A 72,089-nucleotide genomic window follows, 5' to 3' on the forward strand; every position below is an offset into this window, starting at 1 on the left:
TTCTGTTCTCCGAAGGTTTTAGGGTATATGGATATATATAGGCGGAAGAAATACGTCAGGGGAGCCACGAGGGTGGAGGGCGCGCCCCCCTGCCTCGTGCCTCCCTTGTTGCTTTCCTGACGTGCACTCCAAGTCTCCCGGGTTGCTTTCTTTCCAAAAATAACTTCTCCAGAAGGTTTCATTCTGTTTCGACTCCGTTTGATATTCCTTTTCTACGAAACACTGAAACAAGGGAAAAAACATGAACTGGCACTGGGCTCTGGGTTAATAGGTTAGTCCCAAAAGTAATATAAAAGTGTTTAATAAAGCCCATAAACATCCAAGATGGATAATATAATAGCATGAATACTTCATAAATTATAGATACGTTGGAGACGTATCACTTATCGGCGAGAGGGGACTCCGTCCACACCCCACTCTTCGTCCCGCCTTCGCCATCGCCGCCGCTGCCCCTCGTCGAGCCAAAGGCAGAGCCGGAGTCCATGCCGACGCAGAAGCCTCGCCGCCTCCGCCCACTTGGCCGGAGGAGTCCTACACATGGACCGTCGAGCTACGCGAGTGGGTGAGCGCGCCTCCGATCCACTATGCCGCGATGTCTGATACGACCATTTTGCATCATGTTTTCTTGCTATTATTTATAATGTTTTTATGCATAATGATGCTTTATGGAGTAATTCCCTTTTCTCTCATAATATGCAAAGTATACACAAAGAGGGAGAATACCGGCACCTGGAATTCTGGACCTGAAAAAGCTACGTCAGGCCACCTATTCTGCACAACTCCAAATGAGCTGAAAATTTATGGAGAATTTTTTTGGAATATATGATGAATATTGGAGCAAATAAGTAGCAGAGGGGGCCCACCAGGTGGGCACAACCCACCTGGGTGCGCCAGGCCCCTAGGCGTGCCCTGGTGGGTTGTGCCCTCCTCGGCCCACCTCCGGTGCCCATCTTCTGGTAAATAAGTCATTTTGACTTAGTAAAAATAAGAGGAGGACTTTCGGGATGGAGCGCCACTGTCTCGATGCGGAACTTGGGCAGGAGCACTTTTGCCCTCCGGCGGAGCGATTCTGCCGGGGGAACTTCCCTCCCAGAGGGGGAAATCAAAGCCATCGTCATCACCAACAACCCTCTCATCTTGGGGAGGCCAATCTTCATCAACATCTTCAACAACACCATCTCCTCTCAAACCCTAGTTCATCTCTTGTTTTCAATCTTTGTACCGGAACCTCAGATTGGTACATGTGGGTGACTGGTAGTGTTGATTACATCTTGTAGTTGATTACTATATGGTTTATTTGGTGGAAGATTATATGTTCAGATCCATTATGCTATTTAATACCCCTCTGATCTTGAGCATGCTTATCATTTGTGAGTAGTTACTTTTGTTCTTGAGGTCACGGGAGAAATCTTGTTGCAAGTAATCATGTGAACTTGATATGTGTTCGATATTTTGATGATATGTATGTCGTGATTCCCTTAGTGGTGTCATGTGAACGTCGACTACATGAAACTTCACCATATTTGGGCCTAATTAAGGGAATGCATTGTGGAGTAGTTATTAGATGATGGGTTGCTAGAGTGACAGAAGTTTAAACCCTAGTTTATGCGCTACTTCGTAAGGGACCGATTTGGATCCAAATGTTTAATGCCATGGTTAGATTTTATCTTAATACTTTTCTCATAGTTGCAGATGCTTGCGAGGGGGTTAATCATAAGTAGGAGGTTTATTCAAGTAAGAACAACACCTAAGCACCGATCCACCCACATATCAAATTATCAAAGTAGCGAACACAAATCAAACCAACATGGTGGAAGTGACTGGTTGAAATTCCCGTGTCTCCTCAAGAACGCTTTGATAACTATAAGAAACCGTTTTGGCATGTCCTTTGCCACAAAAGGATTGGGCTACCTTGCTGCATACTATTTACCATTACCGTTACTTGCTCATTACAAATTATCTTGCTATCAAACTATCTCTTACCGATAATTTCAGTGCTTGCAGACATTAACTTGCTAAAAACAACTTGTCATTTCCTTTTGCTCCTCGTTGGGTTTGACACTCTTACTTATCGGAAGGACCACGATTGACCCCCTATACTTGTGGGTCATCAAGACTCTTTTCTGGCACCATTGTCGGGGAGTGAAGCGCTCTTGGTAAGTGGAAATTGGTAAGGAAAAATTATTACTACATGCTGAAATTTATTGTCACCTATTACTATGGAGAGCAATCCTTAGAGGGATTTGTTCGGGGTATCTTCACCTCGAACGGAAGCACAATTAGTTGATCATCAACCTACCGCACCTACTGAAAATATTGGTTATGAAATTCCTTCGGGTATGATAGAGCAACTGCTAGCTAATCCTTATGCAGGAGATGGAACCGAACATCCTGATATGCACTTGATATATGTGGATGAAATTTGTGGATTAATTAAGCTTGCAGGTTTAACCGGAGATGAAGCTAAGAAGAAGGTTTTCCCTTTATCCTTGAAGGGAAAAGCATTGACATGGTATAGGCTATGCGATGATATTGTATCTTGGAACTGGAACCTATTGAAATTGGAATTTCACCATAAAATTTATCCTATGCATCTAGTTCATCGTGATCGGAATTACATATATAATTTTTGGCCTCGTGAAGGAGAAAGTATCGCTCTAGCTTGGGGGAGGCTTAAGTCAATGTTATATTCATGCCCCAATCATGAGCTCTCAAGAGAAATTATTATTCAGAAATTTTATGATCCGCTTTTTCATAATGATCAATCCACACTCGATACTTCTTGTGCTGGTTCTTTTATGAAGAAGACTATTGAATTCAGGTGGGATCTCTTAGAAAGAATTAAACGCAACTCTGAAGATTGGGAACTCGATGAAGGTAAAGAGTCAGGTATTAAGCTTGAGTTTGATTGTGTTAAATCTTTAATCAATACCGATGCTTTTCAAAAGTTTAGCACTAAATATGGACTTGACTCTGAGATAGTAGCCTCTTTTTGTGAATCATTTGCTACTCATGTTGATCTCCCTAAGGAGAAGTGGTTTAAATATCATCCCCCTATTAAATAAGAAATTAAAGAACCGGTAATAGCTAAATAGGAAACTATCATTTACAATGTTGATCCAGTTGTGCCTACTGCTTATATTGAAAACCCACCTTTCCCTGTTAGGATAAAGGAACATGCTAAGGTTTCAACTGTGGTTCGCAAAAGTAATATTAAAGCACCTAAACCCCCTGAGCAGATTAAAGTAGAACCTAGTGTTGCTATGGTTAAAGATGTCCTGGTAGAAAATATTGATGGGCATGTTATTTACTTCTGTGATGAAGCCGCTAGAATTGGCAAACCTGATGAAAAGGATAAACATAGACCGGTTGTTGGCATGCCCGTTGTCTCGGTCAAAATAGGAGATCATTGTTATCATGGTTTATGTGATTTAGGTGCTAGCATAAGTGCTATTCCATTTACCTTATATCAAGAAATTATGGATGACATAGCACCCGCTGAAATAGAAGACATAGATGTTACTATTAAACTTGCTAATAGAGATACCATTGCACCACTTGGGATTGCTAGAGATGTTGAAGTCTTGTGCGGGAAAACTAAATATCCTACTGACTTTCTAGTTCTTGGTTCCCCACAAGATGACTTTTGTCCCATTATCTTTGACAGACCTTTCTTGAACACTGTCAATGCTACTACTATAGATTGTCATAAACAAACTGTCAGTGTTAGCTTTTGGTGATGAGTCTCATGAATTTATTTTTTCAAAGTTTAATAGAAAACTTCATAAGAAAGAATTACCTATTAAAGATGAAATAACTGGTCTTGCTTCTATTGTCGTGCCTCCTACTGATCCACTAGAACAATATTTGCTAGACCATGAAAATGATATGCACATGCATGAAAGAAATGAAATAGATATAATTTTCTTTGAACAATAACCTCTGCTTAAGCACAACTTGCCGATTGAAACTCTAGGAGGTCCTCCTCCACCTAAAGGCAATCCTGTGTTTGAACTAAAACAATTGCCCGACACTTTGAAATATGCTTATCTTGATAAGAAAAAGATGTATCCTGTTATTATTAGTGCTAACCTTTCAGAACACGAAGAAGAAAGATTATTGAAAATTTTGAAGAAGCATCGAGCTGCTATTGGATATACTCTTGATGATCTTAAGGGCATTAGTCCCACTCTATGCCAGCGCAAGATTAATATGGAACCTGATACTAAACTCGTTGTTGATCACCAACGTCGTTTGAATCCAAAGATAAAAGAAGTGGTAAGAACTGAAATATTAAAGCTTCTGGAAGCAGGTATAATCTATCCCATAGCTGATAGTAGATGGGTAAGTCCCGTTCATTGTGCCCCTAAGAAGGGAGGTATTACTGTTGTTCCCAATGATAAAAAATGAACTTATTCCACAAAGAACTGTCACTGGCTATTAGATGGTAATTGATTTCAGAAAATTAAACAAAGCAACTAGAAAAGATCATTACCCTCTACCTTTTATCCATCAAATGTTAGAAATACTATCTAAGCACACACACTTTTGTTTTCTTGATGGATATTCTGGTTTCTCTCAAATACCTGTTTCACAACCTGATCAAGAGAAGACCACCTTTTACTTATCCTTTTGAAACTTATGCTTATAGACGTATGCCTTTTGGTTTATTTAATGCACCTGCTACTTTTCAAAGATGTATGATAGCTATATTCTCTGATTTTTGTGAAAAGATTGTTGAGGTTTTCATGGATGATTTTTCCATCTACGGGAAGTCTTTTGATGACTTCTTAAGCAACCTTGATCGAGTTTTGCGGAGATGTGAGCAAACTAATCTTGTCTTGAATTGGGAGAAGTGCCACTTTATGGTTAATGAAGGTATTGTCTTGGGACATAAAATCTATGAAAGAGGTATAGAGGTGGATAAAGCTCAAGTTGATGCAATTGAGAAAATGCCATGTCCTAAACATATTAAAGGTATTCGTAGTTTCCTTGGTCATGATGGTTTCTATAGGAGGTTTATCAAAGACCTATCTAAAATTCCTAGGCCTCTTACAAATCTTTTACAAAAGGACGTTCCATTTATTTTTATGATGATTGTGTAGAAGCCTTTGAAACACTCAAGAAAGCCTTAACTTTTGCACCTATTGTCCAACCACCTGATCGGGACTTGCCTTTTGAAATTATGTGTGATGCTAGTGATTATGCTGTTGATGCTATTCTAGGACAAATAGTTGATAACAAATTAAATGTTATCCATTATGCTAACAAAACTCTAGACAGTGCCCAAAGAAATTATGCTACTACTGAAAAAGATTTTTTAGCAGTTGTGTTTGCTTGTGATAAATTCAGATCCTATGTTGTTGATTACAAAGTAATTGTTCACACTGATCATGCTGCTATAAAATATCTATGGAAAAGAAAGATGCTCAACCTAGACTCATTAGGTGGGTTCTCTTGCTACAAGAATTTGACTTACATAACATTGATAGGAAAGGAGCTGAGAACCCCGTAGCTGATAACTTGTCTAGGTTAGAAAATGTTCTTGATGACCCACTCCCTATTGATGATAGTTTTCCTGATGAACAATTGGCTGCAATAAATTTCTCTCACAACACACCCTGGTATGCTGGTATGCTGATTATGCTAATTATATTGTTATCAACAAAATAAAAAAAATCTTCTATCACTTAAGACATTACTTTTGGGATGACCCACATCTTTATAAAGAAGGAGTACATGGTATTATTAGACGTTGTGTACATGAGCATGAACAGGAACAAATCCTACGGAAATGTCACTCCGAAACTTATGGAGGACATCATGCAGGAGATAGAACTGCTCACAAGGTATTGCAATCTGGTTTTATTGGCCTACTCTCTTCAAGGATGCCCGTAAGTTTGTTTTATCTTGTGATGAATGTCAAAGAATTGGTAATATCGGTAAGCGTCAAGAAATGCCTATGAATTGTTCACTTGCTGTTGAACCATTTGATGTTTGGGATTTTGATTACATGTGACCTTTTCCTTCCTCTAATGGGTATACTCATATTCCGGTTGCTGTTGATTATGTTACTAAGTGGGTAGAAGCTATTCCAACTAGTAGTGCTGATCATAACACTTCCATTAAAATGCTTAAAGAAGTTATTTCCCCCAGGTTTGGAGTCCCTAGATATTTAATGATCGACGGTGGTTCACACTTTATTCATGGTGCTTTCCGTAAGATGCTTGCTAAGTACGATGTTAACTATAGAATTGCATCACCTTATCATCCTCAATCTAGTGGTCAAGTTGAACTTAGCAATAGAGAAATAAAATTAATATTACAAAAGACTGTTAATAGGTCTCGAAATAATTGGTCTAAGAAATTGGATGATGCACTTTGGGCCTACAGAACAACATATAAAAATCCTATGGGTATGTCTCCCTACAAAATGGTTTATGGAAAGGCTTGTCATCTGCCTCTTGAGTTAGAACATAAAGCATATTGGGCAATCAAAGAAATCAATTACGATTTCAAACTTGCTGGTGAAAAGAGGTTATTTGATATTAGCTCATTAGATGAATGGAGGACCCAGGCTTATGAAAATGCCAAATTATTCAAAGAAAAGGTTAAAAGATGGCATGATAAAAGAATCCAAAAGCGGGAATTCAAAGTGGGTGTAAACTCTCGTTTTAGGTTCTTTGTAGGAGAACTCCTCCCAAATGGGAAGGGCCATATATTATCAAAGAAGTTTATCGTTCTGGAGCTATCAAAATAAATAATGCCGAAGGTACTAACCCGAAGGTGGTCAATGGTCAAAGAACTAAACATTACATCTCACGTACGCCCATTAATGTTGAAAGTAATATTATCCAAACCATGACACCAGAGGAACATATAAAAAAGACCTTCTGGAACACTCTAGAATCGTGAAAAAGAGGAGGTATGTGATACGGTAAGTAAACGGACTCCGAAAAATCCGCAAAAATATTTTTTGTCAGTTTTGGAATATTACAAAAAAGAGGAAAATAAGAAATAACCAGGAAGGCAATCGAGGAGGGCACAAGACACCAGGGCACGCCTGCCTTGCCAGGTGCGCCCAGGTGGGTTGTGCCCACCTCGAGCACCTTCCCGACTTTGTATTCCCCTCGTTTTGCTTGTTTCCCAAGATGAAGAATCTTTATATACCCCCCAAACATATTGACAACTGTATCGCGGAGAAATCCTCTGCTCTTCTTTCTTTCTATTTTCTGTTAGATCTGTCAAGTCACGCATCATGTCTTCTGCTTCCTCTAACAACGTAGAAGATGATGCCTAGTTGATGAAGATAGAATTGAAGAGGAAGGAGTCAAAGGAAGCCAGCAAGGGTGGCAAGAGCAAGGGAGCTGCAGAGGTAAAATTCCCAAAATGAGGATATCCTTCAACCTTACTATGAATATCTTACCCCTACTGAAATTGAAGCTTTTACGATCATTGAAACGGTTCGTGTTCAAATCAAATTTCTCGCTCGTGAAAATCTTCTGCTGCAAGGGCACAACATTGCTCTCCGAAGCGTCATCCGTAGATTGGAGTTCCTTTTGAGCCTGAAGTATGATGTTGCTACTACCTCACCATCACCACCTTCTCCTCCATCACCACCAAAGGAGACTTGAGTATCGGGTATGGGCACTCCCCTTGGCTTGAGCCAAGCTTGGGGGAGGTGCCCCGGTATCGTATCACAACACCATCTTGGCATTTACTTATCTTAGTTCGATCCTTAGTTATCTTTTTATTTAGTTGAATAAAAGTTTAGTTTGATCTTCCTTCGAGTGTTTGCTTAGTGATCTATCTATCTATCTAATCGTGTGCGAGATATATAATAAAGTTTAGTTTGAATTTTTGCTTTCCTTATTTCCTTGTTTCAATCAAAATAAAGGAAAATAAATAAAAAAGATCATATGCTAATCTTATGTTAAGTAATGACATCACATAAGGAAAAGTATAAGTAGTAAAATTTATTGGAGATTGGCAAACATAGCATTGGTCAATGATGCAATGCATGAAAGAATTAATAAGGGAAGAGAAGATTCACATGCAAATACACTATCTTGGACACCTTTTATGATTGTGAGCCCCCACCAAAATATTATATGCCAGAATTGTTGACGTTGGACAAGGAAGACACCATAATGACTTATGCTTGTTCATATTCACATAGAAGTTATATTGTCATAGATCCTTTAACATGTGGTGCTTGCTCAATATCTTTTCTAGCCAAAAATTCTGCACTAGGTGGTGATACTACTTGTGCATCCAAAACCCCTTAAACCAACATATTTTTCGAGAGTCCACCATACCTCAACTAAGTTGTCATCGGTGCAATAAGGCAATAAAAATGGCTTCTAAATATGTTGGATCATTTAGTGTAAGAGAAAATTGATTGTTGTACAAACTTGTGATGGCAAAATAATAAAAGCGACAGACTGCATAATAAAGGTTGCTATCATAAGGGGCAATATGACGTGACGTTCTTTTGCACTAAGAGATTGAGCATGCAAACCAAAAAGCGCATGAAAACCTCTGCTTCCCTCTGCGAAGGGCCTATCTTTTACTTTTATGTATTTATTTTTATGCAAGAGTCAAAGTATTCTTCCCTTTTCCTTTTTATTTTTTATTTTTGCAAGCATCATGTGGTGAGGAAAGATCTAGGCACATCACCCTTGAGGTGAATACATTGGGAGGCGAAACTATAAGCCTCTATCTTTCTATGTGTCCGATTGAAACTTTTTGCGCATGTGTATGCGGTGAGTGTTAGGAATCATAGAAGATTATATGATGGTTGAGTATGTGGACTTTCTTAAAGGCTCCGATACGACACCCTTCTTGAAAAGAGGATGAATTGTAGTAGCAAAGTTGATCGAGAACATAGTTTGTTCGTTTTCAATAGAGTTTATGCTTCTACCTCGATATTATGATGAATTGTTACTTGTACACAAGAAGTTATATGATAAAGCTATGTGGTAAAGTGTTATAATAAAGTTTGTTGTTGTTACAATAATATGCAATATGCTTCTATGTATGTATTTTGTTTTTATCGACACCTCTCTCTCTAAGCATGTGGACATGTTTTTCGATTTCGGTTTTTCACTTGAGGACAAGCGAGGTCTAAGCTTGGGGGAGTCGATACGTCCATTTTGCATCATGTTTTCTTGCTGTTATTTATAATTTTTTATGCATAATAATGATTTATGGAGTAATTCTAATGCCTTTTCTCTCATAATATGCAAAGGTTACACAAAGAGGGAGAATACCGGCAGCTGGAATTCTCGACCTGAAAAAGCTACGTCAGGCCACCTATTCTGCACAACTCCAAATGAGCTGAAAATTTACGGAGAATTGTTTTGGAATATTTGATGAGTATTGGAGCAAATAAGTACCAGAGGTGGCCCACCAGGTCGGCACAACCCACCTTGGCGCGCCAGGGCCCCCAGGCGTGCCCTGGTGGGTTGTGCCCTCCTCGGCCAACCTCCGGTGCCCATCTTCTGGTATATAAGTCATTTTAACCTAGAGAAAATAAGAGGATGACTTTCGGGACGGAGCGCCACCGTCTCGAGGCGGAACTTGGGCAGGAGCACTTTTGCCCTCCGGCAGAGCGATTCCGCTGGGGGAACTTCCCTTCCGGGGGGAGAAATCGAAGCCATCGTCATCACCAACAACCCTCTCATCTTCGGGAGGCCAATCTTCATCAACATCTTCAACAACACCATCTCCTCCAAACCCTAGTTCATCTCTTGTTTTCAATCTTTGTACCGGAACCTCAGATTGGTACATGTGGGTGACTGGTAGTGTTGATTACATCTTGTAGTTGATTACTATATGGTTTATTTGGTGGAAGATTATATGTTCAGATCCATTATGCTATTTAATACCCCTCTAATCTTGAGCATGCTTATCATTTGTGAGTAGTTACTTTTGTTCTTGAGGTCACGGGAGAAATCTTGTTGCAAGTAATCATGTGAACTTGATATGTGTTCGATATTTTGATGATATGTATGTTGTGATTCCCTTAGTGGTGTCATGTGAACGTCGACTACATGAAACTTCACCATATTTGGGCCTAATTAAGGGAATGCATTGTGGAGTGGTTATTAGATGATGGGTTGCTAGAGTGACAGAAGTTTAAACCCTAGTTTATGCGCTACTTCATAATTAAGGGACCGATTAGGATCCAAATGTTTAATGCCATGGTTAGATTTTATCTTAATACTTTTCTCGTAGTTGCGGATGCTTGCGAGGGGGTTAATCATAAGTAGGAGGTTTGTTCAAGTAAGAACAACACCTAAGCACCAATCCACCCACATATCAAATCATCAAAATAGCAAACACAAATCAAACCAACATGATGGAAGTGACTGGATGAAATTCCCGTGTCTCCTCAAGAACGCTCTGCTAACTATAAGAAACCGTTTTGGCCTGTCCTTTGCCACAAAAGGATTGGGCTACCTTACTACATACTATTTACCATTACCGTTACTTGCTCGTTATAAATTATCTTGCTATCAAACTATCTGTTACCGACAATTTCAGTGCTTGCAAACATTACCTTGTTGAAAACCACTTGTCATTTCCTTCTGCTCCTCGTTGGGTTCGACACTCTTACTTATCGAAAGGACTACGATTGACGCCCTATACTTGTGGGTCATCAATGTCGGAGGAGGAGGCGACCCACCTTGAGCGCAAGGCGCACTAGCTCGCCAAGGATGGGGCCGACGGCGAGCAGCAGATGCGCCCGGAGCAGCAGTTGCGCCACGACGAGGAGGCACTGCGGCTTGAGGAGAAGGAGGAGGGCTTGAGGATAAGGAGGAGGAGCGCGCCCGGTGTGCCGCAATGTCGGCGCCCCAGCAGACGCTGGAGGAGGCTGTCCTGACAGCCTACCAAGCGGAGTTCAGGTGGGCTGGCCCGGCTCCCGTCTTCATCGACCTCACCGGCGGCGATGGCGACGGCAAGGGCAAGGTCAAGGCAGATGTCTAGGGCAGCATGGTGGCGCAGCCTTTTTTTATGTTTAAGGTAGACTTTGGCTGACGGTTGACCGTTCACTTAATGTTTTATTATGTTTATTTATGCGATGTGTTGTTTTTTTACGCGCGCAAATTTTGGCCGGCCTCCCGTTGGACGCACCAGCCGACCCGAATAAAAAAGCGGACACGCCTGTCCGTCTGGCTGACCCAAACGAACAAAAAGCAGACAAGCCGCGTGTCCGTTGGGTCGCCCGGTTGGAGTTGCTCTTACACCCTTTCAAGTTTCCAAGTGAAGGAACCTCTCGTCTCATAAAAGCTTGTGTTAATCTTATATTTAGAACAGTGTTTCTCCATCAATCTCTATTTTTTGCTTGCGGTAATTAGATAGTTCTATTCATTCAACAGAAAAGACATTACAAAGACTAGGTAAATTTTTCTCGCACTTTGGCTCTTATACCCTTGTTTGTTGGACCTGGACTTGTCGTTGTGCTCGGTGGGGGCTTTATAATATATAAAGCGGGGGAACTCTTTTTCGTCAAAGACTAGGCAAAAATTTGTGCATGTACACGTAGGCTATCTCGTGAAATTTCTTCAAAGGCATCCACCATGGTGCAAGTTATTTGTTGGCACAATTTATTTATTATTATTTCAGTCTCCCACACGTTTTTGCTAGTATTCAAGAACTTACGTATGGGGGGTGATGGCTAAGCACTAATGGTTCGACCACCATCGATGCAAATGACCTGGCCTGTGATGAAAGAAGCTGCAGGCATAGACAGGAATGACACTGCCGAGGCTATCTCCATCGGCTTGCCGCTCCGTCCCAATGGGGTCTTCGAGTGCTCTTTTTTCAGGTACTCTGTATCTATCTGTGCAATCGACGAGAACCACTTGTTATCCACATTTTATCAGAAAAGATATGAAACCATGGTGCCCTTTTCGAAAAAATGAAACCATGGTGCAAAATAATCCGACTGTCTCTGAACAAATAGATCAAGCTATGCTCTCTGGAATTTAGGCCCTAATTAGTGACACTTTGGATCATTTAATCTGGCAGTCTCTGAACCTTGTAGTATCATAGTAAAAATGCACTACCGCTCTCTCCAATAAATTAAGAGCTAGCTATTTTGGTGCAAATGACACATCATTTGGAATGTTGGAATCTTTTTCTGCTCGTGTAAACCGAACTTATCATCTCATACCTACCAAATCTAGTTAAAATTCCTGTGATATTGTTTATTTATAAACAACAAAAACAGGTATACTAGGTCATTGCTTACATCTTTAATCATATCGGTTGTGACAAATCCTGGGGCAATGCCATTCACACGAATCTTGTCGGGGGCCCACTCGGTGGCCAAACTCCTTGTAAGTTGGTTCATTGCACCTACATATAATAATTAAAGGAGGAACACAACCATGACAAAATAAGAGACAGGGAAATCGATCCTTTTTTCTTCTTCCAGAGTTCATAGAAACAATGAACCCATTTTTTTGTTGGGATAAAGATAACTTAAGATCCCCCTTCAATCGAACTGTAACTAAAAGACACGGTAGGGCATACCCTACTGTCATAGTATTATTGCTAAAAATTTGAACTATAACCAGCATCTATAAAAAAATCCATTATATATAGTACCACCTCTGTTTTCTAAATAGTACAAAATGTTTTGGCAGTTCAACAGAGGATGTACTTTGCTAGCTGGCTGCACAGATAGTATGGTACTCCCTCCGTTCCATAATGTAAGACGTTTTTTGACATTAGAAGTACCTTTTGTGATAGCATAAATTACGGAGCCTGCAAAGCCAATTGAGCCTCCAATAGAGGACATGTTGATGATGCTGCCTCCTCCGGCAATAGAAGCGTGTATGAGAAGAGGGCGTGCGAGTTGGCTGAGATGGAAGCTCGACTCCAAGTTGGTGGTCATCAGATTCGAGTATTCCTCCGCCGTACATTCAGCAGTGGGCTTGAATAACAATTGCCCCGCATTGTTCACCTACATATATAGAGCTCGCAATTATAATTCAAAACATACATATGATCCTTTGCGGATACCCTGCTCGGTCTCTTAGGTGTAGGGAGGACCGGCATGGCACATTGGCACGGTTAATTTCCATCTAGTAGTATGCATAAAACTTACTAGTATATCCAGCTTGCCATTGAAGGTTTCTCGGACCGTCTCCATAAGCTTTTCCCTGCTGCCACGTATGGAAACATCACAGACGGAGACGGTGACCTGCAGGTTCTTCTCCTCCCACCGCCGGCGGCACTCCTCCAGCTCCGCCGCGTTCCGGGAGCAGGTGTGCACCCTCGCCCCAAACCCAGCAAGCTCCTCCACCATGGCATGTCTAGCCGAGGACAAATTAAGATGAGGGGGTGACTTAGGAATGCTAGCTGCACTTGTAGAATTAAGAGAGGCATGCGTGCAGGCATGTGTGGATATACGTAGTACGTACCCAATTCCTTTGCTGCCGCCGGTGACGAGCGCCGTGGCGCCGGCCAGGCTCCACCTCTCCTCCCTGCTCCCGTAGTCAACCGCCATCTTGACCCCCTTATCCCTCTTCCTTCTCTGGTTGGCTCAGGCGGGAGGATTGTCTGTCGTTGGTTGTTGGGTATCAAATTTATAGCCAGCGAGGACAAGGAGAACAAGCTGTCAACATAACATCGGAGGGCACACATGACTTTCTTGGAAGATTCAGAAGCGATTTTTTTTAGACAAATTTCGAAGCGATATATAGATGGGATGTGGATGTGTTTCATCGCTTCTGGCCCAATATGTGTGACACTCCACGACGCCAACTTTGGAGATGATAATATGTCTCAAAAAAAAAAATGCAGGTGATAATATTGTATATGGTGGAGAATGGCGAACACACACTCCACTATATTTTTGTTTGTTTTCTTGTGAAGAGAACTCATATTTATTATAAATATTCACTAGAAGCACAAAGCACCCCAAATATAGTAAAAACTAGTAGAACGCCCGTACGTTGTCACGGGCCTTTTAATTTGTTTTCGGTTACACATATATACTTGTATTGTTGTATTATTTCAAAAAAATTATGTTGTTGTATAAAACTCAGTTATTTTTGCCCCCTTTCAATGACATCGCCTTGGAACCCTTGTCGGCTGATTATTTTTGAACATCGGCATAATCTATCTCCATCTCTCACGTAATATGCAAAAATAAACATATATACCAATGCACCTTTTATATTATCATATGCAACATATATACAAAAGAAGAACAATTATTTGTATGCATCTCTTCTAATTGTGTAAAACTCGATTAATTTTTAGTCCCTTTCATGGTAGTTAAACATTTTCAAAGCATCATCGGAGCCATCGGTTTTTATATTTGATCTACAAAAGTAAACATATATTAAAAATTGAAATAAGTTCATGATAAACTCCAATCAACCCATGTCATATGTTACTGTTCAAAAAATATTCCGATTCAGCGATTAATCTTTCGGTTTATCGCTACTCGGGGTGTGACCGATAAGATTATGCCTTATCTTCACTGTTTATCTTTTGGACCGATTTATCGCTCTGACAAGCGATTTATCATAAATCTACGATAAATTGGACCTATTCATAGCACTATGTTTGCAAAAAAATTATGTTTATTTGTGTTTTGTGGACCTTGTTACACAATATGTAATGTTGTCCTATTTTGTTTGTCATTATACGAGGATTCAAAGGTTAGGAATCAAGGTAACACTTCTGTCAAATATTGTTTTGGTGTGAATATAGCGTATTTTAGTGTTGGGGACATGAGATTTGCAAAAAAAAATGTCCGATTAATAGTCGACCGATAAAATCAATTAATCAGCCGATTTCCAATTAATCTCTAATCCCCAGCTGACCGAGACGCTAACGATAAGCGATATCCTCAACATTTTCAAGTGACAATCTTTTTAGCGGGAAAAAGATTCGTAACCCACACATGATCAGACACTACAGCAGGCGCTAGTCCTCATTACGTATGAGTCCAACACCTAGTTTCACACCAAGTGATCTCTTGTAATATGATACTCTTTCTTTAGGGGTTGTAATATGATACTCTTTTGACCCACTTCTCTGCTTGAAACAAGTTTACACCATCATTCAAAAGGTAGGCCCAACAAAAGGTTTAGACAACCTATTTGGCCACTTATAAATGGAGAAACTTTACTAATGTAATTCTTCAACTTGAAGTACCTGCACACAGGAAAACTTATAATCAATGAGATAGAAATATAAAAAGATGCTTTGGTTTGTCACTGAATATGATTTTTAGGAAGTTTGTGATTTGTGTATCTACAGAGAATTAGTATGATTGCTGCAATAGGAAAGTTTGTATTGTCATTTTTTATATGTGGCCACACATGAATTGATTATGGTGATTTGTTAATTGTTACTCTGCAGAGGTGGTAACGTGCCCAATCCGAGCAGTAACATATGGAGGAGTCGGTATATTTATGAAAGCTTGGAGAGGTTGAGGTGGGCACGCTAGGAAAAACCAACCGAGTTTATTTGTTTTAGTGAAGTGGGGTTTTCCTGGGAAAAAAATCGGTGGGAGGAGGGATGGGGGGGGGGGGGGGGGGGGAGACGTCTTCGTCCGCTTGTGTTCACAAAATGAAACGAGACGATGTACGGAATGCCCTTTAGTAGTAGAGATACACACCTTGTTCCCATCAAGTATTCTCAAAAATTTAGTCTAATATCAATTCAATATTGTTAAGAATTTTTTTTAGCATGCTGAATAAACTTGGCAAGAAAAATACCTAACCGGTCGTGGTAGTACTAACTATAGATGAAAGATTTAAACCTGCAAACTTTCCTACTCGAGAACATCCATTATAATGGACAAACATATTGTAGACACAAAGAAACAATTATTTTAGGCCTAATGATAGGAGGACCTACTATCTAACAAAGTTTAATGAGTATACATCAAGCTTTGCACAACCAGATAGGAAGTATAAGTGGTATGTCGGTGATTGGTAGACTACAACAAAATCATGTCTGGAGTGGATAGAGAAACTAAATATGAGCGACAAGACACAACCGCACTACTCAGAGATTATGTAATAGGTGCAACGCACGGCCACGGTTATATGCAAATCAATTTTATAGAGGGTGATCTCAATATCTATTCTGTATAGTAATAAAATGTAATCAACATCATGAAAATCATCCAACGAGAGATAGGATTATTAGGTAAGACTGACAAGCGACACACCATGTTTTAGTACTAAAATTTAGTTACAAAGTGCAAGATTTAATCCATGCATGCCATGATTTCCGATGAGATACCTTATTTAAACAGATCCATTAGCAAGCCACCTGCCAAGAACAAAGCTGGGAGCAAGTCTCCAAAATAACATAAAGAATCAATCAAGAATACTAATAAGCATATTTTGCTTAGAATAAAAGGCTACTACAAAATAGAATTGGTGATTCGACATTTAGCCATATATATTTTCAAAACAAACTCGTACCATGGTAATAAGAATTAGAATTCAACCACACACACACACACAGACACACACACAAATAATAAATAGATCATCAAAAAGCTATATCAGGTTACAAAGCAAAGTAGTGCTATACCATTAGGTTGCAGTAAAGAATATTGGTAAGTCGATTAAAATAGTATAAGCATGAGAGCAAAATTTCTCCACTAATTATAAGGCCATAGCATGTTCCACTATTCTCGCTAAATCAAACAAATCAATGAAGGAATAAACACATTAAAACGGAGAGCTGCATTATTGTTCATGGTTTTGTGCACTGAAAGCTCACATATCAGGTTGAGATTACCCAGCAAACAACCACGGTAAGGTTGTTCATTAAAACACCAACAATATGTATCACAATTATTGCAAGAAAAATGTGCACCATAGTATGTCGGTGTCATCCATGCTGCTTGGTCACGCTCTATGTCCAGCTACGGCAACTTCCGCGACCTCGCCGCCACCAGACGACATCCCCTGTCCAGGAGTAGACCAGTCACCCCATGCCAGCCGAGATCCTCCAAGTCTTCTCTGTCCAGGTGCAGTCATCGTGAAAGGACCTCAACTAGTGGCTCGCTGTCAAATCTATTGTGGTCGTCCAAATTATAAACTGCAGCCATGATGTTGAAATCTCATTTCATTCCATCATGTGAGCAATGCTCTGTTTTGGACAAAGGTCGGCCTTGATTTGTACAGAGTAGTTTTTCCTTTTACGTGCTTCATTGGCTAGATGGGAGGGGCGCTGCATCCCCTAAGGTTGTAGCTCATAGTTACTTGTAATCTCTCGCCAGCTTGCTTGTGCACTTCAAAAAAAAAAAATGCACGACAATGCACAGCAAGATCAGTAATGGTGGTCTCAACTTGCTATGCAAATCATATAGCACATTTAGGACAACAAAATGACAATAATCATGGAAAAACATACCATTACCAAAATCACCCCAAATCAGCACTCACTTCTCTGTCTATCTATCAGACTACTTGGAACTGAACTGAATGTAGTTCATACTTGGAACCAAGAATATAGAAAAGCAAGATTAAGTGTTATGATTTAGTCCTCAATTGCCCATGTGCTCTCCTTCCAACTTCGTCGTCCTACTCCCGTGTGTAGTCAAAATTTGCCTACTGGTTGCTACCCCCCCTAAGTGAATACTAAAAATTCTAAGAGGATAAATCACAGATCTAATATTACCTTGGTCAATAGAGTCCTGGAACTGGGTCAAAAGATCATGACGAAACTAACAAGAGTTTTCATAGTTTCTCTGTACTTTTCATGTCTGGTTGGCTACTACTCACAGTTCTGGCTTCGATTAAATAAGCCCCATCAAAGAATACGAATTCTTGGAGTAGATCTGAAAATAAGATCGTCGTAATCCTCTATAACAAAACCGTATGACATAATTCTTTGTGCAAGAACTGAAAAAAACAAGTATTACATGTTCTAGCCTTTTGTTATGTGGCTGATAGAAGGAGGGCGCGAGAGGGCCGGCCGGAGGCCTTTTTGCCCACGGCCGGGCAAGAGGGAAGGGATTTCCTTCTTAATTCTTCCTTGATTAGATTGATACATCTCCTCCTCTTATATAGAGAGGTTTACTCGACTCCTAAGAAAGCGATCCTTATCTCTAATTAACCCTAAGACTAACGGGCTATACCGCCAGTCCATGCCCATTAGACCTATTACGTACTCTAACACTACACCCCACCTGGACATGCAGCTTGTCCTCGAGCTGCAACCTAACCAACTTATAACCATGACTCGACGCAACACAAACCTAACACCTAAAAACAAGCCTTTTACATCTCGACTTGTTTTATTACTCTCAACCTGAAATGGACTGGGACGCTTTATTTTGGACCCTTGAACATAAAGTGGACACCATCCGCACGTTGGACGTGCACGTGTACAGCCACCTGGATCCCATGGACACCATCTCGACAAAAGGAGTGCATGTGTATGGCCACCTGGAAGTGGTCGCAAGAGCGACCAACAGAGGCGCCCTCGCGGTGGCCGGCGGCGGAATGCAGTGGTGCTACGCTGTGCGCTCCTATTGGTGACACCATGCCTTCTCCCTGCCGGACGGCTGTTGGGCTGCACCGCACAGAGAAGAGTGGAGGATTTTCGATGGAGAATGGCAAGGAGGGGTGCGCCCCCCAACCGCCGATGTCGCAGACTTTGAGGTCGCTGTTTGTGGGGAAAACAGCATGCCCTGCCGCCCGTGGGGAAAACTGCATGCCCAAGATCCCCGGCGCAGAGGACGAGATCGAGGTCCTTTGCGAAGCGAAGCGCAACTGGGAGGAGCGGCAGCTGCAGACCACGCATCTCCTGCACACGCCGACGCGCTAGGTGGCCGCACGCAGCAGCCTGTAGCCTCACCGCCGGCGACATGTGGCGGATAGCGATCCAAGCCGGAAGCGATGACGGCGATGACTGGAACTTGATCTGCTGGATGGGGACGCCCTGGGGCGGCGGCGACGCTGATGGGAACGAGGACGTCGCAGTCCCGTCGTAGGGTATCCCATACTGGTACGAGATGACCGGCACCGTGGTCGCGTCCGAGGGCGGCGGTGGCGGGGGTAGCTGCTGTTGGTGTGGCGGCGGAGGAGGTGGCTGCTAGGGATGCGGCTGGGGCGCATAGGGCCCGACGAGGAAGGTCCTGATGCCCGCCACGGCCTGCCGTAATTCCAGAATTGTGGCTGTCATCTGCTCCGGGGTGAGGACGAGGGCGGACGGCGCCGTGGCAGAGGGTGCAATCGCCCCTGAGGACGCCAGCACGCCCAATGTCGGCGCGCCTGCTGTGTGGGGCAGCAGCGCCGATGAAGACGCTGGTGGTGGCGGGTAGGTGTGCAGCGACGGCGGGTGGGAAGAACTCGGTGGAGGGCTGGACATGACCGAATCCGGGAAAGCTGATACCAGATTGTTATGTGGCTGCTAGAAGGAGGGCGCGAGAGGGCCGGTCGGGGGCCTTTTTGCCCACGGCCGGGCAAGAGGGAAGGGATTTCCTTCTTAATTCTTGCTTGATTAAATTGATACATCTCCTCCCCTTATATAGAGAGGTTTTACTTGACTCCTAAGCAAGCGACCCTTATCTCTAATTAACCCTAAAACTAACGGGCTATACCGCCAGCCCAGGCCCATTACGTACTCTAACACCTTTCTTGCTCAACACAGTCTCCGGCTTGTAAGATAAATGTTCTACCTGTCTTCTTGTATCTTATCTATTTTACTCCAACAATTACCTTCATAATGATCAGAAGAGAGTGTTACAACCACAATTTAAATCATGGCCGATTTTAATTTCTTCAGGAGATAAATGTAGAAGCAAAAGAAGAACGTGCACCAACATCTACTTACTTTTCCCAACGTCAAATCCCTTGAATAATCAAAATGTCATCTCTCCACATCTCCATATCCATATGCATGTCACGACTCACAAGATTGATTACCTTCATGGTGATTTTACGTCTCCTCGGAGCTGTTGGCAGCCAAGTCCCCATAGTCCAGCATGAAGAAGATGATGAACATCTACTTGCAGCGCTTGGGCATGGGACATCTACTTGCGCCGCCCCAATCACGCTGCCAAGGTAGAGCTCCGTGCGGACCATGATGCCGTCGCGGTTGGTGGTGGCCAGCGACAGACAGTTGAACATAGGCCCGACCACAGGGAGGAGCAGCGTCGGGGCCGATGACCACATGCACGTTCCGCCCTAGGATCCAGAACAGGAGGTTGCGCTTTGTGTCGCAATCGTGCGTAGGCCATGGGCCGTGTACATCTGTCCAGCTGCTGACGCGGGCAAGGCAACGAATGCCAACGGCTGCCAGGACTGCCACCTCCTCACCACCATAGCTGCTATACTCGGCCATCGATGAGCATCCCACCAGTCACCGCCGATGCTAGGCAATAGAGATGGAGCATTACGGCTAGGGTTCAACGAGAAAGGAAACGAGGAGGGGTTGGTTTTAGCGTTAGGAAAGTTTGGTTCGCTACACATGGCAACAAATCAGAATTGTTGAGCCAGATGGGTGGTGGGAAATGCGAAGGCAAGTCCCGGTTCTGGATATATGATTTATGTTGTATACGAGGAAAGTTTTGATTTTTCTATTACTTTTGCAAGGAAAAGTAGTGAGACGGGGAGGGATTTGTATATTAATGATTCGTAGATTTGGGTACGTGAGATAGAAGAACCGGAAGAAAACCAGTACGTTTGAAAAGAAATCGATACGGAAGGTGGGGTTACGCTAGGGAAAAATAGGTGGGGGTGCTCCTTCGATCGATCGCGGTGGTGGGGGACGAACGAACGACGTACAAACTCCTCCTTTAGGAGTAGAGAAGAGATTATATCAAGGGCCGTGAACCATCGAACGACCACTGCCAAAGCCAGAACGAGTCACCGACGTGCCGCAGTCACCGCTTCCACCCCATTCCCGAAGGGCCCTTGCAGTCCATCAGTATGAATTTCATTGAAGGATTACCAAAATCTGAAGGCTACAGTTCCATCTTAGTGGTGGTCGACAGATTCACTAAAGTAAGTCATTTTGTACCACTCAAACATCCTTGTACTCATGCTGGGGTGGCCAAGGCTTTCCTACACAATGTGGCCAGGTTACTTGGTCTACCATTGTCAATAGTGTCTGACATAGATAAAATATTTACTAGTTCATTTTGGAAAGAACTGTTCAGAGTGTGGGGTAATGAACTGCAAATGAGCACTACCTATCACCCTCAAACTAATGGCCTGACCGAGAGGGTAAATCAATGCTCAGAGATGTATCTATGTGCAATTCATGACTGTCCTACCAAATGGAAAAGTTGGTTACCCCAGGCAGAGTTCTTGTATAACTCTACATTTCACTCCTCACTGGGATGTACTCCTTACAAAGCTTTATGTGTGGGCGTGATCCCAACATTGGACAGTTGGCAGGTACTCACACTTCTCTCAATGAGGAAGTTCACAGTTGACTCACTACTCACATTGAACACACTAGCAGACTAAAAGAACATTTACAGAGAGCACAAGTGAAGTACAAACACTATGCTGACAAAAACAGATCTCCCAGGGAATTTTCAGAAGGGAAACAAGTGTATCTGAGGCTGCAACCTTATGATCAATCTTCAGTGGTTAACATGCCCTATCCCAAGTTGGCGTTGAAATACTTTGGTTCGTTCAAAGTCATCACAAAAATTGGAGCTGCGGCTTACAAACTGGAATTACCCAAAGGAAGTCAAATTAATCTGGTGTTTCATGTCTCTCAATAGAAATCACATGTGCCAGACCACACACCAGTGTTCACAGTGTTACCGAAACTTCTGGATTTATCGGTTCCAGGCGTGTTACCTGAACAGATACTGGACATGCGCTTGGTCAAGAAAGGTAATGCGGCTCATTTGCAGGTACTGATCAAATGGACTTCGGTACCAGAGTCAGTAGCTACTTGGGAAGATTACGAAGTGGTCAAAGCACGATTCCATGATGCACCAGCCTGGGACCAGCTGGTTCTCAAGGGAAGGGCAATGTCAGTTTCGAGCTACTGTCATCGGGCGTCAACCAAGGCGGAAGGCGTATTCAAAAGAAGAAGACGTAAAGGAAGTGGCGGGAGGTTCGAACTGGTGTGGGCTTGTACCGCGTGGGCTTGAGTGCGTGTAGCGGGCCATGAGCCGTGTGTAATGAGAATAGCATATAAGCTGACTGTGGGGGTCCGTTCGGGGCATCATTGAAATGGAAATTCGAATTCTAGCTTATCTCTCTGAGCTTCTCTCTCTATCGTCGCCGTCCGCATCTCTCTTGCCTGCTGACCTCGTCTTCCCCGGCCAACCTCACCGGCGACGAGCCCCAAATCCGGCGGCCTCCTTCGGCCAAAGGCAAGGGTGTGAGAACGGTCGTTACAGTTTCCAGGGCCCCACATTCCAGCAGAAGAGATTCCTCTCCTGGCCCACCCGATGGTAGGGCCGACCCGATCCAGACCCCTACCCATCCCAACTGGATCTTATCCGTCCAATGCGAACGAGGAAGAAGATCCACCCAACACAAAATTCCTCGCCTCTCCCCACACCACACACGGCAAAGGCCCGGTGGTGCCCGCGGGGAAGCAGCCGACCGACGCCCCCAATGGCCGCGTCCCTCCGCTCCCCGCCGCCCGTGCCCGCCGCCACCGCCTTCCGCCGCTGCCGCGCCGCCGTCGTCGTCTGCGCCTCCTCCTCTTCCTCCTCGTCCTCGTCCTCCGCCGTGTCGTCCGCTCCCAAGGCGCGCTTCGTCGCCCGCCGCTCCGAGTCCACCTCCGTCCAGCAGCTCGCACGCCCCCTCGGTACGACAACTCTAGCCCCGACCAGGAGCCTCCGCTCACCTACCCCAGCGATCTCCTGACACGTCACTGTCTGTCTATCTGTCTGCATATGCAGCGGAGTACATGGGCCTGCCGGCGAGCCAGTACTCGGTGCTGGACGCGGAGCGCATCGAGCGCGTCGACGAGTCCACCTTCCGCTGCTACGTCTACCGCTTCCGCTTCTTCGCGCTCGAGGTCTGCCCCGTCCTCCTCGTCCGCGTCGACGAGGAGCCCAACGGCTGCTGCATCCGCCTCCTCTCATGCAAGGCAAGCATCAAGCATCCTGCAGTAACTAGCTACTCAGTGCCTCACTAATGGCGGCGGATGATGTGCCTGCGACTAGCAAATTCTGAAAAATGTTTTGGTTATGCAGCTGGAGGGATCACCCCTTGTGGAGGCGCAGAATGACAAATTCTCGGGTGAGGTTGTCCGCCTCTTCATGTTTGTATTGCCGTTGCTGAACCAGACAGATTGCTTAGCCTGCTAGACTAGAGCTGCCTGATACTAATTCAGTCACTGTCTCAATGGCACTGCACGTAATTTTGAATTACGATGATGGGATCAATTTCTCAATGAAGCTTTGTAATTCATTTAATTACGATGATGTCAGATAGGATTACGCAAATCACGTGGATTGTGAAATACCATTGCATTTGTACTGGACGAGTAAACTACGAAGAGGTGACCAAAAGAAGCCCATCAATCATAGTGATGCATACGACGTTTTGGTTTCCTCTGCTTGTCACGGTTCATCCTTAGTTGTCGTGATCACTGTTTTCTTGGGTTGTTTGTTTTTTGCACTTATCTAACTAAATAATTGGTACATCCAAAAAAAGAAACTCAATAGTTTGTATGCACAATCCACACGGTAAAAAATAATTGGAGGGACTTTCTTTCGTCAGACTTAGTGGCAGAATGGAGTTGCATGATTCACTCTATGTTAATTAATACGCATGATTTCATAGTTGTATTTAGCATTTCGAAAATTAAATATTCAATTGTTGTTCCAGGAAATCATTGACATGATTTAATGTCGGATGCAGCTTCCATGGTGAATAGGGTTTTCTGCAACAGCAGTTCAGAGGGTTCGACGCTTCAACAACTTACATCGGATGCTACAATCGAGGTAATTCAGTCTCTGGCTCTCAGCTGGCTTCATCTCTAAACATCACTGGAAGTTCTTGGGCTGAACCATATTTGTATGATAATTTTCAGGTTGCAATTGACATTCCCTTTCCATTTCAAGCACTACCAGTTGAAGCTATTGAATCAAGTGGCAGGCAAGTGCTTGAGCAGTTACTCCGAGTCATGCTTCCACGATTTCTGAAGCAGGTCAGTAAAATACTGCGTTGCCTTTTCCCTATGACAGCCTTTTGTTTAGTCCATTTTTTATCAGCTCAGCTTGCATTTTTTTTCTTCGATGCACTGTGTTTGAGGAAAAAAAATTCTTCAATGTACTGACTCATTTTTTACCATTGCAACCTCATATAATTTTGTGATAGAGTAAACTCAAGGATGTGTTGTTCTACTTCTATGCAAGTAATAAAGTAATGGTGCGTCAAGTTCAGAAGATTTTTTTCTGAAAATCAAAGTCTCCTTCATTTCATTACTCATATATGAAGTTATGAACTAGATCTATGTTGATTAGTTATATTTCAAAAACACACAGAACACTTGCGCACAGTTGCATATCAGATAGAAAAAGTACAAGGATTCATGCCCACACCCAGGCGATACAGCGTGCCTTACCGCAGTGTTAAAGAACGCTAATATTCTAGCCTGTGCCAACTAACTTGGAGCACGGCACTGGGGCCTGACGCTCCTACCGTGCCCCAATAACTCGCTCCAGCTGGGTGCTGCATATAGGGGCAGAACATCAGGTTGGTTAGTTACCATTGAGCAGGCATCGGCATGCTTATTGGTTATCACTTATCAACGCTCGTTTCTTGATGAAACCGCCAGCGTGGCCACTGTTATCACATTTCCTTTCTGCCACATTCATCGATATCTGAACTGTCACTTATGGTCCATTTCACTTCACTTGCGTTCTGTTCAATCATATCTCATATATTATTGAACTAGATGACTCCCAAAAGTTCATATATGGATTAGGTTATGCTGATTAATGCCAGCTGGAAGTGTCTCGAGTCGAACCATCTGTTGTCTTCAACACTTGCTGTATTTATGTTGATACTTGGCCCAACATTATCTACTGAATTTTGTGGTTGTTTCTTTCAGCTTGATAAAGACTACCAAGCTTGGGCTTCCGGCGATTCTTCAAGGAAACCACTTGGCACTGGGGAAATATGAAGCTGACCATAGGCATAAGATAGCTTTTCTTGTTTAATCTAGTTGATGTGGTCGTACATGATCCACTTCCTCATGATAGTCTGTCCTTGGAAAACTCTCGTGGTTGTATATTATGATCCCACCGTCATATGATCGATCCATTTGCTTCTTTCTGCTGGTTCGTTTAACTGCTTGTGGGCTTGTGGTCATCGGCCGCACTTTCAGTAAAACACAGGAATTGCATTCTGCCTATGGTTTTCAGTAATTGCAAGAGCAATTGCATGGAGCCACTGCCACTAGCAGCTAGCGGTATGGCCATGGCAATGTAAGTACAGAGCGGGTGTTTGCAACGCTGATATTGATGTTGGCAGCAATACGTGCTGTCTGTCTCTGTGCTGGTTTCACGGCGTGAAGAATTCATGCGGAGGAGACGATGGTAGACAGGTTCAGAGTTGGTTGGCAAGTCGATGTGCACCAAGACGACCAACAGGTGCAAACTTCAGTGGAAGGAATGATGAGGGACCCAAGTTATATAGATACATAAGATAGATAAGCTAAACTATGTGCTGATGCTCGAAGCAAGGAAAGAGCCAGCACCGCAGGGGTTGTCCTGGAGATAAACTATGCGCGCGCCCCCGACTAAGCTTGGCACACTCGTCAGCGACTTACGTCCGAATTTCCAAACATTTTTGTAACCTGAATTTCAGAGATAAGCGCTGAAAGATTTTAGCTGAGAGATAGATACCGTAGGGTGAAGATTCAGAGAAGCAGAACCTGGAATACCGTAGGGTGAAGATTCAGAGAAGCAGAACCTGGAAACCTCGGGCACTCTCTGCAAACCTTTTTTTTAGATGCTCTGCAAACTGTTGAAGATACCGAATCATGAGCGGCAGAGGGGAAGAGGACGGCCGTATAACGACGGACGGGCGCAGCATGATAGAGCGGCACGTTCCGCTGCCGATGGGTCGAGATCAAACTGTGGTTCAATCTCTCCGCATCTCATTGTCAGTTTCCCTCGGCCCCCTTCGGCGGCACCCGGATGGAGACGGAGTGACCTCACCACCCCCATCGTGTCACGCCACCCCGGACTCGAACCTCTCTGAGCTGTCCCTCCACCCCGCCTCGCCTCCTCTCGGCCCTCCTCGCCGCGCCGCGCCGCGGATCTCCTCATGGCGTCCTCCTCCTCCGCCGCGGCGTCCGCGGCCGCGCTCGGTGAGCACGCCCTCCTCCCCCGCCCCGTCTCCGATTCCTCGACACCCTCACCCTCTCTCTGACCCGCTCCCCGCCCCTCCATTTCGCAGAGGCCGTGCAGGTCCTCGTCGCCTCCCTCGCCGACGACTCCCCGCGCGCCCGCGACTCCGCCCTCGCCGCGCTCCGCGAGATCGCGCCGCTGTGAGTAACCCAGCGATTTCTGCCGCCTGGCCCTGGCTGGCGTATGATTGATTAATTAACCCGTCGCTTGTTGCTTGTCGCCGGGTGCAGGAACCCGCTGCTCGTCCTCGACTGCTGCGCCACCGTCTCCCGGGGCGGCCACCGGGTAAGCTCCTCCCCTCCCCCGCGCCTCTGCGCCTAAACATCCTCTTCATTTTGGGCGCGCGTTTCCGTTTCGCTTCGGCTTTGGGTGTGAATTGGTTCTGGCTGATGTCGACTGCTGCAGCGCTTTGGCAACATGGCCGGGGTTTTCCTCGTCATGGCCTCCGCCGTCAGGGCTCTCGATCGCTTGGATGCTGAGCGCGAGTTCCTCCGGAAAATCGCCAAGATTGCCACCGCAGAGATTGTTAGCTCAAAGGTATTACTGGACGCTTTTAGTCTGTGTCCTTGTCTTTTTTTCTTCTTCTTCCAGCTGAATACAAAATGGTGAGCTGGGAATGAGGTAGTACTGTTTTGCGGCTTCACACGCCTTCATTTCTGACACCCGTTACATAACTAGAGAAAATTTTGTGGGGTTCGCTGAACAGTTGACATGAATGTTCTTACCATATATAGGGGTGTCAGAAGGTTTGCACACTAGGCATGCTTTGCTGCTGTGACTGTCACACTGGTTTACAATTATTTTCATGAACTGACCCTGCTTGAGTATAAGATGCCATGGAACGTTTTGATGATCACATACTTTACTTATCGCACCATCAAGTTAAAAGGATTCCCGCTGCCTCCTCAGAAGCTGGAGTGATTTGTTCACTACCGTTCAATGAGTTGTTGCATACTTCAACTGTATGTTACAGTCTGAATTCTTTGAAACTTAATATTTATGTATTTTTCAAGTTTCAGTGCTCGGTACTTTATTATCACTCCTACACCTATTGTGCGTGTACCATTCTTCTGTAACACCTATTGGTTCTTAATTTCAGATTGATGTAATAGGTGTAGCTAGCTTTCTTAACTCAAGTAATTTTTGGCATCCACCAAACATCTCAACTCTAGGCATTTATTTATTTGCAGAAACGGCCTTGATTTTCTGCAGCCAAGAATCATGGCCCGTTTTTCAAGTTTATTCTTCTCTTTTCGCCATGGCTTTGAACATTCATAATGCTATCTGTTTACAATAGGTGCTATTCTAGTGCTCTGCAATGGCAAGGATGCATCATGTTTCTTTTTACAGCTTTTGATTTGTTTTCTAGTTTTTCTGTTTTGTCTGCCTTTGTTTATCTGTTGGTTGATCTAGTGTTGTTCTTTGGTGAACAGGATTTCAATGTTGATTGGCAAAGAGCGGCAGCTACTCTTCTTGTTGCCATTGGGTCACATGACCCAGATTTGGTATACCTTTTGCACAACCATTATACTTTCTGTTCGTGGATAAACTTGTTATAGATGTCTAGGAGTAAGGCTACTTCAATAAGGTCGAATTTGTTAGGTATGAAAAAATGGGGTCATGGTCACTGCGTAGCTAAAAGGGCCAAACCCCAAAAGTGTATCTGAGAAAACAATAGTGGATACTGTCATGATGCAACACTTTTTCAGTGCCATCTCTCGCATTTTTACATCCTCTGGTTGCTACTGAGTAAATTTCCCCTAAGAAAAATTCATTTCTCTTGGAGAGTTATTGATTGAAGGATTCTGTAACTGCAAGCATGACTTAATTATTGTTTCGGAGTTTGCATTCTAGCACCAAGTATTTTGGGTGTACACTCAAGTCTGTTGCAAGTTTCAATACCAAACTTTTGTATTTGGCAATTCTTCACTAATCTTTATTTTCCGAAGATACCCAGGTAGCTGAGTTTCATGTTAATTCAGGAATAGTGTTCTATTGATGCTGTGGGTTAACATTAGCTTTGGTAAACTTATATGTCAGAAGTCATTTACTCTTCCCAAAGTCTACATTGCTGGATACCCACTTCTCCCTTGGATGACTGCCCAAGGAGAACTTGTATTTTTAAGGATATGACCATCATCAGTCGACTGTTCGTTTTGTGCCTTTCTGCTAGTATTCTCATAAGTACCAACCTAACACGTTGTAGATGATGGAGGAGATATTTCTTTACTTCTCTGGACCAACTTCTGCTTTGCCAGCCATGTTACAGATACTTGCAGACTTTGCATCTGCTGAAGGTTAAACACATTCTTTTTATTTTAATTTCCACCTGAATTGGTTGGACTGCTGAATTTGCAACTTGTTCTTGCTTATTTGAAGCCCTGCAGTTCACTCCACGATTGAAGGATGTACTTTTGCGTGTTTTACCTATCCTAGGAAGTGTACGAGATGGCCAACGACCTGTTTTTGCAAATGGTACTTCCTTTTGCAATTTCCTTCAGTTATCAGTCTATGCTCTCATTTGTACTCATATATTTCCGGAAATTTCTGAAAATATATACGTTCTTGCTTCTGAATTAATTGATACCATGTTTCCTTTGCAGCATTAAAGTGTTGGTGCCAGGCTGCATGGGTGTATATAGGAGACGCCTCTTCAGGGCTTCCTTTTGATGACGATGTTATGTAAGTTTTGACAAAGATCATTTTCTGTTTATTTTTATTAGATGTAATGGAAGCTGGTTTGCCATCTGTGCAATATTCCATTGTCAGGTCCTTCATGAATTCAGTATTTGAATTACTTCTAAAAGTGTGGACGGGCTCCCGTGATCTGAAGGTACACAGTTGATTGTTTGTTGATATTTACACCCGTTTCAATAGTAATAGTGTATCGACTGATAGGAGCGTGTTCATCAGTAGAAAAGTTACCTAAGTACAAAAATAACTTTGGTACATGTTATTGGAAATGCCTACCTGCCAATAAAACTGATACATACTAACATTTTCTGTAATGGCTCAATATATTCTGATCCACCATTATCAAGGCTATTGGGCTAATAATGGTGCATTTTGTAAGCACCACAATGCACCGAGATCGAATGGTCACACAGAATAGCGTGTCAAGTCATGCTATGACTGTTCTGGTAACACGTGCTTATGTATCAAGCGAGAACTTCCCTTGCGGAGAGATTATCTTTTTGGGAAGCGCGAAAAAGCAAGTCCCGTTGCACTGATGGAAAAAGAGTTATTTACAAGCCCATAGAAGGGTCACGCCTGACTTTACTTCACCCCGGCCTCTAATACCTAGGTGCCGCCAGAAGTAGTGCAGCGTGCATGGGGTGACCTGCCGATCAGATCCACGTGAGCGCCGGGAGAGGGGGGGGGGGGTCTTATCATCAATTACTTCTAGGGGGACAGTCAACAAATTGTGCCCATAGGCGCAGATCAGATGGTTGCCGTGCATTCCTGTCAATCAAATGGTTAGCATTGCGAGTTAATTTTCTCCTATATCATTGTCATCAAGTTTTTTTGGAGTCCCTTGCACAATGGACCTTTTCCTCTCTCTAGAACATTGCAAATTTGCTACAGTGTTGGGGGATCTTAGTGGCTTACAGAAATGAAATCTGTAATAACAAAGTAATACACATTTTATTAGCACACTTAATGCTTTCAATCAAATTAATTGCTAAGTGGCACCCATGTGTTGTCAATATTTCCATCAGGTCCGTTTGTCTTCTGTGGAGGCTTTGGGAGAAATGGTTGGCCTGGTCACTAGGTCACAGTTAAAATCAGCTCTGCCAAGGATTATACCAACAATGTTGGACCTGTATGTTTTTATTATTCTCATATATTTACTGAAGACTTCACACAATTCTCTCAGATATTTATTTGTTTTGAACTTCTGCCTATGTAGATGTAAGAAAGATCAAGAAGTGGCTTTTACCGCGGCTCACAGTCTTCATAACCTTCTTAATGCATCATTACTGTCAGAAAGTGGCCCCCCTTTACTTGAGTTTGAGGTAAATTAAGAATATTCTTAAAACATTATATTTTATTCAATTAATTAATACATCGACATTTTGTAAGTTTCTTATTAGAATTATGGTTAGTTGATAACTAATACGTGTCCTGCAAAATTTGCCCGACATTTCATTGCAGCATCTCATGTTTTTTTCTGCATGAACCATGATCGATGAGGAAACCCAGCATGATAATTTGGCAACTTCTCTAGGACATTATGTGATGAATTGACATCATATATACATAAAAAATGCATGCATTATTGCTGTTTTAACACCTTATATATATGTGATGTCAAAGCATGATAACTCGCAATCTGTTACTTCTTGTGTTGCAGGAGCTAGCTGTTGTCTTAATTACTCTTCTTCCTTTAGTATCTGTCAACATCAGCAAAGATGAACGCTCATATATTTCAAAGGGATTGAAGGTGCCTCCTATCTCAAAATCTTTTATTTGTGATCATTTTGGTTGCATTGAGACATCTGTTAATTCTGCACACTCTAGTGGATTATTCCAGATCCATACCGCCACATTGCGCTCGGTAAATAGAAGTGATGACGGAACCACTGATGGAGTCGACTGGACTCTGGAGAGTGATCTAAAGACATGTTATGCTAGCAGCATATAACATGGTTTTGTGGTCGAACCTAAGATTGGGGCCTGATAGGCAGTTGTGGAATCAGAATTTTCAGCTTAAGCTTATATCTTGGCTGATATGTCTCTTAAGGAAAGAACCTAAGAAAATGTTTCCATCTTTGAAATTGTGAATACAGAGCAACATTATCATGGGAAAATATCTTCAGGGGTGTAAATGATGTGAAAAGTAACTCACATAGAGATATATTTTGAATTCTTGTTAGATTAGAACTTGTTAGTCCCTGTTTATAGTTTCTATTATTTCGTCATTATTGTAGGACATTTGTGCAGTTTTTCTTTTGACATATGTACATATATTTATTCAGTAGTGTTGTCCCTAGTGTTAATAAGACTAGAGTCTGGGTCAGTGGATCTAGACGAGGTCTGATACTGCAAACTTGAGTTTTAACAAAAATGTTGTTCTTATTCCTTATTAAGCCACTATGCCACACTAAAACAAACATGCACCCGTTTATATGGGCACCATATTATCCTCATTTGAGCACAAACTGCGATTGGTGCTATCTGCATCGTGTATCTTCCATCAAACAATTCACAAAGGTGTCTGAATATTGGAATTTATGATACCTAGTGTTTTCCTGGAAGTTCCTCGTGCTGTTTATTACCTCTGAAGCAAAGTTGTTTTTCAGTGTCCATTGCTTTATACTCCCTCTGTCCCATAATATAAGACGTTTTTGCAAGCTAACATAGCTAGCAAAAACGTCTTATTTTGTGGGATGGAGGGAGTAGTTTATACTAGATGAATGGTTAAGAATAGTTACTACACATGTGCTTATATTTACATGCTTGTAGACATACAATGAACTCCAGCACTGTTTCTTGGTAACTGGATTAGCATATCCTGAGGATCTGTGCATGTTCCTCCTGAGTGTAAGTACGAAGTTACACTTTTCCTACTTCCTACACATTCCAAAAAACTCAAAGTTTCATTGTGAATATTCACATAATTGGCTTATATAGTCCACTGTTGTTGCCTTCTATTGCCTTATAGAAATGTAGGTCAAAAGATGAAGCATCAATTGTTGGGGCACTTGGAACAATAAAACATCTATTGCCCAGGTTCTATTTCTCCCCCCACCCCCCACCCCCTTCTCTGCTTTGGAATTATTTGTGACAAGTTCTGTAACCTATCATACAGGTTGTTGGAATCATGGCATACTAAGCAAACATTGTTGGTTGAAATAGTCAAATCACTTCTAGAGGAGCAGAGCTTGGGTATTCGAATGGCACTAGCTGAGGTATTCCATATTAACTTTTTTCAGACTTTGTTAATTTTTTTTGCCTGTATAGATAATACTGATATCTGTTTTTTTGGTATACATCCAGTTATTCATTGTCTTAATACCAGTTCAATCATGTACAGCTAATTGTCGTTATGGCTTCACATTGCTACTTGAGTGGGCATTCTGCTGAGCTCGCGGTTGAGTTTTTGGTGGGGCATAGTGCTATAACCGACGATGATCTAAATGATATCAACACTCTGAAAAATGAGTACTTCCAGGACAAAAGATTTGAGGTTTAACTAATTTCAGACTATGCACAGTTTACTAACTGGATGTCAATTTCTTGAGGATGATTTATCTTATATTTTCACTTATCAGATGAAAATAAGTCTTGCTGGTCTATCTGAACTAAGAGCTGTATGTGAAAAGGGTCTACTTTTACTAGCAATTACCATTCCTGAAATGGAGGTACAGTGGAAACTTGATGTTCTTTAATCTTTACATTGTGCCCATCTAATTAGGAAATCAGCTTGTGGAGCTAGGATAACAAATATCTTTATGGTGTTGTGAGTAATGCATTTTACATTTTATTATTTCCAGCTTGTTCTATGGCCATTTCTCTTGCAGCTGATTATCCCAAAGAAGTATACAGGTGCAGTAGCTACGGTGAGCGCTCTTACGTTATTCTCTACACCCTTGATATTTGTCAAAGCAATGGACCTTAGTTGGTTATATTTGTTACATGTTTTAACCGAAGTTTGGTCCTTTAATCAGTTTCGTAATATTAGTATATTGTGTACTGATTACAATGGAGATATATCTGCAGGTCTGCAAATGCATAACTGAATTGTGTAGGCATAAATTGTCGCAGACAAATCCACTATATACTGAGTTTAATGCCTCAAACGAAATGCCCAGTCCTGAGGTAGTTTGTTTACGTTTACTTGATACCAGATGTCCAGATGACATTTTAGTTTATCATCCATAGCTACTTATTTCTCATAGCTGTATCGGTTATGCAGGATCTGTTTGCTCGTTTGCTGGTGCTTCTGCATAATCCACTTGCTAGGGGGCAACTCGCTACCCAGATCCTGACGGTTTGTCTTCAAACTAATTAAATCTTCATTGTTGGTTATTGTATCTGATTGATGTCCATCCATTTATTCCATGTATGGTCTAGCTTTCCCAGACATGTGAATACTTCTCCTCTTAGAGATCCTGTGTCGCATTGAGGTTCTTCTATCCTTTGATGGTGAATTATCATATGCTTTATGTTGCAATGGATTAGTTATACATGGAAAATTAGTTCTTGACACACTAGTTCTCTTTCTTGTCAACTGGGATAACTTTTATCATCCCTGACCAATAGGCTGCCTGATACTGTTTGCTTCCATTCAGTATCTGGATTATATAGTCCGCAGCAGTGGATACCTTATTTTCATCACAACTCTAGTACTGTACTGTTGCCTTGTAAGTCTTTAACTTTGTTTGCCCTCATATAATGTAATTCAAGTTGTCACTCATTAGGAAGTGCGCTCTCTGGGGCCTCTGGTTATAATTCTTTTGATGTATTTAATATAGAAAAACCTCAAAGATTGTTCACTGCGTCATCATTGTCCACATTACTTTTGGTTTTTGTAGGTGCTGTGCTACTTGGGTCAACTTTTCCCAAGAAACCTTTCTTTATTTTGGGAAGATGAGGTATAGCCCCTTCATCTAGTGTTCTTAGCAGTTGAAGAGTGCATTCCCATTCCAGTTTTTTGTTAGTTAATCATGTTTGCATGTGTTTGGTTCTTAATGGAGAAGTAATTTTGTAGGAGTAGGAGTAAGTCATATTATCCACTCATCTTTCTGCAGTATCGAAATTTTTCTTAATTTGTATGTTAATCGACATTTTAAGAACGGCCATTGCCCATCCTGGCTGTGTCTTGGATTAGTGTGATGCTTGCCCCTTGAATGTTTTCTTTGTACAATTCACTGAGCTATGTAACTTTTGTGACGATTTACTTAACAGCAATAGGACTAATAGTCAAATTTCAGCTTGTCATGTTGTTAAAGTGGCTTAAAAAATGTATATTTTGGCAAGTATTAGGTCCCTAAGATGAAAGCTTACATCAGTGATCCTGAAGATCTTAAGCAAGATAGCACCTACCAGGAAATATGGGATAACATGATAATCAATGTAAGTATATTGTTCTTGTCGTTTGAAGATTATAATCATGTCATAAAGCAAGTGGAATTATGGTGATTATTGTCACTGTCGGCAAATTTGTGCTAACTAGTTGTGTGAAAAACAGATGCTGGTAACAGATTGATTGCTTGTTTGTACCTTGTAGACCTTTCTTTTGCGAGGCTTCAAATTATCTTGCTTCTCTCAAAAGCTTATTTTGCTATGTCTTCCAGTTTTTAGCTGAATCCTTGGATGTTGTGAATGATAATGTGTGGGTCATATCCTTGGGCGATGCATTTGCTAGACAATATGATCTCTATGCTACATCTGATGGGCATTCAGCTTTGTTGCACAGGTAAGTTTATGTTACTCTGCTGTACCTTCCATTGATCTGTAGTTATTGGCATTTCTCGGGATTTGGTTACTAATGCTTTTACTAGGTACATTCCTATTAAGATGGACTTGATGTTTTTGGCTCGGATGCACAAAATATATTGTCAACATGCCCATGCACTTAATGTACTGGAAGTGATTTTCTAATATTTTATCTGCAGATGTTTAGGAATGCTTCTTCAGAAGGTTGATGATAGGATTTATGTCCGTGAAAAGATTGATTTGATGTGTAGACATTCAAGTATGTCTATTCCTGTTAATCGCCTTGGACTTGCCCAAGGCATTGGTTTGGTAAGTCGGAATTAATGAAATCTTTTCATTTAGGACTTCCTTTTGGAGCTTTTGTACTGAATACACTTGCAGGTTGCAGCTTCTCATTTGGACACAGTTTTGGAGAAGCTGAAGAACATACTAGAAAATGCAGGGCAAAGTGCTCTCCAGAGGTATTTATGTCCTTTTTGGTAGGAGCACCCTATTTTATATTGCTAATCTTACTGTGAATCATGCCGAGATAGCAACTCATAAGCTAAGTTGGAAGTAATTAGATTATGCTTTAGTTCACATATACACCTATATGGCCAGTTTTGTGCCCGGAGCAACCGATTTGTTTCCCCTTCTAAATTAACCACCGATAACGATTTACCGATATTTTTGGTAGGTACTTCATTTTGGTTTACTTGAACAATAGTTTCTTCGATTTCCTCATTTTATCATAATTTATTTGATGAAAGAGAAATCGAGATAATGAATGGCACTGTTGTTTTTGTGTCTTAGTTCATGTTTCCAGCCCATGTATGTAGTTGGCCCATTCTATTAATAAATATGTGGTGTTGAATTCTGCAGGTTCCTCTCATTTTTCTCGTTTAGAGAAAAAGTGGAGGATGTTGATGATACATACGCAGCTCTGGCTTTGATGTATGGTTATGCTGCAAGATATGCCCCATCAACAGTAATTGAAGCCAGAATCAACGCACTTGTGGTATGTATCCAATTTATGAACCGAGTTGTCATTATTTCTGCTATATAAAGATGACCAGTCTGATAAATGATACTCCCTCCGCTCTATAATATAAGATGTTATTACAACCAATATATGAGTGCATTGTTTGTAATAACATCTTATATTATAGGACGGAGGGAGCATTTGTGGTCTTGAACTCATTTTTGAGTAATCTAAATGTACCTTTTTGGCTAAGTGCAACGCATTTTCATAATATTACGCAATTCCGTACATCCACACTTACTCTGACAGTGCTCAGATACCATGGTTTTGTGTGTGTGTGTGTGTGTGGGGGGGGGGGGGGGGGGGGGGGGGGGGTTGTAATTGTCCAAGTACTTGGCCCAAACGGGCTCATGTGGACATAGGTGCACCAGATGCACTTCCCTGATCCTGCATCAGATTATGTTTGAGGACACATTAATCACATCACAATAGATATTTTCTTTATTTCTTAGTCTGTGGCCAGCAAATCTGGTATGTATTTTGATCTCCTGCCTTTACTCTACTTACCCTGTACTCAGGGGACTGATATGCTTGGAAGATTCCTTCATGTTCAACATCCTACTGCAAAGCAAGCTGTCATTACTGCAATTGACCTTTTAGGTATTTTTCTTTATAAGAAGGCTGTATGTCTTTTCTTGTTTCTGGAGTCATGCCTAGAATTTAGTTCTGAAATGTACTCCGTTCCTCTGCTTTAGCACAATTGATATTTGCTATTTTCTTGCAGCAGTTGACTTGTTAGCCTCAACACCTGATTTTGTGTTTTACATTCGTTTATGCATATCATGTTTGTAGTTCATATCTATTTTAGGAAGACTTGTGGTAAGCTGCCGTGTCACAGATTCTGAAAAATCTTAGTTACCAACTGACCTTGGTGAAATCGGCCGAGATCTCATCGAGCTAGCATAATTCATATAAATGCCAGATTTCACTTAATTCTTGTACTTAAAACACTATCGCACGGTATTGCTGAACAAAGCAAACGCAATTATGACTTGAGAATGAGCTTAAAACCTCACCCAGACAGAATGTATTGGCAGTACAGCTGTTTCCTTATGGAAATGGCTTTTGGTACACTGATTCAGTTAAGGTGGTTTCGACATCATCATGAACACAACAAGTTCAGATACTCCGTAAAGCTACAGTGCCAAACGGATCCGTCCTCCCCGCATCATGGACCCATGTCTCATATTTTACATTCGCTACTCGAGAATTGTTGTTGGCTTGTAACGATTTCTTATCTCTCTATCTCCTCTTTAACAAGTAGTTCATAATGGAAATGGAATATTTCTATTAGTCTGGCATCTGTACAATGTTAATTTGTCTACTACATGCATGGCTCCAACGATGAACTGAATTCCAACTATAGAACTATGACCTGAATGAACAAAATGTTGCATTGAATCGTACCAGTCTATATTGGGGTTTATTACTCATGTTTGTACTTGCTGTTTTATTTTCCAATTACTTCTTCAATTGAGAGAATAAAGAAAGTGTTAATTGTAGTTTCTAGGAGATTCTTAAAAATGATTGTTTGAGAATTTGATGTCTTCTGTTAGTTAAGGAAGGCTTAGTTTGCTTAGTTGACCTAGATATTTTGAATGCATCTAACATGACTAATTAGTTCTGTGTATTTAACCCAACAGTTAAAATTTCTGAGTTTCAGCTTACATTATACACTTTTTGGGATCTATTTATCTTACATGATTACTGTTAATTTTTAGGCCGGGCTGTTATTAGTGCTGCTGAAATAGGAATTTCGTTCCCACTGCAACGAAGAGATCAATTGCTGGAGTATGTGCTAACTCTAATGGGAAGGGATCAAAGTGATGATCTCGTTGATTTCAGCATTGAGCTTCTGCAAACACAAGTATGAACTCAAGTTATACCGACTTATTCACTATCATATGTATACTAGCCGCTTGAGTTTGATGGATTTATTCATGCAAATCTTCTTATGTATGCAGACTGTTGCTTTGAGTGCTTGTACTACTCTGGTTTCAATAGAGCCAAGGTTACCTATGGAAACAAGAAATCGTGTCATGAAGGTCTGCTTTGCAGTGGCGAACGTCACAGAACTATGGCAATATGATTTTAGTTCAGTTACTTGCATAACACATATGATTTTGAGTTGTTTTATGTCCATTTTCAGGCAACCTTAGGTTTTTTTGCTTTGCCAACTGAGCCCTCAAACATTGTTGAGAGCCTGATAACAAACCTCATTATTCTGTTAGGTGCCATTCTGCTAACTAGGTAATGCTTTAAGCTCACTTTTTAATAAGCAAATCTCATTTTTCAGATAAGTTTTGACTGTCATGCTTCAATTTCTTCTGTTCTGTTCTGTTCCTTCTACCACTTGTTTGCGCTTTTTCTTATTGTGTTATGACCATTTTGTTTATCAGCGGTGAAGATGGCCGAAGCAGAGCAGAGCAGCTGTTGCATATTCTTAGACAACTCGATCCATATGTTTCAGCATCTGCAGAACACCAGAGAAGAAGGGGATGTGTTGCTGTACATGAGGTGTTAGTAAAGTTTCGCAATCTTTGTTCTGGTGGATTTGGTGCATCGGGCTCCTATCCAACTTTGAGCCTAAAGCACATTGATCAGGGAGGGCCTAGGGGCTCGTCAAGTTTGCCATGTATGTTGGAATTTTTTGCTTGGATTGTTACTGCAATTGTATGATTGTGATCTCCCAGTAGGTCAAGGCTTCTTTTTTATTTTGTACCAGCTGCATTTGTGTTGCCGAATCGAGATTCATTAAGCTTGGGCGAGAGAATAATGGCATATCTACCTCGCTGTGCTGATACAGATGATGAAGTTAGGAAAGTTGCGATTCAGGTTTGTGTGGAAAGTAGCCGGTTTGCGTTCCTTTACCTGCCACAGCTCATTTCATCTGTGCAATGTGCCATTTTCTAGGCCTTCTGGTTGCAGTGTGCCACACAAGAAAATTGAGAGACTAGTTCCCTAATAATCTGGATTGTGCAGCATAACATAGTTACATGGTTCTGTTGAAAACAGCCATGTTTTGCAGAAGATAACACAAAGATCTACGCCATAAACCTTAACAGTTAAAATTTCTCTTATACACAGAAATTGAGCTCATAAATTTATCTTTATCATGTGCTTTTACTGCTGCAGATCATTGCACTTTTCTTCAATATATCACTGTCACTTCCAAAACAGAAGACATCTGCTAATGACATCGATCTAGAATCTTCATACGGTGCTTTGTCCTCCCTAGAGGACATAGTCTCCATCATCAGAAGGGTGAGTGGCTGTATTAGTTTACCATTCATTAAATCCTCTCCTGAGCAAATGTTAAAATCCATCTTTCTCTTTCCTTTGAAGGCATCTGTTGATCAGATCGAAGTATTTCATAGAGTTGTCTCCTCTGTGTGTATTCTACTATCTAAGGACGAGGTAAACAGTATTAGCTGAAATTTGATTGTAATTGAAGAATGTCATTATGGTTATTGACAGATTTTCTCTGTACTTTATAGCTGGTTGTCTTGCTACACTCTTGCACGTTAGCGGCATGTGATAAAGTGAAGCAATCAGCAGATGGTTCCATTCAAGCTATTATAGTATTTATTATCAGAAGAGGCAAGGATCTACGTGAAGCTGATGTACTGAGGTTAGTTTATAGAAGTGGGAATTAGCTCAGAAGCACCCTAAAATGTCGTAATTAGGGTGTGAATCGTGTATGCTTGAAAACAACAATATGCTAGTGGAAAATACCAAAATGTCCACCATCTCTGTTGAAGATATACAGGGTGTGAATCGCATGGCAACTTCAGGACGCGATGACGTCTTGTTGGCCTCAGTGGGGCTGTGGACGTTGTCTCTGGAGATGCCTCACTAGTCACCATATTGGAAAAATCCCAACTAAAAAGAACATCACGTAAGGATATTTTGGTTAGTTTTGAAAAAGTAACATGCATACGGTCATTACCGAGCAAGCAGAGCGCAACTGTCATCCAGCAATGACCATCTACTACAATCTAATTTAGGACATCACAACTGCCCGGTAATGACCGTCATCTCAGGCCATGAGCGTTTTTGGCCGTTGGATCATCAGTTCTGCGTGGTTTCGACCGTTTGATCTCCTCTCATTCGCGCCTGGGCTACACCCCACGCTTCGCGTACAGGGCCGATGCTCCCATATCAAATTCGTCCAACTCTTGTTTTGTTAATTATACACCTTTGGAGAGTGTTACTGGCCTGATTTTTCTCAAAAAGAAGCACAGTGCATTACCTCTTTTTATGTTACCTTTTGATTCGAATATTGCTAAGATATCACTTGTAATGTTACAGGACAACACAATCTCTGCTCTCATCAGCTATTGCTCTTACCGACAAGCATTCACGCCAAGAAGTTCTCAATGCAGTATCCATTATCATTTTCTTGTGTCTATCATTTTCAATATTAATATTCATTTCAAGGATTATTCCCACAAGCAGTTATTACCTTTGACTTAGATAGATATCATGCTTAGCAGAAAATACCAACCACATTGTGGTCTTTGATGAAGTTCTATTTGTGGCTGGGCGAGATATTTGTACGAAGGACATAACAAGAATTCGTGGCGGTTGGGCTATACAAGATGTTTTTTATGTAAGTATTTGGGCCAAGCCTGGGCATATGTATTATGAGTTTTTAACGACTTGTATCCTCGCTGCATTCAGTTATACAGTATATTGGTAGGCACATATATTTGATACTAGTATTTGGGCTGAGCCTGGGCATCTGTATTATGCAAGTTTTCAACGACTTGTATTTTAATTGCATTCAACTATACAGTATATTAATAGGCACATGTATGTGTTACTCCTTCGTATCATACAAATGGGGTGTGCATTCATTATAGACCATAACCCTGCCCAGCATAATCATGTGATCTTATTTACATGTATATTAATATGTTAATGACTTCTACTATTCATTCGTTTCTTCTGCATTTCCATTCTTTATATTTGCCTTGTTCATATAGTAATGACATGCATAAATATTTTACTTGGACTTTCGAACCGAAACTGTAGGGGAGGGCCCGACAGTAATATAGTTTACTTGGACTAGTTTGTATGATAATAATTCCAGATTAAATAGCAACTGCAATTATGCACCGATTGGGTAGGTGAATTCTACAGATACACTTCTTATTATGTGTTTGATGGTTTTCCCTGGTATCAGGTTTTCTCCCAGCATAAGGTGCTGGCTACTCTTTTTTTGGAGTACATTTTATCTATACTTCACAAAGAACCTGTTGCAACAAATGATTCAGAAAAAGGGGAAATTAACTCAGAGTCATCAGCTGATGACTGTATTCTACAAGCAACTATGTTCGCTCTCAATGCGTTCCTGAGGTATGGTTCTCCATTTGATGACTGACTGTTGATGTTGACTAATGGTGGACAACTGGATACCTTTCATCTGCTGATCTCATGTACTTGAAAATATCAAAACTTCACAGAGGTGGTGGGAAGGTCGGGAAACAAGCAGTTGAGCAAAGCTACCCTTCTGTCCTTTCTGCACTTATACTGAAGCTGGGAGGTCTTCACGGTCTTGCTGAATTAGGCCGCAATGAGCTTCTACGGTGAAAATTAGACTGACTTTCTGAAATATTAATTTTATATATGAAGGCTAATGTGAAATGATTACCAGAGAGTTGTTACCTCATGTTTTGCAGATCGTTGTTAATTGCATTCCAGTCATTCTGTGATTGTGTTGGCGATGTCGAGATGGGAAAGGTGCTTTTCTTAATGGCTATTGCCTGTCAACTGTCTAGCAATTATTGACTGTAAAATCTTTGTCATTTCATAGATATTAGCTCGAGATGGCGAACGAACTGAGAAGGAGAAGTGGATTGATCTTGTGCAAGAGGTTGCATGCAGTTCCTCAGTAAAGAGGCCCAATGAGGTAACTTCTAATGAACTTGCAGCTTCTCTTAGTCCCTGTGGCTAGACCAGCTTCCCTACCCGCCCCCCCTCTCTTTCGCATGGCTCCTCTATTGTATGTATGTCTTTCTTTAATAAAGTTATTGTCGGGGCCTCCTCTACAGTTTTCAGTTTGATAAAGAAGTAACTTCTAGAGTGTTTTGTGTGTTTGAGTCTTTCTGAGTTAATATATTAGTGAATTTTTGGTGACAAGAACATATGTTGACAGTAGCTGAATCCTCATATTCAAAACTACAAATAAAATACATTTTCTTTCATCTATGTTTATGCGTTGGAAGTCATCAACAACTTGACCTTTGAAGTTATAGCTGCCAGAAACTCTAGCAAGCGTGTACATATGTATTATTCCTTACAAAAACCATTTAGGAATAGCCACCATGTTTAATTTCTTTGTAGCCTTGGGAAGTTGTCCTTGAACCACATGTTAAAGTGATTGATCTTTAGCACTTGAACCAGTTTCACAAGAAAACAAGACATGTTCACAGTACGTTCTCTTTTACACCTGTAGTGCGTGTATGGGTTTTGTTGAATTGTATATATGGATTGCCTAGCCCTTTCCATCAGTTTGGACTTTTTGTTGTGTTGGCTAGTGTATGAAGCTTAACATGGTATCAGGCCTTAAGGTCTTGAGTTCAAGTCCCAGCTTTCTCAATTTATTGAAAAAATGCTGCTGCCCCTCTCTGTGTCCACGTATGGGCCTCTTGAGCCATACCTCGCGTCTATTCACGTGTTGACTTTCCGCGTCACACGCGAGAGGGGGTGTTGAAGTGTATATGTGGATTGACTAGCCCTTTCCATCAGTTCGGACTTTTGGTTGCGTTGGCTATTGCATGAAGCTTAACATGGTATCTATTCATGTGTTGACTTCCCACGCCACGCGTGAGAGGGGGTATTGAAGTGTATATGTGGATTGCCGAGCCCTTTCCATCAGTTTGGACTTTTGGTTGTGTTGGCTAGTGCATGAAGCTTGTTAGGTTTCACCATGTAGCCTTACTCTAGGGTCAGCCAGTGAGTCCCACTAAATTCGTAATACCTTATTGCAATATTTAAGATCACATACAATTCTCAGTTTCAATATTAAATTGCAGCCTCCAAGAGCCTAAACTGTTAGGAGCTTTTCATTTTTTCATGATAACAGGAATGATATGTTAGAGCTAAAATAAAGACGATACTTCTTTGAATGTGAAATTTGCTTGTCTCAGCTCTCCTGAAGTTCTTGTGAGAAAACACAGAGCTTGTGTTTCAATATTATTAAAAAGATAGAAAAGGTTAACAAGCCAAAAGAAAGGCCAAGGGCCAAAGCCAAACAACAGGGGGCGCTACAGCTCTTCTGAAACTCTTATAAGCTTTCATTGAAAGCTGGGTGTTTATTGTCATAATTGCAACTGATTTTTCTTAAATGCAATCAGAAAATTAGTCACTGTTCTATGGTTTGGATGCATACATTGCGTGGTGAAATCACTATACCAAAATAACTGGGTAATATACCACAGGTTCTGCCAACCTGCGTTATCTTGAGCAAATCTCTTGACAGGAATCAGAGGGCTGAAAGGGAGGCTGCTGCTGCTGCACTATCAGAATTTATTCGCCACAGGTAATTAATACCATTCCTCTTCATATAAGTCCTAAGATGTTCACTGTACCTCCAGAAAATGAAGGGAGAATCAAAATGATTAGTTTATGGTTGCTTAGACAGAATCAGAGTTCAGTCTCCCATGGGATTAGTTTCTGACTGGTTAGCAGCGGTTACCACTTACCACTTAGAGGCCCTCACTACTAAGGCCAGCACCAACTGGTATATTGGTCTGTTTTAAAATAATAAAACAGCAGTAGTTCAAGAAGTGCAAATTGCAGAAGTTTGAGAAAGCACTAACTGGAAAGTCTGGTGTTTCCTTGAAAACATGAAAGGGCCTGACTATGCATACAATTTTACAACAAGACATCCACCATAGTCAATAGATATTCTCAAGGAAATCATGCCTGTCACTAAAAAGTGTTTAAATAATATTTCATGCATTATGTATGCTGTAAATTTGTTGTAGTATTGTTGGCAAATATGTTCATGATTTTTACTGTGGTTTACAGATACAACTCACACACGTATATTTCACTATTTATTCCTTGCACAATTCAACTTGCCAATAACCTAATCCAGTTCTTTTTTGTTCTGCAGTGAAAAAGAACCTGCATTGCTTGAACAAATGGTTGAGGAATTGTGTCAACATGTAACCGACGACTCACCGACTGTCAGGAGTCTCTGCTTGCGAGGACTTGTACAGGTCATCAATCTAAACAGAGCAACTTCTAAGGATACATGTTGTCACATTGTTTGGCAATTGACTAACATAGATTGTGTGTCCACCTCTGTCAGATACCCGAGAGCCACATACTTAATTACATCCAGCAAGTCCTAGGAGTAATATTAGCATTACTTGAAGATGCCACCGAATCTGTTCAACTCACTGCTGTCCAGTGCCTGTTAACCGTGAGTTCTATAACTTGTTACACGATACAGATCTCCTTAAATGCCACTTATATTTAATTTACAGAACATACAAACATCCCACACTGCTTTCAGGTTCTTAATGTGTCAGAACAAGATGCAGTGGATCCCATTTTAATAAGTCTCTTAGTAAGGCTAAGGAATCTCCAGGTAACCATTTGGAACAAGCTTACCTTCATGTATTACCATTTTTAGTGACATGATGTGGCCATTTGTGTAAATTTATGATGGTTACTACTTACTATGAACGTGTTAAGTTCATCGCAATATCAGTTATAAGTTAACAGATGTTTTATTGATTGGTTCATGATAAAAACATCATGCTGAGTCTATTGTGCACATGGAATCTAGAACAAGTATAATGTCTGCACAAAATGTGAATGCTTCTATGATCAAAAGAAACTTGACATCTTACGTGCCACTTGGGAACCTGCTTATGTCTCTTTTGGTACTTTCCTGTTATCTTACGAGATTGTTTTAGATCCATCTCCTTTTCACTCAGGCGGCCTGTTTCTGTATTTTTTATATGATGACCGTAAACAACCTAGGGCCGTGACCTATTGTGTAACTTATCTGCTACAGATCTCCATGAATACAAAAATGAGGTCCAATGCCTTTGCAGCTTATGGTGCTCTAAGTGCCTATGGTGCTGGTTCACAGCATCATGCTTTTCTTGAGCAGGTAACACCCAGCTCCCACTCTGGTTGCTTTAACATCTAGCAGGGAGCTGTTATCATGAAGGCCTTCTGATAGGATGCTGTTGTAGTGGTCATAGGAAGTGACATTGTCAGCTTATGGGTTGTTAAGGCAATTGTAAGGATCTTTTCCCTTGTGCTTCTCAAGCTACCAATTTCTTTGCTTCCTGCTGCAGATACATGCCACTCTTCCGCGTTTGATCCTCCATCTTCATGATAATGACCTTAGCGTTCGCCTTGCCTGTCGGGTATGCAGTCGTTGCTTTGTTTTCCCTTACTAAGCATTTCCTTTAACTTGCATATCTTGATATTTGTGATTTTTTTTTTGAAACAGAACACATTCCAGCTCCTAGCGCCTTTGATGGAAGTAGATGGCTTGTCTTCACTCCTCAACAAGCAATATTTCACATCTGATCGGCGGTTTGTGTTGAACCTTCCTAGCTATTTCTGTTTAGTTTTCCATTTTATTTAGAAGTGACATTTTTAATATTGTGTGCCCTCAGATCTGATTACGAGGACTTCATTAGGGACTTAACAAGACAACTTTGTCGACTATCTCCCGTCAGAGTTGACAGCTACCTAGAATCTGCTATCCAGGTACCCTTTTTTTCTAGAGCACGCAGGAGAGCTTCATGTAGAGGGGGCGGGGGAGTCTTTTGTTTCTTTCCTTCCACACTTGTCATGCAACCAGCATGACGACCAAGCTATTGAATGTGATCAATATAGCATCCTGACACATCTTTTTCCTTGATTTAGGCATTTGATGCACCTTGGCCGGTCATTCAAGCAAATGCAGTTTGCTTGGTTAGTTGCATGCTATCCTTTTTGGATGATCAACGCTTCCTTGCTCCTTACTTCTCACAGGTATCTACACTCTATTTTGGTACTTTAGTTATTATAAACACATCACGGGGAGCTGCTAACAGTCTTTAACACTTATTGTGTCAAGGTGTTCGCTATGTTGGTTGGCAGAATGAGCCAATCACCAGAGGCCGTTGTTCGAGCAGCAGCATCTTCTGCATTGGGCCTCCTGATAAAGAGGTCTAACATGCTCAAGTCATTGAGTTCACGGTTTGATCGAACAGATCCATCACAGAGTTCTCAACATGGAGAGCCTCATGCTAAAACATCGTCTGAGCTTCAAGAAGAGGCTGCAGCAAAGCCAAATGGCGCGCAAGGAGAGCAATAGAAGCAATTGAAGCCGATCTCTCTCGGAAGTAAATCTGTTGTACATGTACAGAGTTCAATGTTCATGCTGCCTGCCTGTACATTTTGTGCCTCCTTCAACAATAGAGCATAGAGAGATAATTCTGTAGCCATGTCCATAGGTTTTTAGTGCGACTGTACAGCATACTGCCGTGGCAGAATTCGCTGTGTTCTGTAAGCATGTATTATAACGAAGATACGCCATTGCTAAGAAGGAACCGTCTAATTCCTGGAGTGTGTATATAGGTTTTTAGTGTAAGCATGTAAGAATTCCTTATCTGAATGAATTCCCTGGGGAAATGTGGGAGCTAGTTTTTTTTCCCCAGAATTCTTCAGTGCTGCAAGTTCACTTTATTCCTCAAAAAAAAAAGTTCACTGTTAAGCTTGATGCATTTTTAAGCTTTATCAGTCGGTAGGTAGCTCGGATCTTCTACTCCATTCGTAGCTAGCTAAACTGTTACTATTTCCGGGGATCAATGGTGAGACTCCTTTTGTGTAACTATTGTCAGAGTTGAACTATTTTCCTGTGAACATTCTGTATGGCAATGCATGCGCTACATCTGCCAGATGATGCTCTCAAGTTGACGGTTTGCGCCTCCAATATTCACCAAGCATGACTTGCTCATGGTAGGCTGATCTGATCAGCATGAATATTTTGAAATTCGTGTTTTTAAAGTTTGCATCACCCCAGCTGCAGTGCTCACTATAGCCCGCTCCGCTAGCCTTTTCAGCAGGGTGCCGCTAAATGGTCGTCTTTACAAATAGCCCGCTCTATAGTTCCGCTATAGCTGATTTGAAGGCCCGCCGCTATTTAAAACATTGGTCCATACCATCAATACTTAATTACCTGTAAATTACTGTAGTATGTATGCACTTTGTAATTAAGACGTCTGATTATTTTCCACGTTCAATGCCAACAGAATATGGGGCTGGAAACATGGTGTCAACAAACGGAGACATTTACAGTTACGGGATTCTTGTTCTAGAAACTGTAACTGGGAAGAGGCCCACGGACAGTATATCCAGACAAGGGCTGAGGCTTCGTGAATACGTTGAGCAAGCTCTGGATCATAGCATGATGGATGTTATCGACAAGCGACTCGAAGATGAGCTCCAGACCGCGGATGAATTTTCAAGGAAGAAAAAGATGCACTGTTTGACATAGCTACTCAGGCTGGGAATGTGGTGCCCTGATGAAACACTGTCGAGCAGAATGCTAACTGGAGACATCGTCAGGCAATTGGAGGCCATCAAAGAATCCCTTTCTTAGGCAACACACAACTTTTTTTGAGAGAGAGATTAGGCAACACACAACTTGTGATCGATACGGCAGGCGAATCATAACGGTTTTTCTTTTCTTCGGAGATGCAACATAATCTGTGCTAAATTTGAAGTGGCAGTATTAATAGTATGTAAGCTACTAGTACTGTCTTACTAAGTGCTCATTTTGGGTAATCTAGGGAGGTAATTATGCTCCATTACCACCTTTTCTGGAAAAACTGCTTGGTGCTAGTATGACATTCCATCAAAGCTCGTTGGAGTTGCATCAAAGCTGCGGAAATTGAAGACAGGGTATGCTACAAGTCGCATGCGATGTGTAAATCACTCACAGGAAGTAGCAACTACAAGCACGCTATAGACCTTAGCAACGGGCAATGCTGTAAGATATCCCCTTGTATCGCCATCTTGGTATGCTGAATGAGTGGCCAAGAAGCAAAAACATCTGTGCATTAGCAGCATAATGAAGTGTAAATCATCATCTTAGTTATTAATGACAAAGAAACAACGCTAGTTTTGCTTGACTGCCAAACAAAAATAATTGCACCAGCCGGGAATCGAACCCGGGTCTGTACCGTGGCAGGGTACTATTCTACCACTAGACCACTGGTGCTTCACGTCTAAAATTTTGAGATTTCACACTAACTATTTTAAAACTTAAACGGCTGAACTCGGATCTTCAGAGTTTGGCGATGGCAAGCCTCTGGTTTTAATTTTTAGTTCAATCTGCTGGTTTTATTGATAAATAATTATGGGAGTACAGTTCGGATCATACGGTTGGCTGAGTCAAGTTTGTCTACCTTGAACTAATGAAGCTGCAAATCTACGCGCGTCGTGTCGCCATACTCTACGCGCGTGGGATCAGCATGTATTTAGAAGAATGTTAATTCTGCATTTAAAAATTATTCAATGTGTATATAAAAATGTTCGTGCTGTTTATGAAAACCGTACACTGTATGTGAAAAAAGTAGACATGAAAGCATATATTTGAAAAATGTTATCCGCGTATAAAAAAATGTTTCAAATGTGTACATAAAATTTATAGTGTGTATGAAAAATAGGCATATAGAACATATGTATGATAAAATATTAATCATGTATTTAAAAATGTTAAACCTGTGTAAGAAAAGTGTTCCTTATGCATACAAAAATGTATAATGTATATAAAAAAGTAGACATCAAAACCATATATTAGACAAAAATGTCGATCACGTGTTTAAAGAAAGTTCAACATGTACACAAACTATGTTTCATATGTATATGGAAAATGTTTCATGTATTTAAAAATTTTAAATGCATATAAAAAAGTGGTTCTGATGTATACAAAAAATATACATTGCGTTTGAACAAAATATTTCTTTCCATAAAATAATGTTCACCATGTATTTATAACAATGTTGCATATGTATTCAAAAAAGTGTTCGAAACATGTTTAAGAAATTAAAATACATCATGTACTTAAAAAATGTTCAACGTGTATCAACAAAATGTTTCACATGTACACTAAAAATGTATATTGTCTACTGAAAAAAGTAGACACATGTTGAACAAGAAGTACCGACGAAAACCGACAAAGAAATGAAGAAAACCAATGAAAACCGAGAAAGAAACAAATTAATCCAAGAAAAGAAAAAGGAAACAAAAGAAACCCAATGAAAAATAAAGGAAACACTGAAAACTGAGAAACAAAAATAAAAACAAAGAAAGCCAAAAGAGAAATAAAAACCTAAGAAAAAATAAAAAAATAAAAACAAATCAATGAAAACCGAGGAAAGAAACAAAAACCAGTAAAAACCAAGAAAGAAACAAAACAAGCAAAAAACCGAAACAAAACAAAAGAAGCTGAAGAAAATCATGGAGAAATAAAGAAAACTGAAATAAAAACAAAAGAATAATACTCGAAGAAAACCAAAACCTACAGCGCCCGAATGAACAATAGCGACCAAGCGACGAAACACACGTTACTGCTCTGGCTCATTTGCGTGGACGAGGTTGGGGGGGGGGGGGGTGTAACATCTTGCAGAAGCGAGATATAGTTCCCGCGTGATGGATGCATCTATTCATCACAACGCTCATACCAAGTGTAAATGGAAATGAGAAGAACAATACTAAAGTTACCTCTTCTCAAAGTTGAGAATGTATCGAGTATCACTCAATGTGAATGCGAAGAGAGTGAATTTGGTACTTGATCTTGTCACTCACACCTACAAAAAAAGACTAAAAAAACCTCTCATAACTATTTCCTCTTTCATTATTCTAAGAAATAAATCCTCCATTTCCCTGCCCTGCGACCGAACAAAGGTGGCTCGGTTAGGATAAGTGGCACCAAATCAAGCAAGTGTTAATCGAGATATCGAAACAGTTGAAAAAGATTCACAAATATGAAATGCGAGGCAAATAGACCAATAGTTAGGCTTTGACACAAAACACACACACAAATAGATATATGGGGTCGTGCAATCAAGAAGTGAGCAAATATGATTGATCATGACCAAGAGTGTTGCACGATGCAAGAGAGACACTAGCTTGATTGCTTTAGTGGGCGAGATAGACTTGTGCACCAACCTACAAGAACAACTAGTCATTTTAGTTTCCCAAGTATGCTATGACAAGTATGTATGATACCAAAGCGATATATAATCCAAGATGATGAATGTTAAATGCTCATAAGCTCTTTGTGTACTTTTCTTTTTCTTAAAAGTTTTTCTATGACTGCTCTCGCGCTCCCCCTCCCCCTCCCCCTTGCGTCGCCTTCCCCTGGGCGGCGCCAAGGGCCCCGAAACCCTAGCGCCGCCAGCACCTTCTAGCCGCCTCCTCCTGCCGCCGCTGCCGCCGGCGTGGGCCGCGATGGCGGCGGGCCCGGTGCCGAAGGCATCTGGGCGGGTGGATGCGGTGGATACCATCTGAGGCGTCAGGGGCGGCTCCTCTCGTGCGATCCAACGGCAGCGGCTGGGACGGCGACTCCAGGCTGTGCGGCGGGGGCCGGAGCACCATAGCCGGCGGAGCGGCGGCCTTGATTGGACGGCGGCGGTGGCAGCGCCCCATCCGGCGGGGTGGGCTGTTCTGGTCGTGATGGTGACGGTGGTCACTGCGGATCCAATGCCCCGTTTGGATCCGTCGCGGGGAGGCCTTCCGCCGACCGGCGGCGCGTGGAGGGACCGGTGAGGAGATGCCGGATCTCTGCCGGAGTACCGACAGCGACATACGTCTTCGTGGCGAGGTTCCACTCGGTTCCAGCCAGCCGCGAGGTCGGGAAGACGTGGCTTCCGATGAAAATCGCGCCTGATTGCGGTCTTGGCGGACGATGGCGGCGTCTCAGACGTCGTTCCCTTCTGGAGGCATCGTCGTTGCAGGTCACGTCAACCTGATCGGGAAGTTCCGGGGGAAACCCTAGATCTGGGTCTACCGGATTGGACGATGACGGTGCCTTCGGTATCGTTCTCCCTCCTGGGGGCATCGTTTTGGAGCAAGTGCTGGTTGGAGGGGACAAGAGGAGGAGCGGTGATTCATCTGGTCCATTGATGACGACGGATCTCAGCGGCGTGGCGCAGTGGAGACTCGGCGCCTGATGAGCGGAGATGGACTCGCGCAGGAGGGTGACACTGCCTGGCTTCGTGGTGGCGTCGGCGGCAGCTAGACCGGGCAAGGTTGATGCAGCAGTACAGCTCTGAAGATGGATTGGTGGCAGGTGGCTGTGGCGGCCTCATACCCGGCAGGCGTCCTGATTGAGGAGCACACCGGACTGATGGGTGCCCATACCCGGCAGGCGTCCTAGTTCGGACCTCAAGTCTTAGATGTTAAGTTTGGCTGTGAGGTCTGTTTGGTATTAGGCCCAAACTTTCAGCGCCCCTTCATCATCTGGATAGGGATAACGACAGGTGTTGCTTAGTTGGTGGCTTTAGTCTTATTGTTGTATGACTTTGTAAGGTCTCGTGTCAATAACTAATAAAATGGCCGTATGCATCGTCCAGATGCAGAGGCCGGGGGTCGTCCTCCTTTTCTAAAAAAAAGCTTTTCTATCTCTTTTTTATATGCTTATTTTTCCACTATGTTTGATGATTGAGCCAGAATACAGAACAAGTATATAAGAGCTTCCTAGAAAACTTAGTGCAGCGAATAGGCGAGGTGCAGGAAGTTCAAGTTACACTTCCTAATGGTTTTGCGGGGGAGTTCATCAGAGTACGGGTAAAGTTGGATGTCGGGAAAAAACTCACAAGAGTTGTCCAATTCACAAAGGCTGCGAAACAGAGAAATATAGAGTGAAATTTGAGAAGTTACCCACGTTCTGCTATGAATGTGGTATGATGGGGCACTGGTATGAGGAATGTGCAACCGGGGAACATGATCTAACAAAGTTTGAATGGGGCCCTTTCATCTTGGCCTCAAGGAGTAATGGCCCTGGAGGGGGACGAAGCCGGTCTAGCGGACCAGGACGAGGTGATCCGGGAAAAAACGACCCAGGAGGAGGAAGAGGCCGGGGACGTGGCAGGAGGGGCAGCCCCTATGACTCGGGCATGCACCCGCATACAAGTGGAGGGGGTTCTGGTGATGATAATGATCTCTCAGCAGCTGGGGTTGTAGCTCCAGGTCTGACGGAGGGGGGTATGATACTGGAATATGACGGGTTAAAAAGCTGGAGACACAACGCAAATACTGAAATAGCTATGGAGAAGCAAGTAGAGGATGCCACCAACGATCATCACGAGGATCTTATGGTTCTGGGAAAATGTGTAGCGGATGACTCCAGCACAGGGCAGTGATAATCCCCAAGTGCAGGGAATCATCGTAGCAATTTCCAAAGGTGGAAGTGATAAGTATGGAGTGTCGAACCCACAAGGAGCTAAAGGTAAGATCAATATTCTCTCAAGCCCTATCTGCCACTGATACGACTCTACGTGCACCGAACGTTTGCTTCCAACTAGAAACGAGAAATAAAACTATGTTGTGGGTATGAAGAGAATAACTTTGCATGGTATCGGAGAGCTAAAATATAAAAGTAGGTGATGTTATCATAAAGTTAGAACATATTACTAAATATTATAAATAGCGAGTGTGGAATAATGGTGGATTGGTGTGCGGAATTGTCCTAGGCAATTATTAACAAGACCGGTAGTCGTCATTGCAATTTCATATGAGGGAGAGGCATAAGCTAACATACTTTCTCTACTTGGATCATATGCACTTATGGTTGGAAATCTAGCAAGCATCCGCAACTACTAAAGATCATTAAGGTAAAACCCAACCATAGCATTAAAGCATCAAGTCCCCTTTATCCCATACGCAACAACCCCCTTACTCGGGTTTATGCTTCTATCACTCAAGCAACCCACTATAAGCGAATGCTGAACATATTGCAACACCCTACAGCGGGAATCCCTCACGCTTGCGCGACACGGAGGGCACAATAGGACAGCACCAAAATAAAACATACAACTCGTACCAATCTAGATCATCAATCAACCCAAGGACAAAAGATATCTACTCAAAACATCATAAGATGGCAACACATCATTGGATCATAATATGTGGCATAAAACACCATGTTCAAGTAGGGATTACAGCGGGGTGCAGGAGAGTGGACCGCGTAAAAGAGATGAGGATGGTGATGATGGTGGTGATGTTGATGAAGACGATCACCGCGGCGATGATTCCCCTTCTGATCGCACTCCGGCGCCACCGAGAGAGAGGAGGAGAGGTTCCCCCCTTGTGCTTCCTCCTCCATGGCATCCCCCCCTAGATGGGGAAAGGTTCTCCCTCTGATCCTTGGCCTTCATGGCGATGAAGGCCTCTCCGGGATACTCCTCCATGGCCACCGGTGATGATGGCCTCCTCCGGCAGGGTGCCGGAGAGGGCCTAGATTGATTTCTCGTGGCTACAGAGGCTTGCGGCGGCGGAACTTCCGATCTAAGTTAATTTTCTGAGGTTTCTGTATTTATAGGAATTTTTGGCGTCGGTCTCACGTCAAGGAGGTGCCCGAGGTGTCCACGAGGCAGGCCCATGCGCCTGGGGGGGGGGGGGGGGGTAGGCGCGCCCCCTCCCTCGTGGACGCCCCAGGACTCTCCTGGCCCAACTCTTTTACCCCGGGGTCTTCTTTTGGTCCATAAAAAATCGCCAAAAATTGGCACGTCAATTGGACTCCGTTTGATACTCCTTTTCTGTAAAACTCAAAAACAAGGAAAAAACAGAAACTTGCATTGGGCACTAGGTTAATAGGTTAGTCCCAAAAATCATATAAAATAGCATATAAATGCATATAAAACATCCAAGGTTGATTATATAATAGCATGAATACTTCATAAATTATAGATACGTTGGAGACGTATCAGCATCCCCAAGCTTAACTCCTGCTCGTCCTCGAGTAGGTAAATGATAAAAGAAATAATTTATGAAGTGTGAATGCTAGCAAGTGCATAAGTTTCATCAATGATAGTTTCAAACATTTTATAGCATCATTATATATCATAACAGTAGCTCATCTTCATAAAACTTTTCATGATCAAGTAACAAGCTATTCACATGTTAAAGTATAGATCATGAACTTTCTTGAAACTAACAAACTATATTCTCAGTCATCAAACAACTGCAATTCATCTTATTTTCAGGAAGGGTCTATGTCAGAGTTTTGATTTAGCAAACTCCACATACTCAACTATCATTTAATCTTTCATAATTGCTAACACTCTCGTGATATTTATGGGTTCAAAGTTTTAATCGGACACAGAGAAAGATAGGGGCTTATAGATTCGCCTCCCAACCTTTTACCTCAAGGGTAATGTCAACAATAATAGTTCATGATAACTTACATCCAATTGGATATATATATATATATATATATATATATATATATATATATATATATATATATATATATATATATCGGGATCTTTCTAACACAATGTGCTTGCCAAAGGATAAAATGCAAAAAGGAAAGGTGAAGATCACCATGACTCTTGCATAAGGTAGAAGATAAAAGTAAAAGATAGGCCCTTCGCAGAGGGAAGCAGAGGTTGTCATGCGCTTTTATGGTTGGATGCACAAAATCTTAATGCAAAAGAACGTCACTTTATATTGCCACTTGTGATATGGACCTTTATTATGCAGTCCGTCGCTTTTATTTCTTCCACATCACAAGATCGTATAAAGCTTATTTTCTCCACATTAATAGATCATACATATTTAGAGGGCAATTTTTATTGCATGCACCGATGACAACTTACTTGGAGGATCTTACTCAATCCATAGGTAGGTATGGTGGACTCTCATGGCAAAACTGGTTTAAGGAATGTTTGGAAGCACAAGTAGTATCTCTACTTGGTGCAAAGAATTTGGCTAGCATGAGGGGGAAAAGCAAGCTCAACATGTTGGATGATCCAAGACAATATACTTTATTTCGGATACAAGAAAACATAACCCATTACGTTGTCTTCCTTGTCCGACATCAACCTTTTAGCATGTTATATTTTAATGAGTGCTCACAATTACAAAAGATGTCCAAGATAGTATATTTATATGTGAAATCTCTCTTCCTTCAATATTATTTCATGAATTGTTCAAGTGACCAATTCTACGTTTGCTAACTTTCAATAAGTTTACTACCTATACTTATTCTATGTGAAGTCATTACTCCCCATGGTATAAGGTGTTGGGGAACGTAGTAATTTCAAAAAAATTTCTACGCACACGCAAGATCATGGTGATGCATAGCAACGAGAGGCGAGAGTGTGTCCACGTACCCTCGTAGACCGAAAGCGGAAGCGTTAGCACAACGCGGTTGATGTAGTCGTACGTCTTCACGATCCGATCGATCAAGTACCGAACGTACGTCACCTCCGAGATCAGCACACGTTCAGCCCGATGACGTCCCTCGAACTCCGATCCAGCCGAGTGTTGAGGGAGAGTTTCGTCAGCACGACGACGTGGTGACAATGATGATGTTCTACCGACGCAGGGCTTCGCCTAAGCACCGCTACGATATTATCGAGGTGGGCTATGGTGGAGGGGGGCACCGCACACGACTAAAAGATCAATGATCAATTGTTGTGTCTCCAAGGGGTGCCCCCTCCCCGTATATAAATGAGTGGAGGAGGGAGAGGGCCGGCCCTCTCTATGGCGCGCCCTAGGAGGAGTCCTACTCCCACCGGGAGTAGGATTCCCCCCTTCCAAGTAGTAGGAGTAGGAGTCAAGGAAAGGGGAGAGAGAAGAGAAGGAAGGAGGGGGCACAGCCCCTCCCCCTAGTCCAATTCGGACTAGGCCTTGGGGGGGCACGCAGCCTCTCCTCTCTCTTTCCCCTAAAGCCCAATAAGGCCCATATACTCCCCGGCGAATTCCCGTAACTCTCCGGCACTCCGAAAAATACCCGAATCACTCGGAACCTTTCCGATGTCCGAATATAGTCGTCCAATATATCGATCTTTACGTCTCGACCATTTCGAGACTCCTCGTCATGTCCCCGATCTCATCCGGGACTCCGAACTACCTTTGGTACATCAAAACATATAAACTCATAATATAACTATCATCGAAACTTTAAGCGTGCGGACCCTACGGGTTCGAGAACTATGTAGACATGACCGAGACACGTCTTCGGTCAATAACCAATAGCGGAACCTGGATGCTCATATTGGCTCCCACATATTCTACGAAGATCTTTATCGGTCGGTCAAACCGCATAACAACATACGTTGTTTCCTTTGTCATCGGTATGTTACTTGCCTGAGATTCGATCGTCGGTATCTCAATACCTAGTTCAATCTCGTTACCGGCAAGTCTCTTTACTCGTTCCGTAATACATCATCCCGCAACTAACTCATTAGTTACAATGCTTGCAAGGCTTATAGTGATGTGCATTACCGAGTGGGCCCAGAGATACCTCTCCGACAATCGGAGTGACAAATCCTAATCTCGAAATACGCCAACCCAACAAGTACCTTCGGAGACACCTGTAGAGCACCTTTATAATCACCCAGTTACGTTGTGACGTTTGGTAGCACACAAAGTGTTCCTCAGGTAAACGGGAGTTGCATAATCTCATAGTCATAGGAACATGTATAAGTCATGAAGAAAGCAATAGCAACATACTAAACGATCAAGTGCTAAGCTAACGGAATGGGTCAAGTCAATCACATCATTCTCCTAATGATGTGATCCCGTTAATCAAATGACAACTATTGTCCATGGCTAGGAAACTCAACATCTTTGATTAACGAGCTAGTCAAGTAGAGGCATACTAGTGACACTATGTTTGTCTATGTATTCACACATGTACTAAGTTTCCGGTTAATACAATTCTAGCATGAATAATAAACATTTATCATGATATAAGGAAATAAATAATAACTTTATTATTGCCTCTAGGGCATATTTTCTTCAGTCTCCCATTTGCACTAGAGTCAATAATCTAGTTCACATCGCCATGTGATTTAACACCAATAGTTCACATTAGCATGTGATTAACACCCATCGTCATGTGACCAACACCCAAAGGGTTTACTAGAGTCAATAATCTAGTTCACATCGCTATGTGATTAACACCCAAAGAGTACTAAGGTGTGATCATGTTTTGCTTGTGAGAGAAGTTTAGTCAACGGGTCTGCCACATTTAGATCCGTATTTATTTTGCAAATATTCTATGTCTTCAATACTCTGCACGGAGCTACTCTAGCTAATAGCGCCCACTTTCAATATGTATTTAGATCGAGACTTAGAGTCATCCAGATCGGTGTCAAAGCTTGCATCGACGTAACTCTTTACGACAAACCTTTTGTCACCTCCATAATCGAGAAACATATCCTTAATCCACTAAGGATAATTTTGACCGCTGTCCAGTGATCTACTCCTAGATCACTATTGTACTCCCTTGCAAAACTCAGTGTAGGGTATATACAATATATCTGGTACATAGCATGGCATACTTTATAGAACCTATGGCTGAGGCATAGGGAATGACTTTCATTCTCTTTCTATCTTCTGTCGTGGTCGGGCTTTGAGTCTTACTCAATTTCACACCTTGTAACACAGGCAAGAACTCTTTCTTTGACTATTCCATTTTGAACTACTTCAAAATCTTGTCAAGGTATGTACTCATTAAAAAACTTATCAAGCGTCTTGATCTATCTCTATAGATCTTGATGCTCAATATGTAAGCAGCTTCACCGAGGTCTTTCTTTGAAAAACTCATTTCAAACACTCCTTTATGCTTTGCAGAATAATTCTACATTATTTCTGATCAACAATATGTCATTCACATATACTTATCAGAAATGCTGTAGTGCTCCTACTCACTTTCTTGTAAATACAGGCTTCACCGCAAGTCTGTATAAAACTATATGCTTTGATCAACTTATCCAAGCGTATATTCCAACTCCGAGATGCTTGCACCAGTCCATAGATGGATCGCTGGAGCTTGCATATTTTGTTAGCACCTTTAGGATTGACAAAACCTTCTGGTTGCATCATATACAACTCTTCTTTAATAAATCCATTAAGGAATGCAGTTTTGTTTATCCATTTGCCAGATTTCATAAAATGCGGCAATTTCTAACATGATTAGATACGAGTGAGAAACTCTCATCGTAGTAAACACCTTGAACTTGTCGAAAACCTTTTGCGACAATTCTAGCTTTGTAGATAGTAACACTACTATCAGCGTCCGTCTTGCTCTTGAAGATCCATTTATTTTCTATGGCTTGCCGATCATCGGGCAAGTCAACCAAAGTCCACACTTTGTTCTCATACATGGATCCCATCTCAGACATGGCCTCAAGCCATTTCGCGGAATCTGGGCTCATCATCGCTTCCTCATAGTTCGTAGGTTCGTCATGGTCAAGTAACATGAACTCCAGAATAGGATTACCATACCACTCTGGTGCAGATTTCACTCTGGTTTACCTACGAGGTTCGGTAGTAACTTGATCCGAAGTTACATGATCATCATCATTAGCTTCCTCACTAATTGGTGTAGGAGTCACAGGAACTGATTTATGTGATGAACTACTTTCCAATAAGGGAGCAGGTGCAGTTACCTCATCAAGTTCTACTTTCCTCCCACTCACTTCTTTCGAGAGAAACTCCTTCTCTAGAAAGGATCCATTCTTAGCAACGAATGTCTTGCCTTCGGATCTGCGATAGAAGGTGTACCCAATTGTCTCCTTTGGGTATCCTATGAAGACACATTTCTCCGATTTGGGTTTGAGCTTATCAGCATGAAACTTTTTCACATAAGCATCGCAACCCCAAACTTTAAGAAACGACAACTTTGGTTTCTTGCCAAACCACAGTTCATAAGGCGTCGTCTCAACGGATTTAGATGGTGCCCTATTTAACGTGAATGCAGTTGTCTCTAATGCATAACCCCAAAACGATAGTGGTAAATCGGTAAGAGACATCATAGATTGTACTATATTCAATAAAGTACGGTTATGACGTTCGGACACACCATTATGCTGTGGTGTTCCAGGTGGCATGAGTTTGTGAAACTATTCCACATTGTTTTAACTGAAGGCCAAACTCGTAACTCAAATACCTCTGCGATCATATCGTAGAAACTTTTATTTTCTTGTTACGATGATTCTCCACTTCACTCTGAAATTCTTTGAACTTTTCAAATGTTTCAGACTTGTGTTTCATCAAGTAGATATACCCATATCTGCTCAAATCATCTGTGAAGGTCAGAAAATAACGATACTTGCCGTGAGCCTTAACACTCATCGGACCGCATACATCAGTATGTATTATTTCCAATAAGTCAGTTGCTCGCTCCATTGTTCCGGAGAACGGAGTCTTAGTCATCTTGCCCATGAGGCATGGTTCACAAGCATCAAGTGATTCATAATCAAGTGATTCCAAAAGCCCATCAGCATGGAGTTTCTTCATGCGCTTTACACCATTATGACCTAAATGGCAGTGCCACAAATAAGTTGCACTATCATTATTAACTTTGCATCTTTTTGGCTTCAATATTATGAATATGTGTATCACTACAATCGAGATCCAACAAACCATTTTCGTTCGTGTGTATCACCATAGAAGGTTCTATTCATGTAAACGGAACAACAATTGTTCTCTAACTTAAATGAATAATCGTATTGCAAAAAACATGATCAAATCATATTTATGCTCAACACAAACACTAAATAACACTTATTTAGGTTCAACACTAATCCCGAAAGTATAGGGAGTGTGCGATGATGATCATATCAATCTTGGAACCACTTCCAACACACATCGTCACTTCACCCTTAACTAGTCTCTGTTCATTCTGTAACTCCTGTTTCGAGTTACTAATTTTTAGCAACCGAACAAGTATCAAATACCCAGGTGCTACTATAAACACTAGTAAGGTACACATCAATAACATGTATATCAAATATAGCTTGTTCACTTTGCCATCCTTCTTATCCGCCAAATACTTGGGGTGGTTCCGCTTCTAGTGACCAGTCCCTTTGCAGTAGAAGCACTTAGTCTCAGGCTTAGGTCCAGACTTGGGCTTCTTCACTCAAGCAGCAACTTGCTTGCCGTTCTTCTTGAAGTTCCCCTTCTTCCCTTTGCCCCTTTTCTTGAAACTAGTGGTCTTGTCAACCATCAACAGTTGATGTTTTTCTTGATTTCTACCTTCGCCGATTTTAGCATCGCGAAGAGCTTGGGAATTGTTTTCGTCATCCCTTGCACATTATAGTTCATCACGAAGTTCTAGTAACTTGGTGGTAGTGACTAGAGAACTTTGTCAATTACTATCTTATCTGGAAGATTAACTCCCACTTGATTCAAGCAATTGTAGTACCCAGACAATCTGAGCACCTGCTAACTGCTTGAGCTATTCTCCTCCATCTTTTAGCTATAGAACTTGTTGGAGACTTCATATTTCTCAACTCGGGTATTTGCTTGAAATATTAACTTCAACTCCTGGAACATCTCATATGGTCCATGACGTTCAAAACGTCTTTGAAGTCTCGATTCTAAGCCGTTAAGCATGGTGCACTAAACTATTAAGTAGTCATCATACCGAGCTTTTGTCAAAACATTCATAATGTCAGCATCTGCTCCTGCAATAGGTCTGTCACCTAGCGGTGCATCAAGGACATAATACTTCTGTGCAGCAATGAGGATAATCCTCAGATCACGAACCAAGTCCGCATCATTGCTACTATCATCTTTCAACATAGTTTTTCTCTAGGAACATATCAAAATAAACGGGGAGCAACATCGCGAGCTATTGATCTACAACATAGATATGCTAATACTACCATGACTAAGTTCATGATAAATTAAAGTTCAATTAATCATATTACTTAAGAACTCCCACTTAGATAGACATCCCTCTAATCCTCTAAGTGATCACGTGATCCAAATCAACTAAACCATGTCCGATCATCACGTGAGATGGAGTAGTTTCAATGGTGAACATCACTATGTTGATCATATCTACTATATGATTCACGCTCGACCTTTCGGTCTCCGTGTTCCGAGGCCATATCTGTTATATGCTAGGCTCGTCAAGTTTAACCTGAGTATTCTGCGTGTGCAACTGTTTTGCACCAGTTGTATTTGATCGTAGAGCCTATCACACCCGATCATCACGTGGTGTCTCAGCAGGAAGAACTTTCGCAACGGTGCATACTCAGGGAGAACACTTATACCTTGATAATTTAGTGAGAGATCATCTTATAATGCTACCATCAATCAAAGCAAGATAAGATGCATAAAAGATAAACATCACATGCAATCAATATAAGTGATATGATATGGCCATCATCATCTTGTGCTTGTGATCTCCATCTCCGAAGCACCGTCATGATCACCATCGTCACCGGCGCGACACCTTTATCTCCATCGTAGCATCGTTGTTGTCTCGCCAACTTATGCTTCTACGACTATCGCTACCGTTTAGTGATAAAGTAAAGCATTACAGGGCGATTGCATTGCATACAATAAAGCGACAACCATATGGCTCCTGCCAGTTGCCGATAACTCGGTTACAAAACATGATCATCTCATACAATAAAAATATAGCATCATGCCTTGATCATATCACATCACAACATGCCCTGCAAAAACAAGTTAGACGTCTTCTACTTTGTTGTTGCAAATTTTACGTGGCTGCTACGGGCTGAGCAAGAACCGTTCTTACCTACGCATCAAAACCACAACGATAGGTTGTCAAGTTGGTGCTGTTTTAACCTTCGCAAGGACCGGGCGTAGCCACACTCGGTTCAACTAAAGTTGGAGAAACTGACACCCGCTAGTCACCTGTGTGCATAGCACGGCGGTAAAACCAGTCTCGCGTAAGCGTACGCGTAATGTCGGTCCGGGTCGCTTCATCCAACAATACCGCCGAACCAAAGTATGACATGCTGGTAAGCAGTATGACTTATATCGCCCACAACTCACTTGTGTTCTACTCGTGCATATGACATCTACGCATAAAACCAGGCTCTGATACCACTGTTGGGGAACGTAGTGATTTCAAAAAATTTCCTATGCACGCGCAAGATCATGGTGATGCATAGCAACGAGAGGCGAGAGTGTGTCCACGTACCCACGTAGACCGAAAGCGGAAGCGTTAGCACAACGCGGTTGATGTAGTCGTATGTCTTCACGATCCGACCGATCAAGTACCGAACGTACGACACCTCCGAGTTCAGCACACGTTCAGCCCGATGACGTCCCTCGAACTCCGATCCAGCCGAGTGTTGAGGGAGAGTTCCGTCAGCACGACGGCGTGGTGACGATGATGATGTTCTACCGACGCAGGGCTTCGCCTAAGCACCGCTATGATATTATCGAGGTGGACTATGGTGGAAGGGGGCACCGCACACGGCTAAAAGATCAATGATCAATTGTTGTGTCTCCAAGGGGTGCCCCCCTCCCCGTATATAAATGAGTGGAGGAGGGGGAGGGCCGGCCCTCTCTATGGCGCGCCCTAGGAGGAGTCCTACTCCCACCGGGAGTAGGATTCCCCCCTTCCAAGTAGTAGGAGTAGGAGTCAAGGAAAGGGGAGAGAAGAGAAGGAAGGAGGGGGCGCAGCCCCTCCCCCTAGTCCAATTCGGACTAGGCCTTGGGGGAGGGGGGCGCAGCCTCTCCTCTCTCTTTCCCCTAAAGCCCAATAAGGCCCATATACTCCCCGGCGAATTCCCTAACTCTCCGACACTCCGAAAAATACCCGAATCACTCGGAACCTTTCCGATGTCCGAATATAGTCGTCCAATATATCGATCTTTACGTCTCAACCATTTCGAGACTCGTCGTCATGTCCCCGATCTCATCCGGGACTCCGAACTACCTTCGGTACATCAAAACATATAAACTCATAATGTAACTATCATCGAAACTTTAAGCGTGCGGACCCTACGGGTTCGAGAACTATGTAGACATGACCGAGACACATCTTTGGTCAATAACCAATAGCGAAACCTGGATGCTCATATTGGCTCCCAAATATTCTACGAAGATCTTTATCGGTCAAACCGCATAACAACATACGTTGTTCCCTTTCTCATCGGTATGTTACTTGCTCGAGATTCGATCATCGGTATCTCAATACCTAGTTCAATCTCGTTACCGGCAAGTCTCTTTACTCGTTCCGTAATACATCATCCCGCAACTAACTCATTAGTTACAATGCTTGCAAGGCTTATAGTGATGTGCATTACCGAGTGGGCCCAGAGATACCTCTCCGACAATCGGAGTGACAAATCCTAATCTCGAAATACGCCAACCCAACAAGTACCTTCGGAGACACCTGTAGAGCACCTTTATAATCACCCAGTTACGTTGTGACATTTGGTAGCACACAAAGTGTTCCTCCGGTAAACGGGAGTTGCATAATCTCATAGTCATAGGAACATGTATAAGTCATGAAGAAAGCAATAGCAACATACTAAACGATCAAGTGCTAAGCTAACGGAATGGGTCAAGTCAATCACATCATTCTCCTAATGATGTGATCCCGTTAATCAAATGACAACTCATGTCCATCGCTAGGAAACTCAACCATCCTTGATTAACTAGCTAGTCAAGTAGAGGCATACTAGTGACACTATGTTTGTCTATGTATTCACACATGTACTAAGTTTCCGGTTAATACAATTCTAGCATGAATAATAAACATTTATCATGATATAAGGAAATAAATAATAACTTTATTATTGCCTCTAGGGCATATTTCCTTCATAAGCATATGAAACATATATAAATTCAGGTTTATGATTCAAATTATTCAACCATTTACTCATAGGATATACGTGAAGCACGTGAGTAAATGACAAACTACTCCAAAAGATAATAGTGAAGGACACTGAGTAATCAAACAATTAACTAGCCATGGGAGGATTCTATTTCATTCAAGATTTTAGATCCAATGATTTTATTCAAACAACAAGTAAAATTGAAAATACGCTCCAAGCAAAACACATATCATGTGACGAATAAAAATATAGCTCCGAGTAAGGTATACCGATAGTTTTGAAGACGAAAGAGGGGATGCCTTCCGGGGCATCCCCAAGCTTAGGCGCTTGAGTCTTCCTTGAATATTACCTTGGGGTGCCTTGGGCATCCCCAAGCTTAGGGTCTTTCCACTCCTTATTCTCCTCATATTGATATCTCACCCAAAGCTTAAAAACTTCAATCACACAAAACTTAATGGAACTTCGTGAGATAGGTTAGTATGATAAAGAGTAAACCATTCACTTTGGTACTGTCAAAGACAAGGTTCATAATTGTTCTCACACAATGCCTACTGTACCACATCATTTCTACAATTTATATTGACAGATATAAGCCATCGAAACTAGAAAACAAGCAAACTATGTGATGAAAACAGAATCTGTCAGAAACAGAACAGTCTGTAATGATCTGAACAGCAACCATACTTCTGCTACTCAAAAAATTATGAAATAAATTGATGGACGTGAGGAATTTATCTATTAATCATCTTCAAAAAGAATCAACTCAAAATCACTCTTCTGTAAAAAAATGACGGCTGATCTCGTGAGCGCAAAGTTTCTGTTTTTTACAGCAAGATCACATTAACTTTCACCCAAGTCTTCCCAAAGGTCTTACTTGGCACTTTATTGAAACAAAAGCTATAAAACATGATTACTACAGTATCTTAATCATCTGAACACACGAAAACAGTAAGGGTAAATATTGGGTTGTCTCCCAACAAGCGCTTTTCTTTAATGCCTTTTAGCTAGGCATGATGATTTCAATGATGCTCACGTAAAAGATAATAATTGAAACATAAAGAGAGCATCATGAAAAATATGACTAGCACATTTAAACCTAACCCACTTCCTATGGCTAGGGATTTTGTGAGCACACAATTTATGGGAACAGGAATCAACTAGCATAGGAAGGCAAAACAAGTATAGCTTCAAAACTTTAAGCACATAGAGAGGAAACTTGATATTATTGCAACTCCTACAAGCATATATTCCTCCCTCATAATAATTTTCAGTAGCATCATGAATGAATTCAACAATATAACCATCACATAAATCATTCTTTTCATGATCTACAAGCATAGAAATTTTTCTACTCTCCACATAAGCAAAATTCTTCTCATTCGGAATAGTGGGATCACTAATTCCTAAAGTTGACACTCTTCCAAACCCACTTTTGATGATAATATTATTCATACTCCAAAAGATATAAGTGGAGTTCATGGATCATTCTACAATTAATATAGACTAACCAATATCCAAGCTCAAAACATATAAGTGAAGCACACGAAGCATTCTATAGAACCATACTCAAAAGATTTAAGTGAAGCACAAAGAGCAATTCTATAAGATCATACTTAAAAGATATAAGTGAAGCACATGAAGTATTTTATAAATTTATGAAGGGACATCTCACACTAGCATGGTTCTTAAAGAAAAAGAAAAACACAAAGGACACAAATCATGTGAACAGAACAAAAACCGAGGTATACCGATAATTGTTGAAGAAGAAAGATGGGATGTCAACCGGGGCATCCCCAAGCTTAGATGCTTGAGTATCCTTGGAATATTTACTTGGGGTGCCTTGGGAATCCCCAAGCTTGAACTCTTGCCTCTCTTTATTCTTCTCACATCGGTAACTCCTCGTTCTTCGAAAACTTCATCCACACAAAACTTTAACAAAAAGTTTGTGAGATCCGTTAGTGTAGTAAAGCAAACTACCACTTTAAGGTACTGTAATGAACTCATTCTTTATTTATATTGGTATTAAACCTATTGTATTCCAACTTCTCTATGGTTCATACCTCCCGATACTAGCCATAGATTCATCAAAATAAGCAAACAACACGCGAAAAACAGAATCTGGCAAAAACAGGACAGTCTGTAGTAATCTGGAAGTTTAGTAAACTTCTATAAATCCTACAATTATGAAATAACTTTGAAAATTTGATCAATTTGTACAGAAGTAATGTGCAAAAAGTTTCAGACCCATTTGACCTTCCAGTAAAAAAATGTAAATTCATGCACTACAGCCAAAGTTTCTGTTTTTGTTCTGCACATAGTAAACAAGCAATCTAATCATCCTAAAACCAAAGCTTGACACATTATTTTTATAATACAATGGATATATACAAGGGGATAATTATTTACAGGGAAACTTCCATGAAAAATTCTACATTGTTTCCGTGAGCATGAACACAAGTGCTCAAGGTCGACCCTCACTTCTTCAATGCGTAACTTTCCAATCACTTCTCTTTTTGAAAAACTTTTTAGGCATGAGAGGCAAGTAAATTTTTTTGTATTTTCATTCTTTAAAAAAAAATTGTATGTTTCACCCACAACTAAACAGAAACAAAAAGGAAAAACAAAATCTACTTAGTGAAGAAAGCAAACAAGCACACACGAGAATATCAACCCCACGCTATTGCTCCCCGGCAACGGCGCCAGAAAAGAGCTTGATAATCCCCAAGTGCAGGGAATCATCGTAGAAATTTCCAAAGGTGGAAGTGATAAGTATGGAGTGTCAAACCCACAAGGAGCTAAAGGTAAGATCAATATTCTCTCAAGCCCTATCTTCCACTGATACAACTCTACGTGCACCGAACGTTTGCTTCCAACTAGAAACGAGAAATAAAACTATGTTGTGGGTATGAAGAGAATAACTTTGCATGGTATCGAAGAGCTAAAATATAAAAGTAGGTGTTGTTATCATAAAGTTAGAATATATTACTAAATATTATAAATAGCGAGTGTGGAATAATGGTGGATCGGTGTGCGGAATTGTCCTAGGCAATTATTAACAAGACCGGTAGTCGTCATTGCAATTTCATATGAGGGAGAGGCATAAGCTAACATACTTTCTCTACTTGGATCATATGCACTTATGATTGGAATTCTAGCAAGCATCCGCAACTACTAAAGATCATTAAGGTAAAACCCAACCATAGCATTAAAGCATCAAGTCCCTTTTATCCCATACGCAACAACCCCCTTACTCGGGTTTATGCTTCTGTCACTCAAGCAACCCACTATAAGCGAATCATGAACGTATTGTAACACCCTACAGCGGGAATCCCTCACGCTTGCGCGACACGGAGGGCACAATAGGATAGCACCAAAATAAAACATACAACTCGTACCAATCGAGATCATCAATCAACTCAAGGACAAAAGATATCTACTCAAAACATCATAAGATGGCAACACATCATTGGATCATAATATGTGGCATAAAGCACCATGTTCAAGTAGGGATTACAGCGGGGTGCAGGAGAGTGGACCGTGTAAAAGAGATGAGGATGGTGATGATGGTGGTGATGTTGATGAAGACGATCACCGCGGCGATGATTCCCCTTCTGATCGCACTCCGGCGCCACCGAGAGAGAGGAGGAGAGGTTCCCCCCTTGTGCTTCCTCCTCCATGGCATCCCCCCCTAGATGGGGAAAGGTTCTCCCTCTGATCCTTGGCCTTCATGGCGATGATGGCCTCTCCGGGATACTCCTCCATGGCCACCGGTGATGATGGCCTCCTCCGGCAGGGTGCCGGAGAGGGCCTAGATTGATTTCTCGTGGCTACAGAGGCTTGCGGCGGCGGAACTTCCGATCTAAGTTAATTTTCTGAGGTTTCTGTATTTATAGGAATTTTTGGCGTCGGTCTCACGTCAAGGAGGTGCCCGAGGTGTCCATGAGGCAGGCCCACGCGCTTGGGGGGGGGGGAGGGGTAGGCGCGCCCCCTCCCTCGTGGACGCCCCAGGACTCTCCTGGCCCAACTCTTTTACCCCGGGGTCTTCTTTTGGTCCATAAAAAATCGTCAAAAATTGGCACGTCAATTGGACTCCGTTTGATACTCCTTTTCTGTAAAACTCAAAAACAAGGAAAAAACAGAAACTGGCACTGGGCACTAGGTTAATAGGTTAGTCCCAAAAATCATATAAAATAGCATATAAATGCATATAAAACATCCAAGGTTGATAATATAATAGCATTAATACTTCATAAATTATAGATACGTTGGAGACGTATCAGGCAGCTACACAAGCTTGATCCGGTTGATCCAACGACAGCGATTGTACCGTCAGGCAACACGACGGCGATTGCTGGCTAGTTTGAGAACACAACAGGGGATCCCTCGGGTGGTGGAGGTACACCACAAAAAAATGCCAACAGAAAGAAGCTGAAGGGACTTGATGGCGAAGCTCTGGATGTTAATACATCAAATACATCGGCGGCCTCCATGGGTGAGGGCCGCCGGGGACAATGAGTATCATGTGCTGGAATTGTCGTGGGGCGGGCAACCCTGCGACAATTCGTGAGCTTCGTGTTATGACGAAGCGTTTTGCCCCCACCATCCTTTGTATTCTTGAAACTCACGTTGAGAGACATAGGGTGGAGTTTTTATCAAATTCTTTAGGATACAATAAAAGTTTTGTTGTTAGTAGTTCTGGTAGAAGTGGTGGCTTGTGTGTTTTTTGGAATGATTCAATAAAGTTGGACGTTGTTGGTTACTCAAAGTATCACATTGACGCTAAACTAGAGGGGGTCGGTAACACTCCCTTTAGAGTGACCTTCGTTTACGGGGAAGCTCAAGTCCAGAATAGATTCAAAACGTGGGACACCTTGAGGGGTATAGCTCCGACCAGTGCTTTACCATGGATGGCAATCGGAGATTTTAACGACGTACTTCACATCCACGAGCATGTTGGAGTTGGAAACCGGAGCCAGGCTCAAATGGATGGATTTCGAGACGCTCTGGATACTGCTGGACTATCAGATATTGGTTTCAGAGGGAATTTGTGGACTTTGGAGAAGAGGGTTGTCAGTGGTTCGTACACTTGAGTACGACTGGATAGGTGTGTGGCGACTGCATCTTGGTCGCTGATGTTCCCTCAAGCAGAGTTGGTGCATGAAACCGCTACATGTTCGGATCACGTCTCGCTACTCTTGAACCTTGGGCTGCATACCCCCAAGCCGGGACCGAAAACATTCAGATACGAATGTGCTTGGGAGTCACATGAAGGACTGCCCGCGGTGGTGGGAACTACTTGGGAACAGGGATGCGATGGGACTGTCGAGGGAGTGAAACTGCGCCTGAACTCCCTATCATCTGATCTGTCTATTTTGGACAAGGAGGTCTTTGGGAATGTCAAGAGGGAAATTAGTAAGCTACAAAAAGATCTTGGTCTGTTACGTGCAATACCAGGACGGTTGGGACCCTCGCATGCAGAGGCGAAGATATGTGACAGGCTGGTGGAGTTGTTTCACCGAGAGGAAATATTATGGCGCCAACGTGCCTGCATAGAGTGGCTAGCAAGTGGAGACAAGAGCACATACTATTTGCACATGCGGGCAAGCCGGCGACGCCGTAAGAATCAGATAAAAGCACTCCAGCTCCGTGATGGGAGATTGACAGAGAATCCTCAGGAGATGGAGGAATTGGCCACAAATTTTTATAAGGACTTGTATACCTCTGAACAAGTGATGAACATGGACCGGGTGTTGGACAAAGTGCCCACCAAGGTGACAAACGAGATGAATGAATTACTCAACACACCATATACAGACAAGGAGGTAAAGACAACTTTATTTCAGATGTTTCCTACCAAGGTGCCGGGGCCAGACGGGTTTCCTGCCCATTTTTTCCAAAGACATTGGGAGGTGTGTGCCGCAGATGTGACTCGGGCAGTTCTGAGGATAGTGAAGGGGGAGGAAACAACAGAAAGCATCAATGAAACAATCTTGGTACTTATTCCAAAGGTAAAGAACCCAACTTTATTATCACAGTTCAGACCTATCTCGTTATGTAACGTCTTGTACAAGATTGCTTTCAAAGTTATATCCAACAGGCTGAAGTTGGTGTTACCTGACATAATATCAGAGGAACAGTCTGCTTTCGTCCCAGGTAGACTCATCTCCGACAATATAATAACTGCTTATGAATGCCTGCATTTTATGAAAAGAAACACTGCGGTGCGAAACAGAAGTTGTGCTCTCAAGCTAGATATGATGAAAGCTTATGACAGGGTGGAATGAGAGTACTTGCAGGGAATTATGCTGAAATTGGGCTTCTCTGAACAATGGGTAACGATTGTTATGGGCATAGTGAAGTCAGTAAAATTTTCAGTACTGTTTAATGGTAAGAAGCTACAGGAATTTCAACCTACGCGTGGAATACGACAGGGTGATCCAATTTCCCCGTACCTTTTCTTGATAGCAGCATAGGGCCTTTTGTGCCTCCTAAAATCTGTTGATGAGTCATCTAACGTGAGTGGTCTAAAAGTGGCTCCCTCGGCGCCACCGGTAAATCACTTATTATTTGCAGATGACAGCCTGCTGTTCTTCAAGGCGAGTGTTGATGGGGCACAACAGATTAACCAGTTGCTGACCACATATTGTCAAGCGTCGGGGCAGCGAATCAATCATGAGAAAATCTGCAATTTTTTTCAGTAAAGGGTGTCCTGAGAGCACTAAGGAGGAAGTAAAGCTGCTGTTGAATGTGCCAAATGAAACACTTAATGCAAAATACTTGGTTATGCCTACTGCAGCGGGGAGTTCAAAAAATGGAGCTTTCAAATACTTGAAGGATTATTTGTGGAGTAAGGTCCAAGGATGGATTGAACAAACTATATCAAGTGCCGGGAAAGAAGTTTTGATAAAGGCGGTAGCCCAAGCAGTCCCAGTATACTCATGTCATGTTTTAAGTTGCCGCGGGGCTTGTGTGAGCACTTAGATATGTTGATAAGGAAATTCTGGTGGGGGAGCAAGGATGGAAAGAGAAAGCCCAGTTGGGTCTCTTGGGAGACCATGACTAAACCTAAGGGTATGGGCGGTCTCGGATTTAAGGACTTCGAGTTATTCAATCTTGCTCTGCTAGCGAAACAAGCATGGCGCATCTTACAAACGCCGGCATCCTTGAGCGCAAGAATTCTGAAGAGTATTTACTTTCCCAATGGATGTATTTTATCAGCAGAACTAGGAAGTCACCCCAGCCAAATCTGGCGCTCTATTGTTGAAGGACGAGATATACTTAAACTTGGCCTGATCAGACGCATAGGGAATGGTGAGACAACCAAAATCTGGGAGGACAACTGGATCCCCAGGGATGTGATGATGAGGCCGTACGGGAGGAGATCTGCCAACCCCCCCCCCCCCCCCCGAACTGGTTTCATATCTGATCGACAACACATCAGCTACATGGGACCGAGCGAGGCTGGAAGAAGTATGCCTCCCGATCGATATTCAGGCTATTGTCCAAATACCACTCTGTACATCAAATATCCCGGATAGTTGGGCTTGGAATTTTGAGAGAAGTGGCAGTTTTACAGTAAGGTCGGCCTATAGAATGATGATAAATACAAAATATAGAAGAGGCATATGGATAGATGGAACGGCCGGCTCCTCAAGCATGGAAAGAGACGAGCAATCTTGGAAGCTTCTGTGGGGTACTAAAGTACCGGGGAAGGTACATATGTTTATGTGGAGATTAGCATGCCATTCTATTCCAACTGAAGATGTCAGGTCAAAGAGAAATATGGCTACATCGAGTTTGTGCAGTCTGTGTGGTGCAGAGGACTCCTGGCGCCATTCGCTGCTCGAGTGCTCGATGGCAAGATGCGTTTGGGCATTGGTTGATGGGGAACTAGCAGAACACTTGTGCGAGACGACGGGGCCGAGCGCTATGCAGTGGCTATTCTCTATGATAGACACATTATCGCATGCAACATTTGTGAAACTATCAGTCACTCTTTGGGCAATTTGTGGGCGAGGAGGAAAGCAATACACGACGAAGTATTCCAGAGTCCTGCAACTACTCACCAGTTTATTTGTAGCTTTATCAGAGAGCTCGAAATCCTTTCTGTCAAAAAGACCAATCCGCAGGGAGCCAATATGGCTAGTGCTCCACGGCCAAAAGCTCCTCCACCGGGTTTTATGAAAATTCACGTCGATGCTAGTATTGCAAGAAACCAGAGCAGAGGAGCGGCTCGGCGGTATGCAGAGATGCGTATGGTAATTATGTTGGAAGCTCGTCGCTGGTCATTGAGGGAGTAAGAAGTGCGGCAACGATGGAAGCTATTGCATGCAGGGAGGCTCTCTCCCTTGTGGATGATCTGATCTTACATAGTTTCGTTGTGGCGTCTGACTCGAAGCAGGTTGTGAATGAGATCAATAATGGCTCCAACGGAGTGTACGGGGCGATCTTATCAGAGATAAAGAATAGG

General features: G+C 42.2%; 3 protein-coding genes and 1 non-coding gene across 4 annotated transcripts; 2 read left to right on the forward strand and 2 right to left on the reverse strand.

Annotated features, from left to right (window-relative positions):
* Positions 1-11,595: 11,595 nt before the first annotated feature.
* On the reverse strand, positions 11,596-13,663 carry LOC123098774 (tropinone reductase homolog At2g29290). The gene is made up of 5 exons (XM_044520852.1): positions 13,437-13,663; positions 13,121-13,328; positions 12,751-12,976; positions 12,260-12,366; positions 11,596-11,848 (listed from the first exon to the last, which is right to left on the reverse strand). Exons 1-5 carry the CDS (start codon positions 13,520-13,522, stop codon positions 11,684-11,686), a joined length of 792 nt encoding a protein of 263 aa, XP_044376787.1. The 5' UTR covers positions 13,523-13,663; the 3' UTR covers positions 11,596-11,683.
* An 8,702-nt stretch (positions 13,664-22,365) lies between these two features.
* On the forward strand, positions 22,366-25,262 carry LOC123098776 (uncharacterized protein SYNPCC7002_A1590). The gene is made up of 6 exons (XM_044520854.1): positions 22,366-22,782; positions 22,877-23,067; positions 23,174-23,219; positions 23,844-23,926; positions 24,016-24,132; positions 25,039-25,262. The coding sequence occupies exons 1-6, from the start codon at positions 22,476-22,478 to the stop codon at positions 25,108-25,110; spliced, it is 816 nt and encodes a 271-aa protein (XP_044376789.1). The 5' UTR covers positions 22,366-22,475; the 3' UTR covers positions 25,111-25,262.
* Positions 25,263-26,072: 810 nt separating this feature from the next.
* On the forward strand, positions 26,073-46,495 carry LOC123098775 (protein SHOOT GRAVITROPISM 6). Its single transcript, XM_044520853.1, has 51 exons — positions 26,073-26,301; positions 26,391-26,481; positions 26,572-26,626; positions 26,747-26,878; positions 27,775-27,846; positions 28,548-28,638; positions 28,721-28,816; positions 28,945-29,023; positions 29,111-29,174; positions 30,061-30,164; positions 30,252-30,357; positions 30,696-30,785; positions 31,808-31,885; positions 32,007-32,074; positions 32,154-32,253; positions 32,379-32,531; positions 32,617-32,706; positions 32,839-32,904; positions 33,065-33,163; positions 33,261-33,335; positions 33,880-33,939; positions 34,331-34,420; positions 34,642-34,763; positions 34,963-35,092; positions 35,165-35,244; positions 35,645-35,780; positions 36,323-36,404; positions 37,526-37,671; positions 37,769-37,849; positions 37,954-38,054; positions 38,204-38,439; positions 38,530-38,639; positions 38,940-39,068; positions 39,150-39,221; positions 39,302-39,435; positions 40,116-40,188; positions 40,285-40,416; positions 40,993-41,165; positions 41,273-41,395; positions 41,489-41,549; positions 41,623-41,718; positions 43,250-43,350; positions 43,930-44,035; positions 44,128-44,241; positions 44,335-44,409; positions 44,842-44,940; positions 45,131-45,202; positions 45,289-45,374; positions 45,458-45,551; positions 45,711-45,818; positions 45,904-46,495. Exons 1-51 carry the CDS (start codon positions 26,259-26,261, stop codon positions 46,141-46,143), a joined length of 5,214 nt encoding a protein of 1,737 aa, XP_044376788.1. The 5' UTR covers positions 26,073-26,258; the 3' UTR covers positions 46,144-46,495.
* Positions 46,496-47,980: 1,485 nt separating this feature from the next.
* Positions 47,981-48,051, reverse strand: TRNAG-GCC (transfer RNA glycine (anticodon GCC)). Its single transcript has one exon. It is a non-coding gene; the product is annotated as a tRNA-Gly (tRNA).
* Between the last annotated feature and the right edge of the window lie 24,038 nt (positions 48,052-72,089).

The sequence above is a fragment of the Triticum aestivum genome, chromosome 4D, assembly GCF_018294505.1.
Source record: "Triticum aestivum cultivar Chinese Spring chromosome 4D, IWGSC CS RefSeq v2.1, whole genome shotgun sequence".
Lineage (NCBI taxonomy): Eukaryota > Viridiplantae > Streptophyta > Magnoliopsida > Poales > Poaceae > Triticum > Triticum aestivum.

What these genes read in the sequence shown, in the direction of transcription:
- LOC123098775 (XM_044520853.1), top strand. Translation starts at nt 26,259, where the DNA reads ATGGCGTCCTCCTCCTCCGCCGCGGCGTCCGCGGCCGCGCTCG. An exon ending in AGACTTTGCATCTGCTGAAG is followed by an intron (nt 28,639 to 28,720) that starts GTTAAACACATT and finishes GCTTATTTGAAG; the next exon opens with CCCTGCAGTTCACTCCACGA. An exon ending in CGGGCTCCCGTGATCTGAAG is followed by an intron (nt 29,175 to 30,060) that starts GTACACAGTTGA and finishes TATTTCCATCAG; the next exon opens with GTCCGTTTGTCTTCTGTGGA.
- LOC123098776 (XM_044520854.1), top strand. Translation starts at nt 22,476, where the DNA reads ATGCGAACGAGGAAGAAGATCCACCCAACACAAAATTCCTCGCCTCTC. An exon ending in TCCGCCTCCTCTCATGCAAG is followed by an intron (nt 23,068 to 23,173) that starts GCAAGCATCAAG and finishes TTGGTTATGCAG; the next exon opens with CTGGAGGGATCACCCCTTGT. An exon ending in GCAGAATGACAAATTCTCGG is followed by an intron (nt 23,220 to 23,843) that starts GTGAGGTTGTCC and finishes TGTCGGATGCAG; the next exon opens with CTTCCATGGTGAATAGGGTT.
- LOC123098774 (XM_044520852.1), bottom strand. Translation starts at nt 13,522, where the DNA reads ATGGCGGTTGACTACGGGAGCAGGGAGGAGAGGTGGAGCCTGGCCGGC. An exon ending in GGCGGCAGCAAAGGAATTGG is followed by an intron (nt 13,329 to 13,436) that starts GTACGTACTACG and finishes GTCCTCGGCTAG; the next exon opens with ACATGCCATGGTGGAGGAGC. An exon ending in ATGGCAAGCTGGATATACTA is followed by an intron (nt 12,977 to 13,120) that starts GTAAGTTTTATG and finishes CTATATATGTAG; the next exon opens with GTGAACAATGCGGGGCAATT.